Below are 71,041 nucleotides of genomic sequence, written 5' to 3' on the forward strand. Positions count from 1 at the left end.
AAAGCGCAAGTGCATGCCCGCATTCGAGACGAGAACTGACTCCCCTGGGGAGACTCCAGAAGTACCCCAAGATCCATGTCAGCACTGGAGAGGAATTCTCAGGTTCCGGCCCCGACTCCACACAAGGTCTTAGGCCCTGGCATCGACGGGAGAGGAATCCCGAGAGGCCCCCGAGGAACTCGCATGGGGACTGGCCTTTCCTGAGGCCACCAAGCGGGTCCCTGATGTCCCCGTCGTAAGTCGAGAGCACCTGCCGCAACTCGAGAAAATCCAGGAGGTTTTGCCCTCCAGGCGAGATGAGGCCCATTTCCGCTGAGGCATCTCGAGGCCAATCACATCTAACCACTGGAACTTCCAAAGGGTCCTTCACACCCTTTCTGCAACTCAAGAAGTTCCCCGACATACAAGTCTGCACTCGAGAGGAAGCACGTGGTGTCCCGCACACATCAAGGGGAGCCCCGTTTCCGCCTCCTAGCTCGAGATGAGGGATCCTTTCCCTGTTTCCTAGGGAAAGAATTCCCGGCGTTCCCGTCGCATCTCAAGAGGAGGCGCTCTCCACAGGAAAGGCGAGAGGAACTCCAGGGTCATGCCACCATTCCAAGAGCACCCAGATGTGTCAGTCCATTCCAGAGGAACCTGTTTTCCCTGCACTGCCTTGACGTTCAAGCCGAGGATCGACTCCCACCACGTGTGCACGTGGGACAGCCCTGTGGGAAAGCCTCGTGGGAAAGCCTCGTGGGAAAGACTCGAGGGAAAACCATAGATCCTTTGATCCACGCGGCGGACTGCGTGACACTGCTGCTACCGCTCTGGAGGAAAGCGCAAGTGCATGCCCGCATTCGAGACGAGGACTGACTCCCCTGGGGAGACTCCAGAAGTACCCCAAGATCCATGTCAGCACTGGAGAGGAATCCTCAGGTTCCGGCCCCGACTCCACACAAGGTCTTAGGCCCCGGCATCGACGGGAGAGTGATCCCGAGAGGCCCCCGAGGAACTCGCATGGGGACTGGCTTTTCCTGAGGCCACCAGAGCGGGTCCCTGAGGTCCCCGTCATAAGTCGAGATCACTTGCCCCAACTCGAGAAAATCAAGGAGGTTTTGCCCTCCAGGCGAGATGAGGCTCATTTCCGCTGAGGCTTCTCGAGGCTAATCACGTCTAACCACTGGAACTTCCAAAGGGTCCTTCACACCCTTGCTGCAACTCAAGAAGTTCCCCGACATACCCGTCTCCACTCGAGAGGAAGCACGTGGGGTCCCGCACACATCCAGGGGAGCCCCGTTTCCGCCTCCTAGGTCGAGATGAGGGATCCTTTCCCTGTTTCGTAGGGAAAGAATTCCCGGCGTTCCCGTCGCATCTCAAGAGGAGGCGCTCTCCACAGGAAAGGCGAGAGGAACTCCAGGGTCGTGACACCATTCCAAGAGCCCCCAGATGTGTCAGTCCATTCCAGAGGAACCTGTTTTCCCTGCACTGCCTTGACGTTCAAGCCGAGGATCGACTCCCACCACGTGTGCACGTGGGACAGCCCTGTGGGAAAGCCTCGTGGGAAAGCCTCGTGGGAAAGACTCGAGGGAAAACCATAGATCCTTTGATCCACGCGGCGGACTGCGTGACACTGCTGCTACCGCTCTGGAGGAAAGCGCAAGTGCATGCCCACATTCGAGACGAGGACTGACTCCCCTGGGGAGACTCCAGAAATACCCCAAGATCCATGTCAGCACTGGAGAGGAATCCTCAGGTCCCCCCCTGACTCCACACAAGGTCTTAGGCCCCGGCATCGACGGGAGAGGAATCCCGAGAGGCCCCCGAGGAACTCGCATGGGGACTGGCCTTTCCTGATGCCACCAAGCGGGTCCCTGAGGTCCCCGTCGTAAGTCGAGAGCACCTGCCGCAACTCGAGAAAATCCAGGAGGTTTTGCCCTCCAGGCGAGATGAGGCCCATTTCCGCTGAGGCTTCTCGAGGCCAATCACATCTAACCACTGGAACTTCCAAAGGGTCCTTCACACCCTTGCTGCAACTCAAGAAGTTCCCCGACATACCCGTCTGCACTCGAGAGGAAGCACGTGGGGTCCCGCACACATCCAGGGGAGCCCCGTTTCGGCCTCCTAGCTCGAGATGAGGGATCCTTTCCCTGTTTCGTAGGGAAAGAATTCCCGGCGTTCCCGTCGCATCTCAAGAGGAGGCGCTCTCCACAGGAAAGGCGAGAGGAACTCCAGGGTCGTGACACCATTCCAAGAGTCCCCCAGATGTGTCAGTCCATTCCAGAGGAACCTGTTTTCCCTGCACTGCATTGACTTTCAAGCCGAGGATCGACTCCCACCACGTGTGCACGTGGGACATCCCTGTGGGAAAGCCTCGTGGGAAAGCCTCGTGGGAAAGACTCGAGGGAAAACCATAGATCCTTTGATCCACGCGGCGGAATGCGTGACACTGCTGCTACCGCTCTGGAGGAAAGCGCAAATGCATGCCCACATTCGAGACGAGGACTGACTCCCCTGGGGAGACTCCAGAAGTACCCCAAGATCCATGTCAGCACTGGAGAGGAATCCTCAGGTTCCGGCCCCGACTCCACACAAGGTCTTAGGCCCCGGCATCGACGGGAGAGGAATCCCGAGGGGCCCCCGAGGAACTCGCATGGGGACTGGCCTTTCCTGAGGCCACCAGAGCGGGTCCCTGAGGTCCCCGTCGTAAGTCGAGAGCACCTGCCGCAACTAGAGAAAATCCAGGAGGTTTTGCCCTCCAGGCGAGATGAGGCCCATTTCCGCTGAGGCTTCTCTAGGCCAATCACATCTAACCACTGGAACTTCCAAAGGGTCCTTCACACCATTGCTGCAACTCAAGAAGTTCCCCGACCTACCCATCTTCAATCGAGAGGAAGCACGTGGGGTCCCGCACACATCCAGGGGAGCCCCGTTTCCGCCTCCTAGCTCGAGATGAGGGATCCTTTCCCTGTTTCGTAGGGAAAGAATTCCCGGCGTTCCCGTCGCATCTCAAGAGGAGGCGCTCTCCACAGGAAAGGCGAGAGGAACTCCAGGGTCGTGACACCATTCCAAGAGTCCCCCAGATGTGTCAGTCCATTCCAGAGGAACCTGTTTTCCCTGCACTGCCTTGACGTTCAAGCCGAGGATCGACTCCCACCACGTGTGCACGTGGGACAGCCCTGTGGGAAAGCCTCGTGGGAAAGCCTCGTGGGAAAGACTCGAGGGAAAACCATAGATCCTTTGATCCACGCGGCGACTGCGTGACACTGCTGCTACCGCTCTGGAGGAAAGCGCAAGTGCATGCCCGCATTCGAGACGAGGACTGACTCCCCTGGGGAGACTCCAGAAGTACCCCAAGATCCATGTCAGCACTGGAGAGGAATCCTCAGGTTCCGGCCCCAACTCCACACAAGGTCTTAGGCCCCGGCATCGACGGGAGAGGAATCCCGAGAGGCCCCCGAGGAACTCGTATGGGGACTGGCCTTTCCTGAGGCCACCAGAGCGGGTCCCTGAGGTCTCCGTCGTAAGTCGAGAGCACCTGCCGCAACTCGAGAAAATCCTGGAGGTTTTGCCCTCCAGGCGAGATGAGGCCCATTTCCGCTGAGGCTTCTCGAGGCCAATCACATCTAACCACTGGAACTTCCAAAGGGTCCTTCACACCCTTGCTGCAACTCAAGAAGTTCCCCGACATACCCGTCTGCACTCGAGAGGAAGCACGTGGTGTCCCGCACACATCCAGGGGAGCCCCGTTTCCGCCTCCTAGCTCGAGATGAGGGATCCTTTCCCTGTTTCGTAGGGAAAGAATTCCCGGCGTTCCCGTCGCATCTCAAGAGGAGGCGCTCTCCACAGGAAAGGCGAGAGGAACTCCAGGGTCATGCCACCATTCCAAGAGTCCCCCAGATGTGTCAGTCCATTCCAGAGGAACCTGTTTTCCCTGCACTGCCTTGACGTTCAAGCCGAGGATCGACTCCCACCACGTGTGCACGTGGGACAGCCCTGTGGGAAAGCCTCGTGGGAAAGACTCGAGGGAAAACCATAGATCCTTTGATCCACGCGGCGGACTGCGTGACACTGCTGCTACCGCTCTGGAGGAAAGCGCAAGTGCATGCCCGCATTCGAGACGAGGACTGACTCCCCTGGGGAGACTCCAGAAGTACCCCAAGATCCATGTCAGCACTGGAGAGGAATCCTCAGGTTCCGGCCCCGACTCCACACAAGGTCTTAGGCCCCGGCATCGAAGGGAGAGGAATCTCGAGAGGCCCCCGAGGAACTCGCATGGGGACTGGCCTTTCCTGAGGCCACCAGAGCGGGTCCCTGAGGTCCCCGTCGTAAGTCGAGAGCACCTGCCGCAACTCGAGAAAATCCAGGAGGTTTTGCCCTCCAGGCGAGATGAGGCCCATTTCCGCTGAGGCTTCTCGAGGCCAATCACATCTAACCACTGGAACTTCCAAAGGGTCCTTCACACCATTGCTGCAACTCAAGAAGTTCCCCGACATACCCGTCTGCACTCGAGAGGAAGCACGTGGGGTCCCGCACACATCCAGGGGAGCCCCGTTTCCGCCTCCTAGCTCGAGATGAGGGATCCTTTCCCTGTTTCGTAGGGAAAGAATTCCCGGCGTTCCCGTCGCATCTCAAGAGGAGGCGCTCTCCACAGGAAAGGCGAGAGGAACTCCAGGGTCGTGACACCATTCCAAGAGTCCCCCACATGTGTCAGTCCATTCCAGAGGAACCTGTTTTCCCTGCACTGCCTTGACGTTCAAGCCGAGGATCGACTCCCACCACATGTGCACGTGGGACAGCCCTGTGGGAAAGCCTCGTGGGAAAGCCTCGTGGGAAAGACTCGAGGGAAAACCATAGATCCTTTGATCCACGCGGCGGACTGCGTGACACTGCTCCTACCGCTCTGGAGGAAAGCGCAAGTGCATGCCCGCATTCGAGACGAGGACTGACTCCCCTAGGGAGACTCCAGAAGTACCCCAAGATCCATGTCAGCACTGGAGAGGAATCCTCAGGTTCCGGCCCCGACTCCACACAAGGTCTTAGGCCCCGGCATCGACGGGAGAGGAATCCCGAGAGGCCCCCGAGGAACTCTCATGGGGACTGGCCTTTCCTGAGGCCACCAGAGTGGGTCCCTGAGGTCCCCGTCGTAAGTCGAGAGCACCTGCCGGAACTCGAGAAAATCCAGGAGGTTTTCACCTCCAGGCGAGATGAGGCCCATTTCCGCTGAGGCTTCTCGAGGCCAATCACGTCTAAACACTGGAACTTCCAAAGGGTCCTTCACACCCTTGCTGCAACTCAAGAAGTCCCCGACATACCCGTCTCCACTCGAGAGGAAGCACGTGGGTCCCGCACACATCCAGGGGAGCCCCGTTTCCGCCTCCTAGCTCGAGATGAGGGATCCTTTCCCTGTTTCGTAGGGAAAGAATTCCCGGCGTTCCCGTCGCATCTCAAGAGGAGGCGCTCTCCACAGGAAAGGCGAGAGGAACTCCAGGGTCGTGACACCATTCCAAGAGTCCCCCAGATGTGTCAGTCCATTCCAGAGGAACCTGTTTTCCCTGCACTGCCTTGACGTTCAAGCCGAGGATCGACTCCCACCACGTGTGCACGTGGGACAGCCCTGTGGGAAAGCCTCGTGGGAAAGCCTCGTGGGAAAGACTCGAGGGAAAACCATAGATCCTTTGATCCACGCGGCGGACTGCGTGACACTGCTCCTACCGCTCTGGAGGAAAGCGCAAGTGCATGCCCGCATTCGAGACAAGGACTGACTCCCCTGGGGAGACTCCAGAAGAACCCCAAGATCCATGTCAGCACTGGAGAGGAATCCTCAGGTTCCGGCCCCGATTCCACACAAGGTCTTAGGCCCCGGTATCGACGGGAAAGGAATCCCGAGAGGCCCCCGAGGAACTCGCATGGGGACTGACCTTTCCTGAGGCCACCAGAGCGGGTCCCTGAGGTCCCCGTCGTAAGTCGAGAGCACCTGCCGCAACTCGAGAAAATCCAGGAGGTTTTGCCCTCCAGGCGAGATGAGGCCCATTTCCGCTGAGGCTTCTCGAGGCCAATAACATCTAACCACTGGAACTTCCAAAGGGTCCTTCACATCGTTGCTGCAACTCAAGAAGTTCCCCGACATACCCGTCTCCACTCGAGAGGAAGCACGTGGGGTCCCGCACACATCCAGGGGAGCTCCGTTTCCGCCTCCTAGCTCGAGATGAGGGATCCTTTCCCTGTTTCTTAGGGAAAGAATTCCGGCGTTCCCGTCGCATCTCAAGAGGAGGCGCTCTCCACAGGAAAGGCGAGAGGAACTCCAGGGTCGTGACACCATTCCAAGAGTCCCCCAGATGTGTCAGTCCATTCCAGAGGAACCTGTTTTCCCTGCACTGCATTGACTTTCAAGCCGAGGATCAACTCCCACCACGTGTGCACGTGGGACAGCCCTGTGGGAAAGCCTCCTGGGAAAGCCTCGTGGGAAAGACTCGAGGGAAAACCATAGATCCTTTGATCCATGCGGCGGACTGCGTGACACTGCTGCTACCACTCTGGAGGAAAGCGCAAGTGCATGCCCGCATTCGAGACGAGGACTGACTCCCCTGGGGAGACTCCAGAAGTACCCCAAGATCCATGTCAGCACTGGAGAGGAAACCTCAGGTTCCAGCCCCGACTCCACACAAGGTCTTAGGCCCCGGCATCAACGGGAGAGGAATCCCGAGAGGCCCCCGACGAACTCGCATGCGGTCTGGCCTTTCCTGAGGCCTCCAGAGCGGGTCCCTGAGGTCCCCGTCGTAAGTCGAGAGCACCTTCCGCAACTCGAGAAAATCCAGGAGGTTTTGCCTTCCAGGCGAGATGAGGCCCATTTCCGCTGAGGCTTCTCGAGGCTAATCACATCTAACCACTGGAACTTCCAAAGGGTCCTTCACACCCTTGCTGCAACTCAAGCAGTTCCGCGACATACCCGTCTCCACTCGAGAGGAAGCACGTGGGGTCACGCACACAAACAGGGGAGCCCCGTTTCCGCCTCCTAGTTCGAGATGAGGGATCCTTTCCCTGTTTCGTAGGGAAAGAATTCCCGGCGTTCCCGTCGCATCTCAAGAGGAGGCGCTCTCCACAGGAAAGGCGAGAGGAACTCCAGGGTCGTGCCACCATTCCAAGAGTCCCCCAGATGTGTCAGTCCATTCCAGAGGAACCTGCTTTCCCTGCACTGCGTTGACGTTCAAGCCGAGGATCGACTCCCACCACGTGTGCACGTGGGACAGCCCTGTGGGAAAGCCCCGTGGGAAAGCCTCGTGGGAAAGACTCGAGGGAAAACCATAGATCCTTTGATCCACGCAGCGGACTGCGTGACACTGCTGCTACCGCTCTGGAGGAAAGCACAATGCATGCCCGCATTCGAGACGAGGACTGACTCCCCTGGGGAGACTCCAGAAGTACCCCAAGATCCATGTCATCACTGGAGAGGAATCCTCAGGTTCCGGCCCCGACTCCACACAAGGTCTTAGGCCCCGGCATCGACGGGAGAGGAATCCCGAGAGGCCCCCGAGGAACTCGCATGGGTACTCGCCTTTCCTGAGGCCACCTGAGCGGGTCCCTGAGGTCCCCGTCGTAAGTCGAGAGCACCTGCCGCAACTCGAGAAAATCCAGGAGGTTTTGCCCTCCAGGCGAGATGAGGCCCATTTCCGCTGAGGCTTCTCGAGGCTAATCACATCTAACCACTGGAACTTCCAAAGGGTCCTTCACACCCTTGCTGCAAGTCCAGACGTTCCCCGACATACCCGTCTCCACTCGAGAGGAAGCACGTGGGGTGCCGCACACATCCAGGGGAGCCCCGTTTCCGCCTCCTAGTTCGAGATGAGGGATCCTATCCCTGTTTCGTAGGGAAAGAATTCCCGGCGTTCCCGTCGCATCTCAAGAGGAGGCCATCTCCACAGGAAAGGCGAGAGGAACTCCAGGGTCGTGCCACCATTCCAAGAGTCCCCCAGATGTGTCAGTCCATTCCAGAGGAACCTGTTTTCCCTGCACTGCCTTGACGTTCAAGCCGAGGATCGACTCCCACCACGTGTGCACGTGGGACATCCCTGGTGGAACGCCTCGTGGGAAAGCCTCGTGGGAAAGACTCGAGGGAAAACTATAGATCCTTTGATCCACGCTGCAGACTGCGTGACACTGCTCCTACCGCACTGGAGGGAAGCGCAAGTGCATGCCCGCATTCGAGACGAGGACTGACTCCCCTGGGGAGACTCCAGAAGTACCCCAAGATCCATGTCAGCACTGGAGAGGAATCCTCAGGTTCCGGCCCCGACTCCACACAAGGTCTTAGGCCCCGGCATCGACGGGAGAGGAATCCCGAGAGGCCCCCGAGGAACTCGCATGGGGACTGGCCTTTCCTGAGGCCATCAGAGCGGTCCCTGAGGTCCCCCTCGTTTGTCGAGAGCACCTGCCGCAACTCGAGAAAATCAAGGAGGTTTTGCCCTCCAGGCGACATGAGGCCCATTTCCGCTGAGGCTTCTCGAGGCTAATCACATCTAACCACTGGAACTTCCAAAGGGTCCTTCACACCCTTGCTGCAACTCAAGAAGTTCCCCGACATACCGTCTCCACTCGAGAGGAAGCACGTGGGGTCCCGCACACATCCAGGGGAGCCCCGTTTCTGCCTCCTAGCTCGAGATGAGGGATCCTTTCCCTGTTTCGTAGGGAAAGAATTCCCGGCGTTCCCGTCGCATCTCAAGAGGAGGCGCTCTCCACAGGAAAGGGGAGAGGAACTCCAGGGTCGTGGCACCATTCCAAGAGTCCCCCAGATGTGTCAGTCCATTCCAGAGGAACCTGTTTTCCCTGCACTGCGTTGACGTTCAAGCCGAGGATCGACTCCCACCACGTGTGCACGTGGGACAGCCCTGTGGGAAAGCCTCGTGGGAAAGACTCGAGGGAAAAACATAGATCCTTTGATCCATGCGGCGGACTGCGTGACACTGCTGCTACCGCTCTGGAGGATAGCGCAAGTGCATGCCCGCATTCGAGACGAGGACTGACTCCCCTGGGGAGACTCCAGAAGTACCCCAAGATCCATGTCAGCACTGGAGAGGAATCCTCAGGTTCCGGCCCCTACTCCACACAAGGTCTTAGGCCCCGGCATCAACGGGAGAGGAATCCCGAGAGGCCTCGACGAACTCGCATGCGGACTGGCCGTTCCTGAGGCCTGCAGAGCGGGTCCCTGAGGTCCCCGTCGTAAGTCGAGAGCACCTTCCGCAACTCGAGAAAATCCAGGAGGTTTTGCCCTCCAGGCGAGATGAGGCCCATTTCCGCTGAGGCTTCTCGAGGCTAATCATATCTACCCACTGGAATTTCCAAAGGGTCCTTCACACACTTGCTGCAACTCAAGCAGTTCCGCGACATACCCGTCTCCACTAGAGAGGAAGCACGTGGGGTCCCGCACACATCCAGGGGAGCCCCGTTTCCGCCTCTTAGCTCGAGATAAGAGATCCTTTCCCTGTTTCCTAGGGAAAGAATTCCCGGCATTCCCGTCGCATCTCAAGAGGAGGCGCTCTCCACAGGAAAGCGAGAGGAACTCCAGGGTCGTGCCACCATTCCAAGATACCCCAGATGTGTCAGTCCTTTCCAGAGGAACTTGTTTTCCCTGTACTGCATTGACGTTCAAGCCGAGGATCAACTCCCACCACGTGTGCACGTGGGACAGCCCTGTGGGAAAGCCTCCTGGGAAAGCCTCGTGGGAAAGACTCGAGGGAAAACCATAGATTCTTTGATCCATGCGGCGGACTGCGTGACACTGCTGCTACCGCTCTGGAGGATAGCGCAAGTGCATGCCCGCATTCGAGACGAGGACTGACTCCCCTGGGGAGACTCCAGAAGTACCCCAAGATCCATGTCAGCACTGGAGAGGAAACCTCAGGTTCCAGCCCCGACTCCACACAAGGTCTTAGGCCCCGGCATCAACGGGAGAGGAATCCCGACAGGCCCCCGACGAACTCGCATGCGGACTGGCCTTTCCTGAGGCCTCCAGAGCGGGTCCCTGAGGTCCCCGTCGTAAGTCGAGAGCACCTTCCGCAACTCGAGAAAATCCAGGAGGTTTTGCCCTCCAGGCGAGATGAGGCCCATTTCCGCTGAGGCTTCTCGAGACTAATCACATCTAACCACTGGAACTTCCAAAGGGTCCTTCACACCCTTGCTGCAACTCAAGCAGTTCCGCGACATACCCGTCTCCACTCGAGAGGAAGCACGTGGGGTCACGCACACAAACAGGGGAGCCCCGTTTCCGCCTCCTAGCTCGAGATGAGGGATCCTTTCCCTGTTTCGTAGGGAAAGAATTCCCGGCGTTCCCGTCGCATCTCAAGAGGAGGCGCTCTCCACAGGAAAGGCGAGAGGAACTCCAGGGTCGTGCCACCATTCCAAGAGTCCCCCAGATGTGTCAGTCCATTCCAGAGGAACCTGTTTTCCCTGCACTGCCTTGACGTTCAAGCCGAGGATCGACTCCCACCACGTGTGCACGTGGGACAGCCCTGTGGGAAAGCCTCGTGGGAAAGCCTCGTGGGAAAGACTCGAGGGAAAACCATAGATCCTTTGATCCACGCGGCGGTCTGTGTGACACTGCTGCTACCGCTCTGGAGGAAAGCGCAAGTGCATGCCCGCATTCGAGACGAGGACTGACTCCCCTGGGGAGACTCCAGAAGTACCCCAAGATCCATGTGAGCACTGGAGAGGAATCCTCAGGTTCCGGCCCCGACTCCACACAAGGTCTTAGGCCCCGGCATCGACGGGAGAGGAATCCCGAGAGGCCCCCGAGGAACTCGCATGGGGACTGGCCTTTCCTGAGGCCACCAGAGCGGGTCCCTGAGGTCCCCGTCGTAAGTCGAGAGCACCTGCCGCAACTCGAGAAAATCCAGGAGGTTTTGCCCTCCAGGCGAGATGAGACCCATTTCCGCTGAGGCTTCTCGAGGATAATCACATCTAACCACTTGAACTTCCAAAGGGTCCTTCACACCCTTGCTGCAAGTCCAGAAGTTCCCCGACATACCCGTCTCCACTCGAGAGGAAGCACGAGGGTCCCGCACACATCCAGGGGAGCCCCGTTTCGCCTCCTAGCTCGAGATGAGGGATCCTTTCCCTGTTTCGTAGGGAAAGAATTCCCGGCGTTCCCGTCGCATCTCAAGAGGAGGCGCTCTCCACAGGAAAGGCGAGAGGAACTCCAGGGTCGTGCCACCATTCCAAGAGTCCCCCAGATGTGTCAATCCATTCCAGAGGAACCTGTTTTCCCTGCACTGCCTTGACGTTCAAGCCGAGGATCGACTCCCACCACGTGTGCACGTGGGACAGCCATGTGGGAAAGCCTCGTGGGAAAGCCTCGTGGGAAAGACTCGAGGGAAAACCATAGATCCTTTGATCCACGCGGCGGACTGCGTGACACTGCTGCTACCGCTCTGGAGGAAAGCACAAGTGCATGCCCGCATTCGAGACGAGGACTGACTCCCCTGAGTTGACTCCAGAAGTACCCCAAGATCCATGTCAGCACTGGAGAGGAATCCTCAGGTTCCGGCCCCGACTCCACGCAAGGTCTTAGGCCCCGGCATCGACGGGAGAGGAATCCCGAGAGGCCCCCGAGGAACTCGCTTGGGGACTGGCCTTTCCTGAGGCCACCAGAACGGGTACCTGAGGTTCCAGTCGTAAGTCGAGAGCACCTGCCGCAACTCCAGAAAATCCAGGAGGTTTTGCCCTCCAGGCGAGATGAGGCCCATTTCCGCTGAGGCTTCTCGAGGCTAATCATATCTAACCACTGGAAATTCCAAAGGGTCCTTCACACCCTTGCTGCAACTCAAGAAGTTCCCCGACATACCCGTCTCCACTCGAGAGGAAGCACGTGGGGTCCCGCACACATCCAGGGGAGCCCCGTTTCCGCCTCCTAGCTCGAGATGAGGGATCCTTTCCCTGTTTCGTAGGGAAAGAATTCCCGGCGTTCCCGTCGCATCTCAAGAGGAGGCGCTCTCCACAGGAAAGGCGAGAGGAACTCCAGGGTCGTGCCACCATTCCAAGAGTCCCCCAGATGTGTCAGTCCATTCCAGAGGAACCTGTTTTCCCTGCACTGCCTTGACGTTCAAGCCGAGGATCGACTCCCACCACGTGTGCACGTGGGACAGCCCTGTGGGAAAGCCTCGTGGGAAAGCCTCGTGGGAAAGACTCGAGGGAAAACCATAGATCCTTTGATCCACGCAGCGGACTGCGTGACACTGCTGCTACCACTCTGGAGGAAAGCGCAAGTGCATGCCCGCATTCGAGACGAGGAGTGACTCCCCTGGGGAGACTCCAGAAGTACCCCAAGATCCATGTCAGCACTGGAGAGGAATCCTCAGGTTCCGGCCCCGATTCCACACAAGGTCTTAGGCCCCGGCATCGACGGGAGAGGAATCCCGAGAGGCCCCCGAGGAACTCGCATTCGGACTGGCCTTTCCTGAGGCCTCCAGAGCGGGTCCGTGAGGTCCCCGTCGTAAGTCGAGAGAACCTGCTGCAACTCGAGAAAATCCAGGAGGTTTTGCCCTCCAGGCGAGATGAGGCCCATTTCCGCTGAGGCTTCTCGAGGCTAATCACATCTAACCACTGGAACTTCCAAAGGGTCCTTCACACCCTTGCTGCAACTCAAGCAGTTCCGCGACATACCCGTCTCCACTCTAGAGCAAGCACGTGGGGTCCCGCACACATCCAGGGGAGCCCCGTTTCCGCCTCCTAGCTCGAGATGAGGGATCCTTTCCTTGTTTCGTAGGGAAAGAATTCCCGGCGTTCCCGTCGCATATCAAGAGGAGGCGCTCTCCACAGGAAAGGCGAGAGGAACTCCAGGGTCGTGCCACCATTCCAAGAGTCCCCCAGATGTGTCAGTCCATTCCAGAGGAACCTGTTTTCCCTGCACTGCCTTGACGTTCAAGCCGAGGATCGACTCCCACCACGTGTGCACGAGGGACAGCCCTGTCGGAAAGCCTCGTGGGAAAGACTCGAGTGAAAACCATAGATCCTTTGATCCACGCGGCGGACTGCGTGACACTGCTGCTACCACTCTGGAGGAAAGCGCAAGTGCATGCCCGCATTCGAGACGAGGACTGACTTCCCTGGGGAGACTCCAGAAGTACCCCAAGATCCTTGTCAGCACTGGAGAGGAATCCTCAGGTTCCGGCCCCGACTCCACACAAGGTCTTAAGCCCCGGGATCGACGGGAGAGGAATCCCGAGAGGCCCCCGAGGAACTCGCATGGGGACTGGCCTTTCCTGAGGCCACCAGAGCGGGTCCCTGAGGTCCCCGTCGTAAGTCGAGAGCACCTGCCGCAACTCGAGAAAATCCAGGAGGTTTTGCCCTCCAGGCGAGATGAGGCCCATTTCCACTGAGGCTTCTCGAGGCTAATCACGTCTAACCACTGGAACTTCCTAAGGGTCCTTCTCACCCTCGCTGCAACTCAAGCAGTTCCCCGACATACCCGTCTCCACACGAGAGGAAGCACGTGGGGTCCCGCACACATCCAGGGGAGCCCCGTTTCCGCCTCCTAGCTCAGGATGAGGGATCCTTTCCGTGTTTCTTAGGGAAAGAATTCCCGGCGTTCCCGTCGCATCTCAAGAGGAGGCGCTCTCCACAGGAAAGGCGAGAGGAACACCAGGGTCGTGCCACCATTCCAAGAGTCCCCCAGATGTGTCAGTCCATTCCAGAGGAACCTGTTTTCCCTGCACTGCCTTGACGTTCAAGCCGACGATCGACTTCCACCACGTGTGCACGTGGGACAACCCTGTGGGAAAGCCTCGTGGGAAAGCCTCGTGGGAAAGACTCGAGGGAAAACCATAGATACTTTGATCCACGTGGCGGACTGCGTGACACTGCTGCTACCGCTCTGGAGGAAAGCGCAAGTGCATGCCCGCATTCGAGACGGGGACTGACTCCCCTGGGGAGACTCCAGAAGTACCCCAAGATCCATGTCAGCACTGGAGAGGAATCCTCAGGTTCCGGCCCCGACTCCACACAAGGTCTTAGGCCCCGGCATCGACGGGAGAGGAATCCCGAGAGGCCCCCGAGGAACTCGCATGCGGACTGGCCTTTCCTGAGGCCACCAGAGCGGGTCCCTGAGGTCCCCGTCGTAAGTCGAGAGCACCTGCCGCAACTCGAGAAAATCCAGGAGGTTTTGCCCTCCAGGCGAGATGAGGCCCAATTCCGCTGAGGCTTCTCGAGGCTAATCACATCTAACCACTGGAACTTCCAAAGGTTCCTTCACACCCTTGCTGCAACTCAAGCAGTTCCGCGACATACCCGTCTCCACTCGAGAGGAAGCAAATGGGGTCCCGCACACATCCAGGGGAGCCCCGTTTCCGCCTCCTAGCTCGAGATGAGGGATCCTTTCCCTGTTTCGTAGGGAAAGAATTCCCGGCGTTCCCGTCGCATCTCAAGAGGAGGCACTCTCCACAAGAAAGGCGAGAGGAACTCCAGGGTCGTGGCACCATTCCAAGAGACCCCCAGATGTGTCAGTCCATTACAGAGGAACCTGTTTTCCCTGCACTGCCTTGACGTTCAAGCCGAGGATCGAATCCCACCACGTGTGCACGTGGGACAGCTCTGTGGGAAAGCCTCGTGGGAAAGCCTCGTGGGAAAGACTCGAGGGAAAACCATAGATCCTTTGATCCACGCGGCGGACTGCGTGACACTGCTGCTACCGCTCTGGAGGAAAGCGCAAGTGCATGCCCGCATTCGATACGAGGACTGACTCCCCTGGGGAGACTCCAGAAGTACCCCAAAATCCATGTCAGCACTGGAGAGGAATCCTCAGGTTCCGGCCCCGACTACACACAAGGTCTTAGGCCCCGGCATCGACGGGAGAGGAATCCCGAGAGGCCCCCGAGGAACTCGCATGGGGACTGGCCTTTCCTGAGGACACCAGAGCGGGTCCCTGAGGTCCCCGTCGTAAGTCGAGAGCACCTGCCGCAACTCGAGAAAATCCAGGAGGTTTTGCCCTCCAGGCGAGATGAGGCCCATTTCTGCTGAGGCTTCTCGAGGCTAATCACATCTAACCACTGGAACTTTCAAAGGGTCCTACACACCCTTGCTGCAACTCAAGCAATTCCGCGACATACCCGTCTCCACTCGAGAGGAAACACGTGGGGTCCCGCACACATCCAGGGGAGCCCCGTTTCCGCCTCCTAGCTCGAGATGAGGGATCCTTTCCCCGTTTCGTAGGGAAAGAATTCCCGGCGTTCCCGTCGCATCTCAAGAGGAGGCGCTCTCCACAGGAAAGGCGAGAGGAACTCCAGGGTCGTGCCACCATTCCAAGAGTCCCCCAGATGTGTCAGTCCATTCCAGAGGAACCTGTTTTCCCCGCAATGCCTTGACGTTCAAGCCGAGGATCGACTCCCACCACGTGTGCACGTGGGACAGCCCTGTGGGAAAGCCTCGTGGGAAAGCTTCGTGGGAAAGACTCGAGGGAAAAGCATAGATCCTTTGATCCACGCGGCGGACTGCGTGACACTGCTGCTACCGCTCTGGAGGAAAGCGCAAGTGCACGCCCGCATTCGAGACGAGGACTGACTCCCCTGGGGAGACTCCAGAAATACCCCAAGATCCATGTCAGCACTGGAGAGGAATCCTCAGGTTCCGGCCCCGACTCCACACAAGGTCTTAGGCCCCGGCATCGACGGGAGAGGAATCCCGAGAGGCCCCCGAGGAACTCGCATGGGGACTGGCCTTTCCTGAGGCCTCCAGAGGGGTCCCTGAGGTCCCCATCGTAAGTCGAGAGCACCTTCCGCAACTCGAGAAAATCCAGGAGGTTTTGCCCTCCAGGCGAGATGAGGCCCATTTCCGCTGAGGCTTCTCGAGGCTAATCACATCTAACCACTGGAACTTCCAAAGGGTCCTTCACACCCTCGCTGCAACTCAAGCAGTTCCGCGACATACCCGTCTCCACTCGAGAGGAAGCACGTGGGGTCCCGCACACATCCAGGGGAGCTCCGTTTCCGCCTCCTAGCTCGAGATGAGGGATCCTTTCCCTGTTTCGTAGGGAAAGAATTCCCGGCGTTCCCGTCGCATCTCAAGAGGAGGCGCTCTCCACAGGAAAGGCGAGAGGAACTCCAGGGTCATGCCACCATTCCAAGAGTCCCCCAGATGTGTCAGTCCATTCCAGAGGAACCTGTTTTCCCTGCACTGCCTTGACGTTCAAGCCGAGGATCGACTCCCACCACGTGTGCACGTGGGACAGCCCTGTGGGAAAGCCTCGTGGGAAAGCCTCGTGGGAAAGACTCGAGGGAAAACCATAGATCCTTTGATCCACGCGGCGGACTGCGTGACACTGCTGCTACCGCTCTTGAGGAAAGCGCAAGTGCATGCCCGCATTCGAGACGAGGACTGACTCCCCTGGGGAGACTCCAGAAGTACCCCAAGATCCATGTCAGCACTTGGGAGGAATCCTCAGGTTCCGGCCCCGAATCCACACAAGGTCTTAGTCCCCGGCATCGACGGGAGAGGAATCCCGAGAGGCCCCCGAGGAACTCGCATGGGGACTGGCCTTTCCTGAGGACACCAGAGCGGGTCCCTGAGGTCCCCGTCGTAAGTCGAGAGCACCTGCCGCAACTCGAGAAAATCCACGAGGTGTTGCCCTCCAGGCGAGATGAGGCCCATTTCCTCTGAGGCTTCTTGAGGATAATCACATCTAACCACTGGAACTTCCAAAGGGTCCTTCACACCCTTGCTGCAACTCAAGCAGTTCCGCGACATACCCGTCTTCACTCGAGAGGAAGCACGTGGGGTCCCGCACACATCCAGGGGAGCCCCGTTTCCGCCTCCTAGCTCGAGATGAGGGATCCTTTCCCTGTTTCGTAGGGAAAGAATTCCCGGCGTTCCCGTCGCATCTCAAGAGGAGGCGCTCTCCACAGGAAAGGCGAGAGGAACTCCAGGGTCGTGCCACCATTCCAAGACTCCCCCAGATGTGTCAGTCCATTCCAGAGGAACCTGTTTTCCCTGCACTGCCTTGACGTTCAAGCCGAGGATCGACTCTCACCACGTGTGCACGTGGGACAGCCCTGTGGGAAAGCCTCGTGGGAAAGCCTCGTGGGAAAGACTCGAGGGAAAACCATAGATCCTTTGATCCACGCGGCGGACTGCGTGACACTGCTGCTACCGCTCTGGAGGAAAGCGCAAGTGCATGCCCGCATTCGAGACGAGGACTGACTCCCCTGGGGAGACTCCAGAAGTACCCCAAGATCCATGACAGCACTGGGGAGGAATCCTCAGGTTCCGGCCCCCAATCCACACAAGGTCTTAGGCCCCGGCATCGACGGGAGAGGAATCCCGAGAGGCCCCCGAGGAACTCGCATGGGGACTGGCCTTTCCTGAGGCCACCAGAGCGGGTCCCTAAGGTCCCCGTCGTAAGTCGAGAGCACCTGCCGCAACTCGAGAAAATCCACGAGGTGTTGCCCTCCAGGCGAGATGAGGCCCATTTCCTCTGAGGCTTCTCGAGGCTAATCACATCTAACCACTGGAACTTCCAAAGGGTCCTTCACACCCTTGCTGCAACTCAAGCAGTTCCGCGACATACCCGTCTGCACTCGAGAGGAAGCACGTGGGGTCCCGCACACATCCAGGGGAGCCCCGTTTCCGCCTCCTAGCTCGAGATGAGGGATCCTTTCCCTGTTCTGTAGGGAAAGAATTCCCGGCGTTCCCGTCGCATATCAAGAGGAGGCGCTCTCCACAGGAAAGGCGAGAGGAACTCCAGGGTCGTGCCACCATTCCAAGAGACTCCCAGATGTGTCAGTCCATTCCAGAGGAACCTGTTTTCCCTGCACTGCCTTGACGTTCAAGCCGAGGATCGACTCCCACCACGTGTGCACGTGGGACAGCCCTGTGGGAAAGCCTCGTGGGAAAGCCTCGTGGGAAAGACTCGAGGGAAAACCATAGATCCTTTGATCCACGCGGCGGACTGCGTGACACTGCTGCTACCGCTCTGGAGGAAAGCGCAAGTGCATGCCCGCATTCGATACGAGGACTGACTCCCCTGGGGAGACTCCAGAAGTACCCCAAAATCCATGTCAGCACTGTAGAGGAATCCTCAGGTTCCGGCCCCGACTACACACAAGGTCTTAGGCCCCGGCATCGACGGGAGAGGAATCCCGAGAGGCCCCCGAGGAACTCGCATGGGGACTGGCCTTTCCTGAGGACACCGGAGCGGGTCCCTGAGGTCCCCGTCGTAAGTCGAGAGCACCTGCCGCAACTCGAGAAAATCCAGGAGGTTTTGCCCTCCAGGCGAGATGAGGCCCATTTCTGCTGAGGCTTCTCGAGGCTAATCACATCTAACCACTGGAACTTCCAAAGGGTCCTTCACACCCTCGCTGCAACTCAAGCAGTTCCGCGACATACCCGTCTCCACTCGAGAGGAAGCACGTGGGGTCCCGCACACATCCAGGGGAGCTCCGTTTCCGCCTCCTAGCTCGAGATGAGGGATCCTTTCCCTGTTTCGTAGGGAAAGAATTCCCGGCGTTCCCGTCGCATCTCAAGAGGAGGCGCTCTCCACAGGAAAGGCGAGAGGAACTCCAGGGTCATGCCACCATTCCAAGAGTCCCCCAGATGTGTCAGTCCATTCCAGAGGAACCTGTTTTCCCTGCACTGCCTTGACGTTCAAGCCGAGGATCGACTCCCACCACGTGTGCACGTGGGACAGCCCTGTGGGAAAGCCTCGTGGGAAAGCCTCGTGGGAAAGACTCGAGGGAAAACCATAGATCCTTTGATCCACGCGGCGGACTGCGTGACACTGCTGCTACCGCTCTTGAGGAAAGCGCAAGTGCATGCCCGCATTCGAGACGAGGACTGACTCCCCTGGGGAGACTCCAGAAGTACCCCAAGATCCATGTCAGCACTTGGGAGGAATCCTCAGGTTCCGGCCCCGAATCCACACAAGGTCTTAGGCCCCGGCATCGACGGGAGAGGAATCCCGAGAGGCCCCCGAGGAACTCGCATGGGGACTGGCCTTTCCTGAGGACACCAGAGCGGGTCCCTGAGGTCCCCGTCGTAAGTCGAGAGCACCTGCCGCAACTCGAGAAAATCCACGAGGTGTTGCCCTCCAGGCGAGATGAGGCCCATTTCCTCTGAGGCTTCTTGAGGATAATCACATCTAACCACTGGAACTTCCAAAGGGTCCTTCACACCCTTGCTGCAACTCAAGCAGTTCCGCGACATACCCGTCTTCACTCGAGAGGAAGCACGTGGGGTCCCGCACACATCCAGGGGAGCCCCGTTTCCGCCTCCTAGCTCGAGATGAGGGATCCTTTCCCTGTTTCGTAGGGAAAGAATTCCCGGCGTTCCCGTCGCATCTCAAGAGGAGGCGCTCTCCACAGGAAAGGCGAGAGGAACTCCAGGGTCGTGCCACCATTCCAAGACTCCCCCAGATGTGTCAGTCCATTCCAGAGGAACCTGTTTTCCCTGCACTGCCTTGACGTTCAAGCCGAGGATCGACTCTCACCACGTGTGCACGTGGGACAGCCCTGTGGGAAAGCCTCGTGGGAAAGCCTCGTGGGAAAGACTCGAGGGAAAACCATAGATCCTTTGATCCACGCGGCGGACTGCGTGACACTGCTGCTACCGCTCTGGAGGAAAGCGCAAGTGCATGCCCGCATTCGAGACGAGGACTGACTCCCCTGGGGAGACTCCAGAAGTACCCCAAGATCCATGACAGCACTGGGGAGGAATCCTCAGGTTCCGGCCCCCAATCCACACAAGGTCTTAGGCCCCGGCATCGACGGGAGAGGAATCCCGAGAGGCCCCCGAGGAACTCGCATGGGGACTGGCCTTTCCTGAGGCCACCAGAGCGGGTCCCTGAGGTCCCCGTCGTAAGTCGAGAGCACCTGCCGCAACTCGAGAAAATCCACGAGGTGTTGCCCTCCAGGCGAGATGAGGCCCATTTCCTCTGAGGCTTCTCGAGGCTAATCACATCTAACCACTGGAACTTCCAAAGGGTCCTTCACACCCTTGCTGCAACTCAAGCAGTTCCGCGACATACCCGTCTGCACTCGAGAGGAAGCACGTGGGGTCCCGCACACATCCAGGGGAGCCCCGTTTCCGCCTCCTAGCTCGAGATGAGGGATCCTTTCCCTGTTCTGTAGGGAAAGAATTCCCGGCGTTCCCGTCGCATATCAAGAGGAGGCGCTCTCCACAGGAAAGGCGAGAGGAACTCCAGGGTCGTGCCACCATTCCAAGAGACTCCCAGATGTGTCAGTCCATTCCAGAGGAACCTGTTTTCCCTGCACTGCCTTGACGTTCAAGCCGAGGATCGACTCCCACCACGTGTGCACGTGGGACAGCCCTGTGGGAAAGCCTCGTGGGAAAGCCTCGTGGGAAAGACTCGAGGGAAAACCATAGATCCTTTGATCCACGCGGCGGACTGCGTGACACTGCTGCTACCGCTCTGGAGGAAAGCGCAAGTGCATGCCCGCATTCGAGACGGGGACTGACTCCCCTGGGGAGACTCCAGAAGTACCCCAAGATCCATGTCAGCACTGGAGAGGAATCCTCAGGTTCCGGCCCCGACTCCACACAAGGTCTTAGGCACCGGCATCGACGGGAGAGGAACCCCGAGAGGCCCCCGAGGAACTCGCATGGGGACTGGCCTTTCCTGAGGCCACCAGAGCGGGTCCCTGAGGTCCCCGTCGTAAGTCGAGAGCACCTGCCGCAACTCGAGAAAATCCAGGAGGTTTTGCCCTCCAGCCGAGATGAGGCCCAATTCCGCTGAGGCTTCTCGAGGCTAATCACATCTAACCACTGGAACTTTCAAATGGTCCTTCACACCCTTGCTGCAACTCAAGAAGCTCCCCGACATACCCGTCTCCACTCGAGAGGAAGCACGTGGGGTCCCGCACACATCCAGGAGAGCCCCGTTTCCGCCTCCTAGCTCGAGATGAGGGATCCTTTCCCTGTTTCGTAGGGAAAGAATTCCCGGCGTTCCCGTCGCATCTCAAGAGGAGGCGCACTCCACAGGAAAGGGGAGAGGAATTCCAGGATCGTGCCACCATTCCAAGAGACCCCCAGATGTGTCAGTCCATTCCAGAGGAAACTGTTTTCCCTGCACTGCCTTGACGTTCAAGCCGAGGATCGAATCCCACCACGTGTGCAAGTGGGACAGCCCTGTGGGAAAGCCTCGTGGGAAAGCCTCGTGGGAAAGACTCGAGGGAAAACCATAGATCCTTTGATCCACGCAGCGGACTGCGTGACACTGCTGCTACCGCTCTGGAGGAAAGCGCAAGTGCATGCCCGCATTCGAGACGAGGACTGACTCCCCTGGGGAGACTCCAGAAGTACCCCAAGATCCATGTCAGCACTGGAGAGGAATCCTCAGGTTCCGGCCCCGACTCCACACAAGGTCTTAGGCAACGTCATCCACGGGAGAGGAATCCCGAGAGGCCCCCGAAGAACTCGCATGGGGACTGGCCTTTCCTGAGGACACCATAGCGGGTCCCTGAGGTCCCCGTCGTAAGTCGAGAGCACCTGCCGCAACTCGAGAAAATCCAGGAGGTTTTGCACTCCAGGCGAGATGAGGCCCATTTCTGCTGAGGCTTCTCGAGGCTAATCACATCTAACCACTGGAACTTCCAAAGGGTCCTACACACCCTTGCTGCAACTCAAGCAGTTCCGCGACATACCCGTCTCCACTCGAGAGGAAACACGTGGTGTCCCGCACATATCCAGGGGAGCCCCGTTTCCGCCTCCTAGCTCGAGATGAGGGATCCTTTCCCCGTTTCGTAGGGAAAGAATTCCCGGCGTTCCCGTCGCATCTCAAGAGGAGGCGCTCTCCACAGGAAAGGTGAGAGGAACTCCAGGGTCGTGCCACCATTCCAAGAGTCCCCCAGATGTGTCAGTCCATTGCAGAGGAACCTGTTTTCCCTGCACTGCCTTGACGTTCAAGCCGAGGATCGACTCCCACCACGTGTGCACGTGGGACAGCCCTGTGGGAAAGCCTCGTGGGAAAGCCTCGTGGGAAAGACTCGAGGGAAAACCATAGATCCTTTGATCCACGCGGCGGACTGCGTGACACTGCTGCTACCGCTCTGGAGGAAAGGGCAAGTGCATGCCCGCATTCGAGACGAGGACTGACTCCCCTGGGGAGACTCCAGAAGTACCCCAAGATCCATGTCAGCACTGGGGAGGAATCCTCAGGTTCCGGCCCCGACTCCACACAAGGTCTTAGGCCCCGGCATCGAAGGGAGAGGAATCCCGAGAGGCCCCCGAGGAACTCGCATGGGGACTGGCCTTTCCTGAGGCCTCCAAAGGGGTCCCTGAGGTCCCCGTCGTAAGTCGAGAGCACCTGCCGCAACTCGAGAAAATCCAGGAGGTTTTGCCCTCCAGGCGAGATGAGGCCCATTTCCGCAGAGGCTTCTCGAGGCTAATCACATCTAACCACTGGAACTTCCAAAGGGTCCTTCACACCCTCGCTGCAACTCAAGCAGTTCCGCGACATACCCGTCTCCACTCGAGAGGAAGCACGTGGGGTCCCGCACACATCCAGGGGAGCCCCGTTTCCGCCTCCTTTCTCGAGATGAGGCATCCTTTCCCTGTTTCGTAGGGAAAGAATTCCCGGCGTTCCCGTCGCATCTCAAGAGGAGGCGCTCTCCACAGGAAAGGCGAGAGGAACTCCAGGGTCGTGCCACCATTCCAAGAGTCCCCCAGATGTGTCAGTCCATTCCAGAGGAACCTGTTTTCCCTGCACTGCCTTGACGTTCAAGCCGAGGATCGACTCCCACCACGTGTGCACGTGGGACAGCCCTGTGGGAAAGCCTCGTGGGAAAGCCTCGTGGGAAAGACTCGAGGGAAAACCATAGATCCTTTGATCCACGCGGCGGACTGCGTGACACTGCTGCTACCGCTCTGGAGGAAAGCGCAAGTGCATGCCCGCATTCGAGACGAGGACTGACTCCCCTGGGGAGACTCCAGAAGTACCCCAAGATCCATGTCAGCACTTGGGAGGAATCCTCAGGTTCCGGCCCCGAATCCACACAAGGTCTTAGTCCCCGGCATCGACGGGAGAGGAATCCCGAGAGGCCCCCGAGGAACTCGCATGGGGACTGGCCTTTCCTGAGGACACCAGAGCGGGTCCCTGAGGTCCCCGTCGTAATTCGAGAGCACCTGCCGCAACTCGAGAAAATCCACGAGGTGTTGCCCTCCAGGCGAGATGAGGCCCATTTCCTCTGAGGCTTCTTGAGGATAATCACATCTAACCACTGGAACTTCCAAAGGGTCCTTCACACCCTTGCTGCAACTCAAGCAGTTCCGCGACATACCCGTCTTCACTCGAGAGGAAGCACGTGGGGTCCCGCACACATCCAGGGGAGCCCCGTTTCCGCCTCCTAGCTCGAGATGAGGGATCCTTTCCCTGTTTCGTAGGGAAAGAATTCCCGGCGTTCCCGTCGCATCTCAAGAGGAGGCGCTCTCCACAGGAAAGGCGAGAGGAACTCCAGGGTCGTGCCACCATTCCAAGACTCCCCCAGATGTGTCAGTCCATTCCAGAGGAACCTGTTTTCCCTGCACTGCCTTGACGTTCACGCCGAGGATCGACTCTCACCACGTGTGCACGTGGGACAGCCCTGTGGGAAAGCCTCGTGGGAAAGCCTCGTGGGAAAGACTCGAGGGAAAACCATAGATCCTTTGATCCACGCGGCGGACTGCGTGAAACTGCTGCTACCGCTCTGGAGGAAAGCGCAAGTGCATGCCCGCATTCGAGACGAGGACTGACTCCCCTGGGGAGACTCCAGAAGTACCCCAAGATCCATGTCAGCACTGGGGAGGAATCCTCAGGTTCCGGCCCCGAATCCACACAAGGTCTTAGGCCCCGGCATCGACGGGAGAGGAATCCCGAGAGGCCCCCGAGGAACTCGCATGGGGACTGGCCTTTCCTGAGGCCACCAGAGCGGGTCCCTGAGGTCCCCGTCGTAAGTCGAGAGCACCTGCCGCAACTCGAGAAAATCCACGAGGTGTTGCCCTCCAGGCGAGATGAGGCCCATTTCCTCTGAGGCTTCTCGAGGCTAATCACATCTAACCACTGGAACTTCCAAAGGGTCCTTCACACCCTTGCTGCAACTCAAGCAGTTCCGCGACATACCCGTCTGCACTCGAGAGGAAGCACGTGGGGTCCCGCACACATCCAGGGGAGCCCCGTTTCCGCCTCCTAGCTCGAGATGAGGGATCCTTTCCCTGTTCTGTAGGGAAAGAATTCCCGGCGTTCCCGTCGCATATCAAGAGGAGGCGCTCTCCACAGGAAAGGCGAGAGGAACTCCAGGGTCGTGCCACCATTCCAAGAGACTCCCAGATGTGTCAGTCCATTCCAGAGGAACCTGTTTTCCCTGCACTGCCTTGGCGTTCAAGCCGAGGATCGACTCCCACCACGTGTGCACGTGGGACAGCCCTGTGGGAAAGCCTCGTGGGAAAGCCTCGTGGGAAAGACTCGAGGGAAAACCATAGATCCTTTGATCCACGCGGCGGACTGCGTGACACTGCTGCTACCGCTCTGGAGGAAAGCGCAAGTGCATGCCCGCATTCGAGACGGGGACTGACTCCCCTGGGGAGACTCCAGAAGTACCCCAAGATCCATGTCAGCACTGGAGAGGAATCCTCAGGTTCCGGCCCCGACTCCACACAAGGTCTTAGGCACCGGCATCGACGGGAGAGGAACCCCGAGAGGCCCCCGAGGAACTCGCATGGGGACTGGCCTTTCCTGAGGCCACCAGAGCGGGTCCCTGAGGTCCCCGTCGTAAGTCGAGAGCACCTGCCGCAACTCGAGAAAATCCAGGAGGTTTTGCCCTCCAGCCGAGATGAGGCCCAATTCCGCTGAGGCTTCTCGAGGCTAATCACATCTAACCACTGGAACTTTCAAATGGTCCTTCACACCCTTGCTGCAACTCAAGAAGCTCCCCGACATACCCGTCTCCACTCGAGAGGAAGCACGTGGGGTCCCGCACACATCCAGGAGAGCCCCGTTTCCGCCTCCTAGCTCGAGATGAGGGATCCTTTCCCTGTTTCGTAGGGAAAGAATTCCCGGCGTTCCCGTCGCATCTCAAGAGGAGGCGCTCTCCACAGGAAAGGCGAGAGGAACTCCAGGGTCGTGCCACCATTCCAAGAGTCCCCCAGATGTGTCAGTCCATTCCAGAGGAACCTGTTTTCCTCGCACTTCCTTGACGTTCAAGCCGAGGATCGACTCCCACCACGTGTGCACGTGGGACAGCCCTGTGGGAAAGCCTCGAGGGAAAGCTTCGTGGGAAAGACTCGAGGGAAAAGCATAGATCCTTTGATCCACGCGGCGGACTGCGTGACACTGCTGCTACCGCTCTGGAGGAAAGCGCAAGTGCATGCCCGCATTCGAGACGAGGACTGACTCCCCTGGGGAGACTCCAGAAATACCCCAAGATCCATGTCAGCACTGGAGAGGAATCCTCAGGTTCCGGCCCCGACTCCACACAAGGTCTTAGGCCCCGGCATCGACGGGAGAGGAATCCCGAGAGGCCCCCGAGGAACTCGCATGGGGACTGGCCTTTCCTGAGGCCTCCAGAGGGGTCCCAGAGGTCCCCGTCGTAAGTCGAGAGCACCTGCCGCAACTCGAGAAAATCCAGGAGGTTTTGCCCTCCAGGCGAGATGAGGCCCATTTCCGCTGAGGCTTCTCGAGGCTAATCACATCTAACCACTGGAACTTCCAAAGGGTCCTTCACACCCTTGCTGCAACTCAAGAAGTTCCCCGACATACCCGTCTCCACTCGAGAGGAAGCACGTGGGGCTCCGCACACATCCAGGGGAGCCCCGTTTCCGCCTCCTAGCTCGAGATGAGGGATCCTTTCCCTGTTTCGTAGGGAAAGAATTCCCGGCGTTCCCGTCGCATCTCAAGAGGAGGCGCTCTCCACAGGAAAGGCGAGAGGAACTCCAGGGTCGTGCCACCATTCCAAGACTCCCCCAGATGTGTCAGTCCATTGCAGAGGAACCTGTTTTCCCTGCACTGCCTTGACGTTCAAGCCGAGGATCGACTCCCACCACGTGTGCACGTGGGACAGCCCTGTGGGAAAGCCTCGTGGGAAAGCCTCGTGGGAAAGACTCGAGGGAAAACCATAGATCCTTTGATCCACGCGGCGGAATGCGTGACACTGCTGCTACCGCTCTGGAGGAAAGGGCAAGTGCATGCCCGCATTCGAGACGAGGACTGACTCCCCTGGGGAGACTCCAGAAGTACCCCAAGATCCATGTCAGCACTGGGGAGGAATCCTCAGGTTCCGGCCCCGAATCCACACAAGGTCTTAGGCCCCGGCATCGACGGGAGAGGAATCCCGAGAGGCCCCCGAGGAACTCGCATGGGGATTGGCCTTTCCTGAGGCCACCAGAGCGGGTCCCTGAGGTCCCCGTCGTAAGTCGAGAGCACCTGCCGCAACTCGAGAAAATCCACGAGGTGTTGCCCTCCAGGCGAGATGAGGCCCATTTCCTCTGAGGCTTCTCGAGGCTAATCACATCTAACCACTGGAACTTCCAAAGGGTCCTTCACACCCTTGCTGCAACTCAAGCAGTTCCGCGACATACCCGTCTTCACTCGAGAGGAAGCACGTGGGGTCCCGCACACATCCAGGGGAGCCCCGTTTCCGCCTCCTAGCTCGAGATGAGGGATCCTTTCCCTGTTTCGTAGGGAAAGAATTCCCGGCGTTCCCGTCGCATCTCAAGAGGAGGCGCTCTCCACAGGAAAGGCGAGAGGAACTCCAGGGTCGTGCCACCATTCCAAGAGTCCCCCAGATGTGTCAGTCCATTCCAGAGGAACCTGTTTTCCCCGCACTGCCTTGACGTTCAAGCCGAGTATCGACTCCCACCACGTGTGCACGTGGGACAGCCCTGTGGGAAAGCCTCGTGGGAAAGCCTCGTGGGAAAGACTCGAGGGAAAACCATAGAACCTTTGATCCACGCGGCGGACTGCGTGACACTGCTGCTACCGCTCTGGAGGAAAGAGCAAGTGCATGCCCGCATTCGAGACGAGGACTGACTCCCCTGGGGAGACTCCAGAAGTAACCCAAGATCCATGTCAGCACTGGAGAGGAATCCTCAGGTTCCGGCCCCGACTCCACACAAGGTCTTAGGCCCCGGCATCGATGGGAGAGGAATCCCGAGAGGCCCCCGAGGAACTCGCATGGGGACTGGACTTTCCTGAGGCCTCCAGAGCGGGTCCCTGAGGTCCCCGTCGTAAGTCGAGAACACCTGCCGCAACTCGAGAAAATCCACGAGGTGTTGCCCTCCAGGCGAGATGAGGCCCATTTCCTCTGAGGCTTCTCGAGGCTAATCACATCTAACCACTGGAACTTCCAAAGGGTCCTTCACACCCTTGCTGCAACTCAAGCAGTTCCGCGACATACCCGTCTTCACTCGAGAGGAAGCACGTGGGGTCCCGCACACATCCAGGGGAGCCCCGTTTCCGCCTCCTAGCTCGAGATGAGGGATCCTTTCCCTGTTTCGTAGGGAAAGAATTCCCGGCGTTCCCGTCGCATTTCAAGAGGAGGCGCTCTCCACAGGAAAGGCGAGAGGAACTCCAGGGTCATGCCACCATTCCAAGAGACGCCCAGATGTGTCAGTCCATTCCAGAGGAACCTGTTTTCCCTGCACTGCCTTGACGTTCAAGCCGAGGATCGACTCCCACCACGTGTGCCCGTGGGACAGCCCTGTGGGAAAGCCTCGTGGGAAAGCCTCGTGGGAAAGACTCGAGGGAAAACCATAGATCCTTTGATCCACGCGGCGGACTGCGTGACACTGCTGCTACCGCCCTGGAGGAAAGCGCAATGCATGCCCGCATTCGAGACGAGGACTGACTCCCCTGGGGAGACTCCAGAAGTACCCCAAGATCCATGTCAGCACTGGAGAGGAATCCTCAGGTTCCGGCCCCGACTCCACACAAGGTCTTAGGCCCCGGCATCGAAGGGAGAGGAATCCCGAGAGGCCCCCGAGGAACTCGCATGGGGACTGGCCTTTCCTGAGGCCACCAGAGCGGGTCCCTGAGGTCCCCGTCCTAAGTCGAGAGCACCTGCCGCAACTCGAGAAAATCCAGGTGGTTTTGCCCTCCAGGCGAGATGAGGCCTTTTTCCGCTGAGGCTTCTCGAGGCTAATCACATCTAACCACTGGAACTTCCAAAGGGTCCTTCAACCCTTGCTGCAACTCAAGAAGTTCCACGACATAACCGTCTCCACTCGAGAGGAAGCACGTGGGGTCCCGCACACATCCAGGGGAGCCCCGTTTCCGCCTCCTAGCTCGAGATGAGGGATCCTTTCCCTGTTTCCTAGGGAAAGAATTCCCGGCGTTCCCGTCGCATCTCAAGAGGAGGCGCTCTTCACAGGAAGGCGAGAGGAACACCAGGGTCGTGCCACCATTCCAAGAGTCCCCAAGATGGGTCAGTCCATTCCAGAGGAACATGTTTTCCCTGCACTTCCTTGACGTTCAAGCCGAGGATCGACTCCCACCACGTGTGCACGTGGGACAGCCCTGTGGGAAAGCCTCGTGGGAAAGCCTCGTGGGAAAGACTCGAGGGAAAACCATAGATCCTTTGATCCACGCGGCGGACTGCGTGACACTGCTGCTACCGCTCTGGAGGAAAGCGCAAGTGCATGCCCGCATTCGAGACGGGGACTGATTCCCCTGGGGAGACTCCAGAAGTACCCCAAGATCCATGTCAGCACTGGAGAGGAATCCTCAGGTTCCGGCCCCGACTCCACACAAGGTCTTAGGCACCGGCATCGACGGGAGAGTAATCCCGAGAGGCCCCCGTGGAACTCGCATGGGGACTGGCCTTTCCTGAGGCCACCAGAGCGGGTCCCTGAGGTCCCCGTCGTAAGTCGAGAGCACCTGCCGCAACTCGAGAAAATCCAGGAGGTTTTGCCCTCCAGGCGAGATGAGGCCCAATTCCGCTGAGGCTTCTCGAGGCTAATCACATCTAACCACTGGAACTTTCAAATGGTCCTTCACACACTTGCTGCAACTCAAGAAGTTCCCCGACATACCCGTCTCCACTCGAGAGGAAGCACGAGGGTCCCGCACACATCCAGGGGTGCCCCGTTTCCGCCTCCTAGCTTGAGATGAGGGATCCTTTCCCTGTTTCGTAGGGAAAGAATTCCCGGCGTTCCCGTCGCATCTCAAGAGGAGGCGCTCTACACAGGAAAGGGGAGAGGAACTCCAGGGTCGTGCCACCATTCCAAGAGACCCCCAGATTTGTCAGTCCATTCCAGAGGAAACTGTTTTACCTGCACTGCCTTGACGTTCAAGCCGAGGACGACTCCCACCACGTGTGCACGTGGGACAGCCCTGTGGGAAAGCCTCGTGGGAAAGCCTCGTGGGAAAGACTCGAGGGAAAACCATAGATCCTTTGATTCACGCGGCGGACTGCTTGACACTGCTGCTACCGCTCTGGAGGAAAGCGCAAGTGCATGCCCGCGTTCGAGACGGGGACTGACTCCCCTGGGGAGACTCCAGAAGTACCCCAAGATCCATGTCAGCACTGGAGAGGAATCCTCAGGTTCCGGCCCCGACTCCACACAAGGACTTAGGCCCCGGGATCGACGGGAGAGGAATCCCGAGAGGCCCCCGAGGAACTCGCATGGGGACTGGCCTTTCCTGAGGCCACCAGAACGGGTCCCTGAGGTCCCCGTCGTAAGTCGAGAGCACCTGCCGCAACTCGAGAAAATCCAGGAGGTTTTGCCCTCCAGGCGAGATGAGGCCCTTTTCCGCTGAGGCTTCTCGAGGCTAATCACATCTAACCACTGGAACTTCCAAAGGGTCCTTCACACCCTTGCTGCAACTCAAGAAGTTCCACGACATAACCGTCTCCACTCGAGAGGAAGCACGTGGGGTCCCGCACACATCCAGGGGAGCCCCGTTTCCGCCTCCTAGCTCGAGATGGGGGATCCTTTCCCTGTTTCCTAGGGAAAGAATTCCCGGGGTTCCCGTCGCATCTCAAGAGGAGGCGCTCTACACAGGAAAGGCGAGAGGAACTCCAGGGTCGTGCCACCATTCCACGAATCCCCCAGATGTGTCAGTCCATTCCAGAGGAACCTGTTTTCCCTGTACTGCCTTGACGGTCAAGCCGAGGATCGACTCCCACCACGTGTGCACGTGGGAGAGCCCTGTGGAAAAGCCTCGTGGGAAAGCCTCGTGGGAAAGACTCGAGGGAAAACCATAGATCCTTTGATCCACGCGGCGGACTGCGTGACACTGCTGCCACCGCTCTGGAGGAAAGCGCAAGTGCATGCCCCCATTCGAGACAAGGACTGACTCCCCTGGGGAGACTCCAGAAGTACCCCAAGATCCATGTCAGCACTGGAGAGGAATCCTCAGGTTCCGGCCTCGACTCCACCCAAGGTCTTAGGCCCCGGCATCCATGGGAGAGGAATCCCGAGAGGCCCCCGAAGAACTCGCATGGGCACTGGCCTTCCTGAGGCCACCAGAGCGGGTCCCTGAGGTCCCCGTCGTAAGTCGAGAGCACCTGCCGCAACTCAAGAAAATCCAGGAGGTTTTGCCCTCCAGGCGAGATGAGGCCCATTTCCGCTGAGGCTTCTCGAGGCTAATCACATCTAACCACTGGAACTTCCAAAGGGTCCTTCACACCCTTGCTGCAACTCAAGCAGTTCCGCGACATACCCATCTCCACTCGAGAGGAAGCACGTGGGATCCCGCACACATCCAAGGGAGCCCCGTTTCCGCCTCCTAGCTCGAGATGAGGGATCCTTTCCCTGTTTCGTAGGGAAAGAATTCCCGGCGTTCCCGTCGCATCTCAAGAGGAGGCGCTCTCCACAGGAAAGGCGAGAGGAACTCCAGGGTCGTGCCACCATTCCAAGAGTCCCCCAGATGTGTCAGTCCATTCCAGAGGAACCTGTTTTCCCCGCACTGCCTTGACGTTCAAGCCGAGTATCGACTCCCACAACGTGTTCACGTGGGACAGCTCTGTGGGAAAGCCTCGTGGGAAAGCCTCGTGGGAAAGACTCGAGGGAAAACCATAGATCCTTTGATCCACGCGGCGGACTGCGTGACACTGCTGCTACTGCTCTGGAGAAAAGCGCAAGTGCATGCCCGCATTCGAGACGAGGACTGACTCCCCTGGGGAGACTCCAGAAGTACCCCAAGATCTATGTCAGCACTGGAGAGGAATCCTCAGGTTCCGGCCCCGACTCCACACAAGGTCTTAGGCCCCGGCATCGACGGGAGAGGAATCCCGAGAGGCCCCCGAGGAACTCGCATGGGGACTGGCCTTTCCTGAGGCCTCCAGAGCGGGTCCCTGAGGTCCCCGTCGTAAGTGGAGAGCACCTGCCGCAACTCGAGAAAATCCAGGAGGTTTTGCCCTCCAGGCGAGATGAGGCCCATTTCCGCTGAGGCTTCTCGAGGCTAATCACATTTAACCACTGGAACTTCCAAAGGGTCCTTCATACCCTTGCTGCAACTCAAGAAGTTCCGCGACATACCCGTCTCCACTCGAGAGGAAGCACGTGGGATCCCGCACATATCCAGGGGAGCCCCGTTTCCGCCTCCTAGCTCGAGATGAGGGATCCTTTCCCTGTTTCGTAGGGAAAGAATTCCCGGCGTTCCCGTCGCATCTCAAGAGGAGGCGCTCTCCACAGGAAAGGCGAGAGGAACTCCAGGGTCGTGGCACCATTCCAAGAGACCCCCAGATGTGTCAGTCCATTCCAGAGGAACCTGTTTTCCCTGCACTGCCTTGACGTTCAAGCCGAGGATCGACTCCCACCACGTGTGCACGTGGGACAGCCCTGTGGGAAAGCCTCGTGGGAAAGCCTCGTGGGAAAGACTCGAGGGAAAACCATATATCCTTTGATCTACGCGGCGGACTGCGTGACACTGCTGCTACTGCTCTGGAGGAAAGCGCAAGTGCATGCCCGCATTCGAGACGAGGACTGAGTCCCCTGGGGAGACTCCAGAAGTACCACAAGATCCATGTCAGCACTGGAGAGGAATCCTCAGGTTCCGGCCCCGACTCCACACAAGGTCTTAGGCCCCGGCATCGACGGGAGAGGAATCCCGTGAGGCCCCCGAGGAACTCACATGGGGACTGGCCTTTCCTGAGGCCACCAGAGCGGGTCCCTGAGGTCCCCGTCGTAAGTCGAGAGCACCTGCCGCAACTCGAGAAAATCCAGGAGGTTTTGCCCTCCAGGCGAGATGAGGCCCTTTTCCGCTGAGGCTTCTCGAGGCTAATCACATCTAACCACTGGAACTTCCAAAGGGTCCTTCACACCCTTGCTGCAACTCAAGAAGTTCCACGACATAACCGTCTCCACTCGAGAGGAAGCACGTGGGGTCCCGCACACATCCAGGGGAGCCCCGTTTCCGCCTCCTAGCTCGAGATGGGGGATCCTTTCCCTGTTTCCTAGGGAAAGAATTCCCGGGGTTCCCGTCGCATCTCAAGAGGAGGCGCTCTACACAGGAAAGGCGAGAGGAACTCCAGGGTCGTGCCACCATTCCACGAATCCCCCAGATGTGTCAGTCCATTCCAGAGGAACCTGTTTTCCCCGCACTGCCTTGACGTTCAAGCCGAGTATCGACTCCCACCACGTGTGCACGTGGGACAGCCCTGTGGGAAAGCCTCGTGGGAAAGCCTCGTGGGAAAGACTCGAGGGAAAACCATAGATCCTTTGATCCACGCGGCGGACTGCGTGACACTGCTGCTACTGCTCTGGAGGAAAGCGCAAGTGCATGCCCGCATTCGAGACGAGGACTGACTCCCCTGGGGAGACTCCAGAAGTACCCCAAGATCCATGTCAGCACTGGAGAGGAATCCTCAGGTTCCGGCCCCGACTCCACACAAGGATTTAGGCCCCGGCATCGACGGGAGAGGAATCCCGAGAGGCCCCCGAGGAACTCACATGGGGACTGGCCTTTCCTGAGGCCACCAGAGCGGGTCCCTGAGGTCCCCGTCGTAAGTTGAGAGCACCTGCCGCAACTCGAGAAAATCCAGGAGGTTTTGCCCTCCAGGCGAGATGAGGCCCATTTCCGCTGAGGATTCTCGAGGCTAATCACATCTAACCACTGGAACTTCCAAAGGGTCCTTCACACCCTTGCTGCAACTCAAGAAGTTCCACGATATAACCGTCTCCACTCGAGAGGAAGCACGTGGGGTCCCGCACACATCCAGGGGAGCCCCGTTTCCGCCTCCTAGCTCGAGATGAGGGATCCTTTCCCTGTTTCGTAGGGAAAGAATTCCCGGCGTTCCCGTCGCATTTCCAGAGGAGGCGCTCTCCACAGGAAAGGCGAGAGGAACACCAGGGTCCTGCCACCATTCCAAGAGTCCCTCAGATGGGTCAGTCCATTCCAGAGGAACCTGTTTTCCCTGCACTGCCTTGACATTCAAGCCGAGGATCGACTCCCACCACGTGTGCACGTGGGACAGCCCTGTGGGAAAGCCTCGTGGGAAAGCCTCGTGGGAAAGACTCGAGGGAAAACCATAGATCCTTTGATCCACGCGGCGGACTGCGTGACACTGCTGCTACCGCTCTGGAGGAAAGCGCAAGTGCATGCCCGCATTCGAGACGAGGTCTGACTCCCCTGGGGAGACTCCAGAAGTACCCCAAGATCCATGTCAGCACTGGAGAGGAATCCTCAGGTTCCGGCCCCGACTCCACACAAGGACTTAGGCCCCGGCATCGACGGGAGAGGAATCCCGAGAGGCCCCCGAGGAACTCACATGGGGACTGGCCTTTCCTGAGGCCACCAGAGCGGGACCCTGAGGTCCCCGTCGTAAGTCGCGAGCACCTGCCGCAACTCGAGAAAATCCAGGAGGTTTTGCCCTCCAGCCGAGATGAGGCCCAATTCCGCTGAGGTTTCTCGAGGCTAATCACATCTAACCACTGGAACTTTCAAAGGGTCCTTCACACCCTTGCTGCAACTCAAGAAGTTCCCCGACATACCCGTCTCCACTCGAGAGGAAGCACGAGTGTCCCGCACACATCCAGGGGAGCCCCGTTTCCGCCTCCTAGCTCGAGATGAGGGATCCTTTCCCTGTTTCGTAGGGAAAGAATTCCCGGCGTTTCCTTCGCATCTCAAGAGGAGGCGCTCTCCACAGGAAAGGCGAGAGGAACTCCAGGGTCGTGCCACCATTCCACGAATCCCCCAGATGTGTCAGTCCATTACAGAGGAACCTGTTTTCCCTGCACTGCCTTGACGTTCAAGCCGAGGATCGACTCCCACCACGTGTGCACGTGGGACAGCCCTGTGGGAAAGCCTCGTGGGAAAGCCTCGTGTGAAAGACTCGAGGGAAAACCATAGATCCTTTGATCGACGCGGCGGACTGCGTGACACTGCTGCCACCGCTCTTGAGGAAAGCGCAAGTGCATGCCCTCATTCGAGACGAGGTCTGACTCCCCTGGGGAGACTCCAGAAGTACCCCAAGATCCATGTCAGCACTGGAGAGGAATCCTCAGGTTCCGCCTCGACTCCACACAAGGTCTTAGGCCCCGACATCGACGGGAGAGGAATCCCGAGAGGCCCCCGAAGAACTCGCATGGGGACTGGCCTTCCTGAGGCCACCAGAGGGGGTCCCTGAGGTCCCCGTCGTAAGTCGAGAATACCTGCCGCAACTCGAGAAAATCCAGGACGTTTTGCCCTCCAGGCGAGATGAGGCCCATTTCCGCTGAGGCTTCTCGAGGCTAATCACATCTAACCACTGGAACTTCCAAAGGGTCCTTCACACCCTTGCTGCAACTCAAGCAGTTCCGCGACATACCCGTCTCCACTCGAGAGGAAGCACGTGGGGTGCCGCACACATCCAGGGGAGCCCCGTTTCCGCCTCCTAGTTCGAGATGAGGGATCCTATCCCTGTTTCGTAGGGAAAGAATTCCCGGCGTTCCCGTCGCATCTCAAGAGGAGGCGCTCTCCACAGGAAAGGCGAGAGCAACTCCAGGGTCGTGCCACCATTCCAATAGTCCCCCAGATGTGTCAGTCCATTCCAGAGGAACCTGTTTTCCCTGAACTGCCTTGACGATCAAGCCGAGGATCGACTCCCACCACGTGTGCACGTGGGACAGCCCTGTGGGAACGCCTCGTGGGACAGCCTCGTGGGAAAGACTCGAGGGAAAACCATAGATCCTTTGATCCACGCGGCGGACTGCGTGACACTGCTGCTACTGCTCTGGAGGAAAGCGCAAGTGCATGCCCGCATTCGAGACGAGGACTGACTCCCCTGGGGAGACTCCAGAAGTACCCCAAGATCCAGGTCAGCACTGGAGAGGAATCCTCAGGTTCCAGCCCCGACTGCACACAAGGATTTAGGCCCCGGCATCCACGGGAGAGGAATCCCGAGAGGCCCCCGAGGAACTCACATGGGGACTGGCCTTTCCTGAGGCCACCAAAGCGGGTCCCTGAGGTCCCCGTCGTAAGTTGAGAGCACCTGCCGCAACTCGAGAAAATCCAGGAGGTTTTGCCCTCCAGGCGAGATGAGGCCCATTTCCGCTGAGGCTTCTCGAGGCTAATCACATCTAAACACTGGAACTTACAAAGGGTCCTTCACACCCTTGCTGCAACTCAAGAAGTTCCACGACATAACCGTCTCCACTCGAGAGGAAGCACGTGGGGTCCCGCACACATCCAGGGGAGCCCCGTTTCATCCTCCTAGCTCGAGATGAGCGATCCTTTCCCTGTTTCGTAGGGAAAGAATTCCCGGCGTTCCCGTCGCATCTCAGGAGGCGCTCTCCACAGGAAAGGCGAGAGGAACACCAGGGTCGTGCCACCATTCCAAGAGTCCCCCAGATGGGTCAGTCCATTCCAGAGGAACCTGTTTTCCCTGCACTGCCTTGACGTTCAAACCGAGGATCGACTCCCACCACGTGTGCACGTGGGACAGCCCTGTGGGAAAGCCTCGTGGGAAAGCCTCGTGGGAAAGACTCGAGGGAAAAGCATAGATCCTTTGATCCACGCGGCGGACTGCGTGACACTGCTGCTACCGCTCTGGAGGAAAGCGCAAGTGCATGCCGGCATTCGAGACGGGGACTGACTCCCTTGGGGAGACTCCAGAAGTACCCCAAGATCCATGTCAGCACTGGAGAGGAATCCTCAGGTTCCGGCCCCGGCTCCACACAAGGACTTAGGCCCCGGCATCGACGGGAGAGGAATCCCGAGAGGCCCCCGAGGAACTCGCATGGGGACTGGCCTTTCCTGAGGCCACCAGAGCGGGTCCCTGAGGTCCCCGTCGTAAGTCGAGAGCACCTGCCGCAACTCGAGAAAATCCAGGAGGTTTTGCCCTCCAGGCGAGATGAGGCCCAATTCCGCTGAGGCTTCTCAAGGCTAATCACATCTAAACACTGGAATTTTCAAAGGGTCCTTCACACCCTTGCTGCAACTCAAGAAGTTCCCCGACATACCCGTCTCCATTGGAGAGGAAGCACGAGTGTCCCGCACACATCCAGGGGAGCCCCGTTTCCGCCTCCTAGCTCGAGATGAGGGATCCTTTCCCTGTTTCGTAGGGAAAGAATTCCCGGCGTTCCCGTCGCATCTCAATAGGAGGCACTCTCCACAGGAAAGGCGAGAGGAACTCCACGGCCGTGCCACCATTCCAAGAGTCCCCCAGATGTGTCAGTCCATTCCAGAGGAACCTGTTTTCCCCGCACTGCCTTGACGTTCAAGCCGAGGATCGACTCCCACCACGTGTGCACGTGGGACAGCCCTGTGGGAAAGCCTCGTGGGAAAGCCTCGTGGGAAAGACTCGAGGGAAAACCATAGATCCTTTGATCCACGCAGCGGACTGCGTGACACTGCTGCCACCGCTCTGGAGGAAAGCGCAAGTGCATGCCCGCATTCGAGACGAGGACTGACTCCCCTGGGGAGACTCCAGAAGTACCCCAAGATCCATGTCAGCACTGGAGAGGAAACCTCAGGTTCCGGCCCCGACTCCACACAAGGATTTAGGCCCCGGCATCCACGGGAGAGTAATCCCGAGAAGCCCCCGAGGAACTCACATGGGGACTGGCCTTTCCTGAGGCCACCAGAGCGGGTCCCTGAGGTCCCCGTCGTAAGTTGAGAGCACCTGCCGCAACTAGAGAAAATCCAGGAGGTTTTGCCCTCCAGGCGAGATGAGGCCCATTTCCGCTGAGGCTTCTCGAGGCTAATCACATCTAACCACTGGAACTTCCAAAGGGTCCTTCACACCCTTGCTGCAACTCAAGAAGTTCCCCGACATACCCGTCTCCACTCGAGAGGAAGCACATGGGGTCCCGCACACATCCAGGGGAGCCCCGTTTCTGCCTCCTAGCTCGAGATGAGGGATCCTTTCCCTGTTTCGTAGGGAAAGAATTCCCGGCGTTCCCGTCGCATCTCAAGAGGAGGCACTCTCCACAGGAAAGGCGAGAGGAACTCCAGGGTCGTGCCACCATTCCAAGAGTCCCCAGATGTGTCAGTCCATTCCAGAGGAACCTTTTTTCCCCGCACTGCCTTGACGTTCAAGCCGAGGATCGACTCCCACCACGTGTGCACGTGGGACAGCCCTGTGGGAAAGCCTCGTGGGAAAGCCTCGTGGGAAAGACTCGAGGGAAAACCATAGATCCTTTGATCCACGCGGTGGACTGCGTGACACTGCTGCCACCGCTCTGGAGGAAAGCGTAAGTGCATGCCCGCATTCGAGACGAGGACTGACTCCCCTGGGGAGACTCCAGAAGTACCCCAAGATCCATGTCAGCACTTTAGAGGAATCCTCAGGTTCCGGCCCCGACTCCACACAAGGTCTTAGGCCCCGGCATCGACGGGAGAGGAATCCCGAGAGGCCCCCGAAGAACTCGCATGGGGACTGGCCTTCCTGAGGCCACCAGAGCGGGTCCCTGAGGTCCCCGTCGTAAGTCGAGAGCACCTGCCGCAACTCAGTAAAATCCAGGAGGTTTTGCCCTCCAGGCGAGATGAGGCCCATTTCCGCTGAGGCTTCTCGAGGCTAATCACATCTAACCACTGGAACTTCCACAGGGTCCTTCACACCCTTGCTGCAACTCAAGAAGTTCCCCGACATACCCATCTCCACTCGAGAGGAAGCACGAGGGTCCCACACATCCAGGGGAGCCCCGTTTCCGCCTCCTAGCTCGAGATGAGGGATCCTTTCCCTGTTTCGTAGGGAAAGAATTCCCGGCGTTCCCGTCGCATCTCAAGAGGAGGCGCTCTTCACAGGAAAGGCGAGAGGAACTCCAGGGTCGTGCCACCATTCCACGAATCCCCCAGATGTGTCCGTCCATTGCAGAGGAACCTGTTTTCCCCGCACTGCCTTGACGTTCAAGCCGAGGATCGACTCCCACCACGTGTGCACGTGGGACAGCCCTGTGGGAAAGCCTCGTGGGAAAGCCTCGTGGGAAAGACTCGAGGGAAAACCATAGATCCTTTGATCCATGCGGCGGACTGCGTGACACTGCTGCCACCGCTCTGGAGGAAAGCGCAAGTGCATGCCCGCATTCGAGACGAGGACTGACTCCCCTGGGGAGACTCCAGAAGTACCCCCAAGATCCATGTCAGCACTGGAGAGGAAACCTCAGGTTCCGTCCTCGACACCACACAAGGTCTTAGGCCCCGGCATCGACGGGAGAGGAATCCCTAGTTGCCCCCGAAGACCTCGCATGGGGACTGGCCTTCCTGAGGCCAACAGAGCGGGTCCCTGAGGTCCCCGTCGTAAGTCGAGAGCACCTGCCGCAACTCGAGAAATTCCAGGAGGTTTTGCCCTCCAGGCGAGATGAGGCCCATTTCCGCTGAGGCTTCTCGAGGCTAATCACATCTAACCACTGGAACTTCCAAAGGGTCCTTCACACCCTTGCTGCAATTCAAGCATTTCCGCGACATACCCGTCTCCACTCGAGAGGAAGCACGTGGGGTGCCGCACACATCCAGGGGAGCCCCGTTTCCGCCTCCTAGTTCGAGATGAGGGATCCTATCCCTGTTTCGTAGGGAAAGAATTCCCGGCGTTCCCGTCGCATCTCAAGAGGAGGCGCTCTCCACAGGAAAGTCGAGAGGAACTCCAGGGTCGTGCCACCATTACAAGAGTCCCCCAGATGTGTCAGTCCATTCCAGAGGAACCTGTTTTCCCTGAACTGCCTTGACGTTCAAGCCGAGGATCGACTCCCACCACGTGTGCACGTGGGACAGCCCTGTGGGAAAGCCTCGTGGGACAGCCTCGAGGGAAAGACTCGAGGGAAAAAACATAGATCCTTTGATCCACGCGGCGGACTGTGTGACACTGCTGCTACCGCTCTGGAGGAAAGCACAAGTGCATGCCCGCATTCGAGACGAGGACTGACTCCCCTGGGGAGACTCCAGAAGTACCCCAAGATCCATGGCAGCACTGGAGAGGAATCCTCAGGTTCCGGCCCCGACTCCACACAAGGTCTTAGGCCCCGGCATCCACGGGAGAGGAATCCCAAGAGGCACTAGAGGAACTCGCATGGGGACTGGCCTTTCCTGAGGCCACCAGAGCAGGTCCCTGAGGACCCCGTCGTAAGTCGAGAGCACCAGCCGCAACTCGAGAAAATCCAGGAGGTTTTTCCCTCCAGGCAGGATGAGGCCCATTTCCGCTGAGGCTTCTCGAGGCTAATCACATCTAACCACTGGAACTTCCAAAGGGTCCTTCACACCCTTGCTGCAACTCAAGAAGTTCCCCGACATACCCGTCTCCACTCGAGAGGAAGCACATGGGGTCCCGCACACATCCAGGGGAGCCCCGTTTCCGCCTCCTAGCTCGAGATGAGGGATCCTTTCCCTGTTTCGTATGGAAAGAATTCCCGGCGTTCCCGTCGCATCTCAAGAGGAGGCACTCTCCACAGGAAAGGCGAGAGGAACTCCAGGGTCGTGTCACCATTCCAAGAGTCCCCCAGATGTGTCAGTCCATTCCAGAGGAACCTGTTTTCCCCGCACTGCCTTGACGTTCAAGCCGAGGATCGACTCCCACCACGTGTGCACGTGGGACAGCCCTGTGGGAAAGCCTCGTGGGAAAGCCTCGTGGGAAAGACTCGAGGGAAAACCATAGATCCTTTGATCCACGCGGTGGACTGCGTGACACTGCTGCCACCGCTCTGGAGGAAAGCGTAAGTGCATGCCCGCATTCGAGACGAGGACTGACTCCCCTGGGGAGACTCCAGAAGTACCCCAAGATCCATGTCAGCATTGGAGAGGAATCCTCAGGTTCCGGCCCCGACTCCACACAAGGTTTTAGGCCCCGGCATCGATGGCAGGGAAATCCCGAGAGGCCCCCGAAGAACTCGCATGGGGACTGGCCTTCCTGAGGCCAACAGAGCGGGTCCCTGAGGTCCCCGTCGTAAGTCGAGAGCACCTAACGCAACTCAGTAAAATCCAGGAGGTTTTTCCCTCCAGGCAGGATGAGGCCCATTTCCGCTGAGGCTTCTCGAGGCTAATCACATCTAACCACTGGAACTTCCAAAGGGTCCTTCACACCCTTGCTGCAATTCAAGAAGTTCCACGACATACCCATCTCCACTCGAGAGGAAGCACGAGGGTCCCGCACACATCCAGGGGAGCCCCGTTTCCGCCTCCTAGCTCGAGATGAGGGATCCTTTCCCTGTTTCGTAGGGAAAGAATTCCCGGCGTTCCCGTCGCATCTCAAGAGGAGGAGCTCTCCACAGGAAAGGCGAGAGGAACTCCAGGGTCGTGCCACCATTCCACGAATCCCCCAGATGTGTCAGTCCATTGAAGAGGAACCTGTTTTCCCTGCACTGCGTTGACGTTCAAGCCGAGGATCGACTCCCACCACGTGTGCACGTGGGACAGCCCTGTGGGAAAGCCTCGTGGGAAAGCCTCGTGGGAAAGACTCGAGGGAAAACCATAGATCCTTTGTTCCATTCGGCGGACTTCGTGACACTGCTGCCACCGCTCTGGAGGAAAGCGCAAGTGCATGCCCGCATTCGAGACGAGGACTGACTCCCCTGGGGAGACTCCAGAAGTACCCCAAGATCCATGTCAGCACTGGAGAGGAATCCTCAGGTTCCGGCCCCGACTCCACACAAGGTCTTAGGCCCCGGCATCCACGGGAGAGGAATCCCAAGAGGCCCTAGAGGAACTCGCATGGGGACTGGCCTTTCCTGAGGCCACCAGAGCGGGTTCCTGAGGTCCCCGTCGTAAGTCGAGAGCACCTGCCCCAACTCGAGAAAATCCAGGAGGTTTTTCCCTCCAGGCAGGATGAGGCCCATTTCCGCTGAGGCTTCTCGAGGCTAATCACATCTAACCACTGGAACTTCCAAAGGGTCCTTCACACTCTTGCTGCAACTCAAGAAGTTCCCCAACATACCCGTCTCCACTCGAGAGGAAGCACGTGGGGTCCCGCACACATCCAGGGGAGCCCCGTTTCCGCCTCCTAGCTCGAGATGAGGGATCCTTTCCCTGTTTCGTAGGGAAAGAATTCCCGGCGTTCCCGTCGCATCTCAAGAGGTGGCGCTCTCCACAGGAAAGGCGAGAGGAACACCAGGGTCGTGCCACCATTCCAAAAGTCCCCCAGATGGGTCAGTCCATTCCAGAGGAACCTGTTTTCCCTGCACTGCCTTAACGTTCAAGCCGAGGATCAACTCCCACCACGTGTGCACGTGGGACAGCCCTGTGGGAAAGCCTCGTGGGAAAGCCTCGTGGGAAAGACTCGAGGGAAAACCATAGATCCTTTGATCCACACGGCGGACTGAGTGACACTGCTGCTACCGCTCTGGAGGAAAGCGCAAGTGCATGCCCGCATTCGAGACGAGGACTGACTCCCCTGGGGAGACTCCAGAAGTACCCCAAGATCCATGTCAGCACTGGAGAGGAATCCTCAGGTTCCGGCCCCGACTCCACACAAGGTCTTAGGCCCCGGCATCGACGGGAGAGGAATCCCGAGAGGCCCCCGAAGAACTCGCATGGGGACTAGCCTTTCCTGAGGCCTCCAGAGCGGGTCCCTGAGGTCCCCGTCGTAAGTCGAGAGCACCTGCCGCAACTCGAGAAAATTCAGGAGGTTTTGCCCTCCAGGCGAGATGAGGCCCATTTTCGCTGAGGCTTCTCAATGCTAATCACATCTAACCACTGGAACTTCCAAAGGGTCCTTCACACCCTTGCTGCAACTCAAGCAGTTCCGCGACATACCCGTCTCCACTCGAGAGGAAGCACGTGGGGTCCCGCACACATCCAGGGGAGCCCCGATTCCACCTCCTGGCTCGAGATGTGGGATCCTTTCCCTGTTTAGTAGGGAAAGAATTCCCGGCGTTCCCGTCGCATCTCAAGAGGAGGCGCTCTCCACAGGAAAGGCGAGAGGAACTCCAGGATCGTGCCACCATTCCAAGAGACCCCCAGATGTGTCACTCCATTACAGAGGAACCTGTTTTCCCTGCACTGCCTTGACGTTCAAGCCGAGGATAGACGCCCACCACTTGTGAACATGGGACAGTCCTGTGGGAAAGCCTCGTGGGAAAGACTCGAGGGAAAACCATAGATCCTTTGATCCACGCGGCGGACTGCGTTACACTGCTGCTACCGCCCTGGAGGAAAGCGCAAGTGCATGCCCGCATTCGAGACGAGGACTGACTCCCCTTGGGAGACTACAGAAGTACCCCAAGATCCATGTCAGCACTGGAGAGGAATCCTCAGGTTCCGGCCCCGACTCCACACAAGGTCTTAGGCCCCGGCATCGACGGGAGAGGAATCCCGAGAGGCCCCCGAGGAACTCGCATGGGGACTGGCCTTTCCTGAGGCCACCAGAGCGGGTCCCTGAGGTCCCCGTCGTAAGTCGAGAGCACCTGCCGCAACTCGAGAAAATCCAGGAGGTTTTGCCCTCCAGGCGAGATGAGGCACATTTCCGCTGAGGCTTCTCGAGGCTAATCACGTCTAACCACTGGAACTTCCAAAGGGTCCTTCACACCCTTGCTGCAACTCAAGAAGTTTCCCGACATACCCGTCTCCAATCGAGAGGAAGCACGTGGGGTCCCGCACACATCCAGGGGAGCCCCGTTTCCGCCTCCTAGCTCGAGATGAGGGATCCTTTCCCTGTTTCCTAGGGAAAGAATTCCCGGCGTTCCCGTCGCATCTCAAGAGGAGGCGCTCTCCACAGGAAAGGCGAGAGGAACTCCAGGGTCGTGCCACCATTCCAAGAGTCCCCCAGATGTGTCAGTCCATTCCAGAGGAACCTGTTTTCCCTGCACTGCCTTGACGTTCAAGCCGAGGATCGACTCCCACCACGTGTGCACGTGGGACAGCCCTGTGGGAAAGCCTCGTGGGAAAGCCTCGTGGGAAAGACTCGAGGGAAAACCATAGATCCTTTGATCCACGCGGCGGACTGCGTGACACTGCTGCTACCGCCCTGGAGGAAAGCGCAAGTGCATGCCCGCATTAGAGACGAGGACTGACTCCCTTGGGCAGACTCCAGAAGTACCCCATGATCCATGTCAGCACTGGAGAGGAATCCTCAGGTTCCGGCCCCGACTCCACACAAGGTCTTAGGCCCCGGCATCCACGGGAGAGAAATCCCGAGAGGCCCAGGAGGAACTCGCATGGGGACTGGCCTTTCCTGAGGACTCCAGAGCGGGTCCCTGAGGTCCCCGTCGTAAGTCGAGAGCACCTGCCGCAACTCGAGAAAATCCAGGAGATTTTGCCCTCCAGGCGAGATGAGGCCCATTTCCGCTGAGGCTTCTCGAGGCTAATCACATCTAACCACTGGAACTTCCAAAGGGTCCTTCACACCCTTGCTGCAACTCCAGCAGTTCCGCGACATACCCTTTTCCACTCGAGAGGAAGCACGTGGGGTCCCGCACACATCCAGGGGAGCCCCGTTTCCGCCTCCTAGCTCGAGATGAGGGATCCTTTCCCTGTTTAGTAGGGAAAGAATTCCCGGCGTTCCCGTCGCATCTCAAGAGGAGGCGCTCTCCACAGGAAAGGCGAGAGGAACTCCAGGGTCGTGGCACCATTCCAAGAGACCCCCAGATGTGTCAGTCCATTCCAGAGGAACCTGTTTTCCATGCACTGCCTTGACGTTCAAGCCGAGGATCGACTCCTACCACGTGTGCACGTGGGACAGCCCTGTGGGCAAGCCTCGTGGGAAAGCCTCGTGGGAAAGACTCGAGGGAAAACCATAGATCCTTTGATCCACGCGGCGGATTGCGTGACACTGCTGCTACTGCTCTGGAGGAAAGCGCAAGTGCATGCCCGCATTCGAGACGAGGACTGACTCCCCTGGGGAGACTCCAGAATTACCCCAAGATCCATGTCAGCACTGGAGAGGAATCCTCAGGTGCCGGCCCCGACTCCACACAAGGTCTTAGGCCCCGGCATCGACGGGAGAGGAATCCCGAGAGGCCCCCGAGGAACTCGCATGGGGACTGGCCTTTCCAGAGGCCACCAGAGCGGGTCCCTGAGGTCCCCGTCGTAAGTCAAGAGCACCTGCCGCAACACGAGAAAATCCAGGAGGTTTTGCCCTCCAGTCGAGATGAGGCCCATTTCCGCTGAGGCTTCTCGAGGCTAATCACATCTAACCACTGGAACTTCCAAAGGGTCCTTCACACCCTTGGTGCAACTCAAGAAGTTCCCCGACATACCCGTCTCCACTTGAGAGGAATCACATGGGGTCCCGCACACATCCAGGGGAGCCCCATTTCCGCCTCCTAGCTCGAGATGAGGGATCCTTTCCCTGTTTCGTAGGGAAAGATTTCTCTGGCGTTCCCGTCGCATCTCAAAATGAGGCACTATCCACAGGAAAGGGGAGAGGAACTCCAGGGTCATGCAACCATTCCAAGAGACCCCCAGATGTGTCAGTCCATTCCAGAGGAACATGATTTCCCTGCCCTGCCTTGACGTTCAAGCCGAGGATCGACTCCCACCACGTGTGCACGTGGTACAGCCCTGTGGGAAAGCCTCGTGGGAAAGCCTCGTGGGAAAGACTCGAGGGAAAACCATAGATCCTTTGATCTACGCGGCGGACTGCGTGACACTGCTGCTACCGCTCTGGAGGAAAGCGCAAGTGCATGCCCGCATTCGAGACGAGGACTGACTCCCCTGGGGAGACTCCAGAAGTACCCCAAGATCCATGTCAGCACTGGAGAGGAATCCTCAGGTTCCGGCCCCGACTCCACACAAGGTCTTAGGCCCCGGCATCGACGGGAGAGGAATCCCGAGAGGCCCCCGAGGAACTCGCATGGGGACTGGCCTTTCCTGAGGCCACCAGAGCGGGTCCCTGAGGTCCCCGTCGTAAGTCGAGAGCACCTGCCACAACTCCAGAAAATCCAGGAGGTTTTGCCCTCCAGGCGAGATGAGGCCCATTTCCGCTGAGGCTTCTCGAGGCTAATCACATCTAACCACTGGAACTTCCAAAGGGTCATTCACACCCTTGCTGCAACTCAAGCAGTTCCGCGACATACCCGTTTCCACTCGAGAGGAAGCACGTGGGGACCCGCACACATCCAGGGGAGCCCCGTTTCCGCCTCCTAGCTCGAGATGAGGGATCCTTTCCCTGTTTAGTAGGGAAAGATTTCCCGGCGTTCCCGTCGCATCTCAAAATGAGGCACTATCCACAGGAAAGGCGAGAGGAACTCCAGGGTCGTGCAACCATTCCAAGAGACCCCCAGATGTGTCAGTCCATTCCAGAGGAACCTGTTTTCCCTGCACTGCCTTGACGTTCAAGCCGAGGATCGACTCCCACCACGTGTGCACGTGGGACAGCCCTGTGGGAAAGCCTCGTGGGAAAGCCTCGTGGGAAAGACTCGAGGGAAAACCATAGATCCTTTGATCTACGCGGCGGACTGCGTGACACTGCTGCTACCGCTCTGGAGGAAAGCGCAAGTGCATGCCCGCATTCGAGACGAGGACTGACTCCCCTGGGGAGACTCCAGAAGTACCCCAAGATCCATGTCAGCACTGGAGAGGAATCCTCAGGTTCCGGCCCCGACTCCACAGAAGGTCTTAGGCCCCGGCATCGACGGGAGAGGAATCCCGAGAGGCCCCCGAGGAACTCGCATGGGGACTGGCCTTTCCTGAGGCCACCAGAGCGGGTCCCTGAGGTCCCCGTCGTAAGTCGAGAGCACCTGCCGCAACTCGAGAAAATCCAGGAGGTTTTGCCCTCCAGGCGAGATGAGGCACATTTCCGCTGAGGCTTCTCGAGGCTAATCACGTCTAACCACTGGAACTTCCAAAGGGTCCTTCACACCCTTGCTGCAACTCAAGAAGTTCCCCGACATACCCTTCTCCACTCGAGAGGAAGCACGTGGGGTCCCGCACACATCCAGGGGAGCCCCGTTTCCGCCTCCTAGCTCGAGATGAGGGATCCTTTCCCTGTTTCTTAGGGAAAGAATTCCCGGCGTTCCCGTCGCATCTCAATAGGAGGCGCTCTCCACAGGAAAGACGAGAGGAACTCCAGGGTCGTGCCACCATTCCAAGAGTCCCCCAGATGTGTCAGTCCATTCCAGAGGAACCTGTTTTCCCTGCACTGCCTTGACGTTCAAGCCGAGGATCGAGTCCCACCACGTGTGCACGTGGGACAGCCCTGTGGGAAAGCCTCGTGGGAAAGCCTCGTGGGAAAGACTCGAGGGAAAACCATAGATCCTTTGATCCACGCGGCGGACTGCGTGACCCTGCTGCTACTGCCCTGGAGGAAAGCGCAAGTGCATGCCCGCATTCGAGACGAGGACTGACTCCCCTTGGGAGACTACAGAAGTACCCCAAGATCCATGTCAGCACTGGAGAGGAATCCTCAGGTTCCGGCCCCGACTCCACACAAGGTCTTAGGCCCCGGCATCGACGGGAGAGGAATCCCGAGAGGCCCCCGAGGAACTCGCATGGGGACTGGCCTTTCCTGAGGCCACCAGAGCGGGTCCCTGAGGTCCCCGTCGTAAGTCGAGAGCACCTGCCGCAACTCGAGAAAATCCAGGAGGTTTTGCCCTCCAGGCGAGATGAGGCACATTTCCGCTGAGGCTTCTCGAGGCTAATCACGTCTAACCACTGGAACTTCCAAAGGGTCCTTCACACCCTTGCTGCAACTCAAGAAGTTTCCCGACATACCCGTCTCCAATCGAGAGGAAGCACGTGGGGTCCCGCACACATCCAGGGGAGCCCCGTTTCCGCCTCCTAGCTCGAGATGAGGGATCCTTTCCCTGTTTCCTAGGGAAAGAATTCCCGGCGTTCCCGTCGCATCTCAAGAGGAGGCGCTCTCCACAGGAAAGGCGAGAGGAACTCCAGGGTCGTGCCACCATTCCAAGAGTCCCCCAGATGTGTCAGTCCATTCCAGAGGAACCTGTTTTCCCTGCACTGCCTTGACGTTCAAGCCGAGGATCGACTCCCACCACGTGTGCACGTGGGACAGCCCTGTGGGAAAGCCTCGTGGGAAAGCCTCGTGGGAAAGACTCGAGGGAAAACCATAGATCCTTTGATCTACGCGGCGGACTGCGTGACACTGCTGCTACCGCTCTGGAGGAAAGCGCAAGTGCATGCCCGCATTCGAGACGAGGACTGACTCCCCTGGGGAGACTCCAGAATTACCCCAAGATCCATGTCAGCACTGGAGAGGAATCCTCAGGTTCCGGCCCCGACTCCACAGAAGGTCTTAGGCCCCGGCATCGACGGGAGAGGAATCCCGAGAGGCCCCCGAGGAACTCGCATGGGGACTGGCCTTTCCTGAGGCCACCAGAGCGGGTCCCTGAGGTCCCCGTCGTAAGTCGAGAGCACCTGCCGCAACTCGAGAAAATCCAGGAGGTTTTGCCCTCCAGGCGAGATGAGGCACATTTCCGCTGAGGCTTCTCGAGGCTAATCACGTCTAACCACTGGAACTTCCAAAGGGTCCTTCACACCCTTGCTGCAACTCAAGAAGTTCCCCGACATACCCGTCTCCACTCGAGAGGAAGCACGTGGGGTCCCGCACACATCCAGGGGAGCCCCGTTTCCGCCTCCTAGCTCGAGATGAGGGATCCTTTCCCTGTTTCGTAGGGAAAGAATTCCCGGCGTTCCCGTCGCATCTCAATAGGAGGCGCTCTCCACAGGAAAGACGAGAGGAACTCCAGGGTCGTGCCACCATTCCAAGAGTCCCCCAGATGTGTCAGTCCATTCCAGAGGAACCTGTTTTCCCTGCACTGCCTTGACGTTCAAGCCGAGGATCGACTCCCACCACGTGTGCACGTGGGACAGCCCTGTGGGAAAGCCTCGTGGGAAAGCCTCGTGGGAAAGACTCGAGGGAAAACCATAGATCCTTTGATCCACGCGGCGGACTGCGTGACCCTGCTGCTACCGCCCTGGAGGAAAGCGCAAGTGCATGCCCGCATTCGAGACGAGGACTGACTCCCCTGGGGAGACTCCAGAAGTACCCCAAGATCCATGTCAGCACTGGAGAGGAATTCTCAGGTTCCGGCCCCGACTCCACACAAGGTCTTAGGCCCCGGCATCCACGGGAGAGAAATCCCGAGAGGCCCTGGAGGAACTCGCATGGGGACTGGCCTTTCCTGAGGACTCCAGAGCGGGTCCCTGAGGTCCCCGTCGTAAGTCGAGAGCACCTGCCGCAACTCGAGAAAATCCAGGAGATTTTGCCCTCCAGGCGAGATGAGGCCCATTTCCGCTGAGGCTTCTCGAGGCTAATCACATCTGACCACTGGAACTTCCAAAGGGTCCTTCACACCCTTGCTGCAACTCAAGCAGTTCCGCGACATACCCGTCTCCACTCGAGAGGAAGCAAGTGGGGTCCCGCACACATCCAGGGGAGCCCCGTTTCCGCCTCCTAGCTCGAGATGAGGGATCCTTTCCCTGTTTCGTAGGGAAAGAATTCCCGGCGTTCCCGTCGCATCTCAAGAGGAGGCGCTCTCCACAGGAAAGGCGAGAGGAACTCCAGGGTCGTGGCACCATTCGAAGAGACCCCCAGATGTGTCAGTCCATTCCAGAGGAACCTGTTTTCCCTGCACTGCCTTGACGTTCAAGCCGAGGATCGACTCCCACCACGTGTGCACGTGGGACAGCCCTGTGGGAAAGCCTCGTGGGAAAGCCTCGTGGGAAAGACTCGACGGAAAAACATAGATCCTTTGATCCACGCGGCGGACTGCGTGACACTGCTGCTACCGCTCTGGAGGAAAGCGCAAGTGCATGCCCGCATTCGAGACGAGGACTGACTCCCCTGGGGAGACTCCAGAAGTACCCCAAGATCCATGTCAGCACTGGAGAGGAATCCTCAGGTTCCGGCCCTGACTCCACACAAGGTCTTAGGCCCCGGCATCGAAGGGAGAGGAATCCCGAGAGGCCCCCGAGGAACTCGCATGGGGACTGGCCTTTCCTGAGGCCACCAGAGCGGGTCCCTGAGGGCCCCGTCGTAAGTCGAGAGCACCTGCCGCAACTCAAGAAAATCCAGGAGGTTTTGCCCTCCAGTCGAGATGAGGCCCATTTCCGCTGAGGCTTCTCGAGGCTAATCACATCTAACCCCTGGAACTTCCAAAGGGTCCTTCACACCCTTGCTGCAACTCAAGAAGGTCCCCGACATACCCGTCTCCACTCAAGAGGAAGCACGTGGGGTCCCGCACACATCCAGGGGAGCCCCGTTTCCACCTCCTAGCTCGAGATGAGGGATCCTTTCCCTGTTTCGTAGGGAAAGAATTCCCGGCGTTCCCGCCACATCTCAAGAAGAGGCGCTCTCCACAGGAAAGGCGAGAGGAACTCCAGGGTCGAGGCACCATTCCAAGAGACCCCCAGATGTGTCAGTCCATTGCAGAGGAACCTGTTTTCCCGGCACTGCCTTGACGTCCAAGCCGAGGATCGACTCCCACCACGTGTGCACGTGGGACAGCCCTGTGGGAAAGCCTCGTGGGAAAACCTCGTGGGAAAGACTCGAGGGAAAAACATAGATCCTTTGATCCACGCGGCGGACTGCGTGACACTGCTGCTACCGCTCTGGAGGAAAGCGCAAGTGCATGCCCGCATTCGAGACGAGGACTGACTCCCCTGGGGAGACTCCAGAAGTACCCCAAGATCCATGTCAGCACTGGAGAGCAATCCTCAGGTTCCGGCCCCGACTCCACACAAGGACTTAGGCCCCGGCATCGACGGGAGAGGAATCCCGAGAGGCCCCCGAGGAACTCGCATGGGGACTGGCCTTTCCTGAGGCCACCAGAGCGGGTCCCTGAGGTCCCCGTCGTAAGTCGAGAGCACCTGCCGCAACTCGAGAAAATCCAGGAGGTTTTGCCCTCCAGGCGAGATGAGGCCCATTTCCGCTGAGTCTTCTCGAGGCTAATCACATCTAACCACTGGAACTTCCAAAGGGTCCTTCACACCCTTGCTGCAACTCAAGAAGTTCCCCGACATACTCGTCTGCACTCGAGAGGAAGCACGTGGGGTCCCGCACACATCCAGGGGAGCCCCATTTCCGCCTCCTAGCCCGAGATGAGGGATCCTTTCCCTGTTTCGTAGGGAAAGAATTCCCGGCGTTCCCGTCGCATCTCAAGAGGAGGCGCTCTCCACAGGAAAGGCGAGAGGAACTCCAGGGTCGTGCCACCATTCCAAGAGTCCCCCAGATGTGTCAGTCCATTCCAGAGGAACCTGTTTTCCCTGCACTGCCTTGACGTTCAAGCCGAGGATCGACTCCCACCACGTGTGCACGTGGGACAGCCCTGTGGGAAAGCCTCGTGGGAAAGCCTCGTGGGAAAGACTCGACGGAAAAACATAGATCCTTTGATCCACGCGGCGGACTGCGTGACACTGCTGCTACCGCTCTGGAGGAAAGCGCAAGTGCATGCCCGCATTCGAGACGAGGACTGACTCCCCTGGGGAGACTCCAGAAGTACCCCAAGATCCATGTCAGCACTGGAGAGGAATCCTCAGGTTCCGGCCCTGACTCCACACAAGGTCTTAGGCCCCGGCATCGAAGGGAGAGGAATCCCGAGAGGCCCCCGAGGAACTCGCATGGGGACTGGCCTTTCCTGAGGCCACCAGAGCGGGTCCCTGAGGTCCCCGTCGTAAGTCGAGAGCACCTGCCGCAACTCAAGAAAATCCAGGAGGTTTTGCCCTCCAGTCGAGATGAGGCCCATTTCCGCTGAGGCTTCTCGAGGCTAATCACGTCTAACCACTGGAACTTCCAAAGTGTCCTTCACACCCTTGCTGCAACTCAAGAAGGTCCCCGACATACCCGTCTCCACTCAAGAGGAAGCACGTGGGGTCCCGCACACATCCAGGGGAGCCCCGTTTCCACCTCCTAGCTCGAGATGAGGGATCCTTTCCCTGTTTCGTAGGGAAAGAATTCCCGGCGTTCCCGCCACATCTCAAGAAGAGGCGCTCTCCACAGGAAAGGCGAGAGGAACTCCAGGGTCGAGGCACCATTCCAAGAGACCCCCAGATGTGTCAGTCCATTGCAGAGGAAACTGTTTTCCCGGCACTGCCTTGACGTCCAAGCCGAGGATCGACTCCCACCACGTGTGCACGTGGGACAGCCCTGTGGGAAAGCCTCGTGGGAAAACCTCGTGGGAAAGACTCGAGGGAAAAACATAGATCCTTTGATCCACGCGGCGGACTGCGTGACACTGCTGCTACCGCTCTGGAGGAAAGCGCAAGTGCATGCCCGCATTCGAGACGAGGACTGACTCCCCTGGGGAGACTCCAGAAGTACCCCAAGATCCATGTCAGCACTGGAGAGCAATCCTCAGGTTCCGGCCCCAACTCCACACAAGGACTTAGGCCCCGGCATCGACGGGAGAGGAATCCCGAGAGGCCCCCGAGGAACTCGCATGGGGACTGGCCTTTCCTGAGGCCACCAGAGCGGGTCCCTGAGGTCCCCGTCGTAAGTCGAGAGCACCTGCCGCAACTCGAGAAAATCCAGGAGGTTTTGCCCTCCAGGCGAGATGAGGCCCATTTCCGCTGAGTCTTCTCGAGGCTAATCACATCTAACCACTGGAACTTCCAAAGGGTCCTTCACACCCTTGCTGCAACTCAAGAAGTTCCCCGACATACTCGTCTGCACTCGAGAGGAAGCACGTGGGGTCCCGCACACATCCAGGGGAGCCCCATTTCCGCCTCCTAGCCCGAGATGAGGGATCCTTTCCCTGTTTCGTAGGGAAAGAATTCCCGGCGTTCCCGTCGCATCTCAAGAGGAGGCGCTCTCCACAGGAAAGGCGAGAGGAACTCCAGGGTCGTGCCACCATTCCAAGAGTCCCCCAGATGTGTCAGTCCATTCCAGAGGAACCTGTTTTCCCTGCACTGCCTTGACGTTCAAGCCGAGGATCGACTCCCACCACGTGTCCACGTGGGACAGCCCTGTGGGAAAGCCTCGTGGGAAAGCCTCGTGGGAAAGACTCGAGAGAAAACCATAGATCCTTTGATCCACGCGGTGGACTGCGTGACACTGCTGCTACCGCTCTGGAGGAAAGCGCAAGTGCATGCCCGCATTCGAGACGAGGACTGACTCCCCTGGGGAGACTCCAGAAGTACCCCAAGATCCATGTCAGCACTGGAGAGGAATCCTCAGGTTCCGGCCCCGACTCCACACAAGGTCTTAGGCCCCGGCATCGAAAGGAGAGGAATCCCGAGAGGCCCCCGAGGAACTCGCATGGGGACTGGCCTTTCCTGAGGCCACCAGAGCGGGTCCCTGAGGTCCCCGTCGTAAGTCGAGAGCACCTGCCGCAACTCGAGAAAATCCAGGAGGTTTTGCCCTCCAGGCGAGATGAGGCCCATTTCCGCTGAGGCTTCTCGAGGCTAATCACGTCTAACCACTGGAACTTCCAAAGGGTCCTTCACACCCTTGCTGCAACTCAAGAAGTTCCCCGACATACCCGTCTCCACTCGAGAGGAAGCACGTGGGGTCCCGCACACATCCAGGGGAGCCCCGTTTCCGCCTCCTAGCTCGAGATGAGGGATCCTTTCCCTGTTTCGTAGGGAAAGAATTCCCGGCGTTCCCGTCGCATCTCAAGAGGAGGCGCTCTCCACAGTAAAGGCGAGAGGAAATCCAGGGTCGTGCCACCATTCCAAGACTCCCCCGGATGTGTCAGTCCATTCCAGAGGAACCTGTTTTCCCTGCACTGCCTTGACGTTCAAGCCGAGGATCGACTCCCACCACGTGTGCACGTGGGACAGCCCTGTGGGAAAGCCTCGTGGGAAAGCCTCGTGGGAAAGACTCGAGGGAAAACCATAGATCCTTTGATCCACGCGGCGGAATGCGTGACACTGCTGCTACCGCTCTGGAGGAAAGCGCAAGTGCATGCCCGCATTCGAGACGAGGACTGACTCCCCTGGGGAGACTCCAGAAGTACCCCAAGATCCATGTCAGCACTGGAGAGGAATCCTCAGGTTCCGGCCCCGACTCCACACAAGGTCTTAGGCCCCGGCATCGACGGGAGAGGAATCCCGAGAGGCCCCCGAGGAACTCGCATGGGGACTGGCCTTTCCTGAGGCCACCAGAGCGGGTCCCTGAGGTCCCCGTCGTAAGTCGCGAGCACCTGCCGCAACTCGAGAAAATCCAGGAGGTTTTGCCCTCCAGGCGAGATGAGGCCCATTTCCGTTGAGGCTTCTCGAGGCTAATCACATCTAACCACTGGAACATCCAAAGGGTCCTTCTCACCCTTGCTGCAACTCAAGAAGTTCCCCGATATACCCGTCTCCACTCGAGAGGAAGCATGAGGGTCCCACACACATCCAGGGGAGCCCCGTTTCCGCCTCCTAGCTCGAGATGAGGGATCCTTTCCCTGTTTCGTAGGGAAAGAATTCCCGGCGTTCCCGTCGCATCTCAAGAGGAGGCACTCTCCACAGGAAAGGCGAGAGGAACTCCAGGGTCGTGCCACCATTCCAAGAGTCGCCCAGATGTGTCAGTCCATTCCAGAGGAACCTGTTTTCCCTGCACTGCCTTGACGTTCAAGCCGAGGATCGACTCCCACCACGTGTGCACGTGGGACAGCCCTGTGGGAAAGCCTCGTGGGAAAGCCTCGTGGGAAAGACTCGAGGGAAAACCATAGATCCTTTGATCCACGCGGCGGATTGCGTGACACTGCTGCTACCGCTCTGGAGGAAAGCGCAAGTGCATGCCCGCATTCGAGACGAGGACTGACTCCCCTGGGGAGACTCCAGAAGTACCCCAAGATCCATGTCAGCACTGGAGAGTAATCCTCAGGTTCCGGCCCCGACTCCACACAAGGTCTTAGGGCCCGGCATTGACGGGAGAGGAATCCCGAGAGGCCCCCAGGAACTCGCATGGGGACTGGCCTTTCCTGAGGCCACCAGAGCGGGTCCGTGAGGTCCCCGTCGTAAGTCGAGAGCACCTGCCGCAACTCGAGAAAATCCAGGAGGTTTTGCCCTCCAGGCGAGATGAGGCCCATTTCCGCTGAGGCTTCTCGAGGCTAATCACGTCTAACCACTGGAACTTCCAAAGGGTCCTTCACACCCTTGCTGCAACTCAAGAAGTTCCCCGACATACCCGTCTCCACTCGAGAGGAAGCACGTGGGGTCCCGCACACATCCAGGGGAGCCCCGTTTACGCCTCCTAGCTCGAGATGAGGGATCCTTTCCCTGTTTCGTAGGGAAAGAATTCCCGGCGTTCCCGTCGCATCTCAAGAGGAGGCGCTCTCCACAGGAAAGGCGAGAGGAACTCCAGGGTCGTGCCACCATTCCAAGACTCCCCGGATGTGTCAGTCCATTTCAGAGGAACCTGTTTTCCCTGCACTGCCTTGACGTTCAAGCCGAGGATCGACTCCCACCACGTGTGCACGTGGGACAGCCCTGTGGGAAAGCCTCGTGGGAAAGCCTCGTGGGAAAGACTCGAGGGAAAACCATAGATCCATTGATCCACGCGGCGGACTGCGTGACACTGCTGCTACCGCTCTGGAGGAAAGCGCAAGTGCATGCCCGCATTCGAGACGAGGACTGACTCCCCTCGGGAGACTCCAGAAGTACCCCAAGATCCATGTCAGCACTGGAGAGCAATCCTCAGGTTCCGGCCCCTACTCCACACAAGGTCTTAGGCCCCGGCATCGACGGGAGAGGAATCCCGACAGGCCCCCGAGGACCTCGCATGGGGACTGGCCTTTCCTGAGGCCACCAGAGCGGGTCCCTGAGGTCCCCGTCGTAAGTCGAGAGCACCTGCCGCAACTCGAGAAAATCCAGGAGGTTTTCCCTCCAGGCGAGATGAGGCCCATTTCCGCTGAGGCTTCTCGAGGCTAATCACATCTAACCACTGGAACATCCAAAGGGTCCTTCTCACCCTTGCTGCAACTCAAGAAGTTCCCCGACATACCCGTCTCCACTCGAGAGGAAGCATGAGGGTCCCACACACATCCAGGGGAGCCCCGTTTCCGCCTCCTAGCTCGAGATGAGGGATCCTTTCCCTGTTTCGTAGGGAAAGAATTCCCGGCGTTCCCGTCGCATCTCAAGAGGAGGCGCTCTCCACAGGAAAGGTGAGAGGAACTCCAGGGTCGTGCCACCATTCCAAGAGTCGCCCAGATGTGTCAGTCCATTCCAGAGGAACCTGTTTTCCCTGCACTGCCTTGACGTTCAAGCCGAGGATCGACTCCCACCACGTGTGCACGTGGGACAGCCCTGTGGGAAAGCCTCCTGGGAAAGCCTCGTGGGAAAGACTCGAGGGAAAACCATAGATCATTTGATCCACGCGGCGGATTGCGTGACACTGCTGCTACCGCTCTGGAGGAAAGCGCAAGTGCATGCCCGCATTCGAGACGAGGACTGACTCCCCTCGGGAGACTCCAGAAGTACCCCAAGATCCATGTCAGCACTGGAGAGTAATCCTCAGGTTCCGGCCCCGACTCCACACAAGGTCTTAGGCCCCGGCATCGACGGGAGAGGAATCCCGAGAGGCCCCCGAGGAACTCGCATGGGGACTGGCCTTTCCTGAGGCCACCAGAGCGGGTCCCTGAGGTCCCTGTCGTAAGTCGAGAGCACCTGCCGCAACTCGAGAAAATCCACGAGGTTTTGCCCTCCAGGCGAGATGAGGCCCATTTCCGCTGAGGCTTCTCGAGGCTAATCACGTCTAACCACTGGAACTTCCAAAGGGTCCTTCACACCCTTGATGCAACTCAAGAAGTTCCCCGACATACCCGTCTCCACTCGAGAGGAAGCACGTGGGGTCCCGCACACATCCAGGGGAGCCCCGTTTCCGCCTCCTAGCTCGAGATGAGGGATCCTTTCCCTGTTTCGTAGGGAAAGAATTCCCGGCGTTCCCGTCGCATCTCAAGAGGAGGCGCTCTACACAGGAAAGGCGAGAGGAACTCCAGGGTCGTGCCACCATTCCAAGACTCCCCCGGATGAGTCAGTCCATTCCAGAGGAACCTGTTTTCCCTGCACTGCATTGACGTTCAAGCCGAGGATCGACTCCCACCACGTGTGCACGTGGGACAGCCCTGTGGGAAAGCCTCGTGGGAAAGCCTCGTGGGAAAGACTCGAGGGAAAATCATAGATCCTTTAATCCACGCGGCGGACTGCGTGACACTGCTGCTACCGCTCTGGAGGAAAGCGCAAGTGCATGCCCGCATTCGAGACGAGGACTGACTCCCCTGGGGAGACTCCAGAAGTACCCCAAGATCCATGTCAGCACTGGAGAGCAATCCTCAGGTTCCGGCCCCGACTCCACACAAGGTCTTAGGTCCCGGCATCGACGGGAGAGGAATCCCGAGAGGCCCCCGAGGAACTGGCATGGGGACTGGCCTTTCCTGAGGCCACCAGAGCGGGTCCCTGAGGTCCCCGTCGTAAGTCGAGAGCACCTGCCGCAACTCGAGAAAATCCAGGAGGTTTTGCCCTCCAGGCGAGATGAGGCACATTTCCGCTGAGGCTTCTCGAGGCTAATCACGTCTAACCACTGGACTTCCAAAGGGTCCTTCACACCCTTGCTGCAACTCAAGAAGTTCCCCGACATACCCGTCTCCACTCGAGAGGAAGCACGTGGGGTCCCGCACACATCCAGGGGAGCCCCGTTTCCGCCTCCTAGCTCGAGATGAGGGATCCTTTCCCTGTTTCGTAGGGAAAGAATTCCCGGCGTTCCCGTCGCATCTCAAGAGGAGACGCTCTCCACAGGAAAGGCGAGAGGAACTCCAGGGTCGTGCCACCATTCCAAGAGTCCCCCAGATGAGTCAGTCCATTCCAGAGGAACCTGTTTTCCCTGCACTGCCTTGACGTTCAAGCCGAGGATCGACTCCCACCACGTGTGCACGTGGGACAGCCCTGTGGGAAAGCCTCGTGGGAAAGCCTCGTGGGAAAGACTCGAGGGAAAACCATAGATCCTTTGATCCACCCGGCGGACTGCTTGACACTGCTGCTACCGCTCTGGAGGAAAGCGCAAGTGCATGCTCGCATTCGAGACGAGGACTGACTCCCCTGGGGAGACTCCAGAAGTACCCCAAGATCCATGTCAGCACTGGAGAGCAATCCTCAGGTTCCGGGCCCGACTCCACACAAGGTCTTAGGCCCCGGCATCGACGGGAGAGGAATCCCGAGAGGCCCCCGTGGAACTCGCATGGGGACTGGCCTTTCCTGAGGCCACCAGAGCGGGTCCCTGAGGTCCACGTCGTAAGTCGAGAGCACCTGCCGCAACTCGAGAAAATCCAGGAGGTTTTGCCCTCCAGGCGAGATGAGGCCCATTTACGCTGAGGCTTCTCGAGGCTAATCACGTCTAACCACTGGAACTTCCAAAGGGTCCTTCACACCCTGCTGCAACTCAAGAAGTTCCCCGACATACCCGTCTCCACTCGAGAGGAAGCACGTGGGGTCCCGCACACATCCAGGGGAGCCCCGTTTCCGCCTCCTAGCTCGAGATGAGGGATCCTTTCCCTGTTTCGTAGGGAAAGAATTCCCGGCGTTCCCGTCGCATCTCAAGAGGAGGCACTCTCCACAGGAAAGGCGAGAGGAACTCCAGGGTCGTGCCACCATTCCAAGAGTCGCCCAGATGTGTCAGTCCATTCCAGAGGAACCTGTTTTCCCTGCACTGCCTTGACGTTCAAGCCGAGGATCGACTCCCACCACGTGTGCACGTGGGACAGCCCTGTGGGAAAGCCTCGTGGGAAAGCCTCGTGGGAAAGACTCGAGGGAAAACCATAGATCCTTTGATCCACGCGGCGGATTGCGTGACACTGCTGCTACCGCTCTGGAGGAAAGCGCAAGTGCATGCCCGCATTCGAGACGAGGACTGACTCCCCTGGGGAGACTCCAGAAGTACCCCAGGATCCATGTCAGCACTGGAGAGTAATCCTCAGGTTCCGGCCCCGACTCCACACAAGGTCTTAGGCCCCGGCATCGACGGGAGAGGAATCCCGAGAGGCCCCCGAGGAACTCGCATGGGGACTGGCCTTTCCTGAGGCCACCAGAGCGGGTCCCTGAGGTCCCCGTCGTAAGTCGAGAGCACCTGCCGCAACTCGAGAAAATCCAGGAGGTTTTGCCCTCCAGGCGAGATGAGGCCCATTTCCGCTGAGGCTTCTCGAGGCTAATCACATCTAACCACTGGAACATCCAAAGGGTCCTTCTCACCCTTGCTGCAACTCAAGAAGTTCCCCGACATACCCGTCTCCACTCGAGAGGAAGCATGAGGGTCCCACACACATTCAGGGGAGCCCCGTTTCCGCCTCCTAGCTCGAGATGAGGGATCCTTTCCCTGTTTCGTAGGGAAAGAATTCCCGGCGTTCCCGTCGCATCTCAAGAGGAGGCGCTCTCCACAGGAAAGGCGAGAGGAACTCCAGGGTCGTGCCACCATTCCAAGACTCCCCCGGATGTGTCAGTCCATTCCAGAGGAACCTGTTTTCCCTGCACTGCCTTGACGTTCAAGCCGAGGATCGACTCCCACCACGTGTGCACGTGGGACAGCCCTGTGGGAAAGCCTCGTGGGAAAGACTCGAGGGAAAACCATAGATCCTTTGATGCACGCGGCGGACTGCGTGACACTGCTGCTACCGCTCTGGAGGAAAGCGCAAGTGCATGCCCGCATTCGAGACGAGGACTGACTCCCCTGGGGAGACTCCAGAAGTACCCCAAGATCCATGTCAGCGCTGGAGAGCAATCCTCAGGTTCCGGGCCCGACTCCACACAAGGTCTTAGGCCCCGGCATCGACGGGAGAGGAATCCCGAGAGGCCCCCGTGGAACTCGCATGGGGACTGGCCTTTCCTGAGGCCACCAGAGCGGGTCCCTGAGGTCCACGTCGTAAGTCGAGAGCACCTGCCGCAACTCGAGAAAATCCAGGAGGTTTTGCCCTCCAGGCGAGATGAGGCCCATTTCCGCTGAGGCTTCTCGAGGCTAATCACGTCTAACCACTGGAACTTCCAAAGGGTCCTTCACACCCTTGCTGCAACTCAAGAAGTTCCCCGACATACCCGTCTCCACTCGAGAGGAAGCACGTGGGGTCCCGCACACATCCAGGGGAGCCCCGTTTCCGCCTCCTAGCTCGAGATGAGGGATCCTTTCCCTGTTTCGTAGGGAAAGAATTCCCGGCGTTCCCGTCGCATCTCAAGAGGAGGCGCTCTCCACAGGAAAGGCGAGAGGAACTCCAGGGTCTTGCCACCATTCCAAGAGTCCCCCAGATGAGTCAGTCCATTCCAGAGGAACCTGTTTTCCCTGTACTGCCTTGACGTTCAAGCCGAGGATCGACTCCCACCACGTGTGCACGTGGGAAAGCCCTGTGGGAAAGCCTCGTGGGAAAGCCTCGTGGGAAAGACTCGAGGGAAAACCATAGATCCTTTGATCCACGCGGCGGACTGCGTGACACTGCTGCTACCGCCCTGGAGGAAAGCGCAAGTGCATGCCCGCATTCGAGACGAGGACTGACTCCCCTGGGGAGACTCCAGGAGTACCCCAAGATCCATGTCAGCACTGGAGAGGAATCCTCAGATTCCGGCCCCGACTCCACACAAGGTCTTAGGCCCCGGCATCGATGGGAGAGGAATCCCGAGAGGCCCCCGAGGAACTCGCATGGGGACTGGCCTTTCCTGAGGCCACCAGAGCGGGTCCCTGAGGTCCCCGTCGTAAGTCGAGAGCACCTGCCGCAACTCGAGAAAATCCAGGAGGTTTTGCCCTCCAGGCGAGATGAGGCCCATTTCCGCTGAGGCTTCTCGAGGCTAATCACATCTAACCACTGGAACATCCAAAGGGTCCTTCTCACCCTTGCTGCAACTCAAGAAGTTCCCCGACATACTCGTCTCCACTCGAGAGGAAGCATGAGGGTCCCGCACACATCCAGGGGAGCCCCGTTTCTGCCTCCTAGCTCGAGATGAGGGATCCTTTCCCTGTTTCGTAGGGAAAGAATTCCCGGCGTTCCCGTCGCATCTCAAGAGGAGGCGCTCTCCACAGGAAAGGCGAGAGGAACTGCAGGGTCGTGCCACCATTCCAAGAGTCTCCCAGATGAGTCAGTCCATTCCAGAGGAACCTGTTTTCCCTGCACTGCCTTGACGTTCAAGCCGAGGATCGACTCCCACCACGTGTGCACGTGGGACAGCCCTGTGGGAAAGCCTCGTGGGAAAGACTCGTGGGAAAGACTCGAGGGAAAACCATAGATCCTTTGATCCACGCGGCGGACTGCGTGACACTGCTGCTACCGCCCTGGAGGAAAGCGCAAGTGCATGCCCGCATTCGAGACGAAGACTGACTCCCCTGGGGAGACTCCAGAAGTACCCCAAGATCCATGTCAGCACTGGAGAGGAATCCTCAGGTTCCGGCCCCGACTCCACACAAGGTCTTAGGCCCCGGCATCGACGGGAGAGGAATCCCGAGAGGCCCCCGAGGAACTCGCATGGGGACTGGCCTTTCCTGAGGCCACCAGAGCGGGTCCCTGAGGTCCCCGTCGTAAGTCGAGAGCACCTGCCGCAACTCGAGAAAATCCAGGAGGTTTTGCCCTCCAGGCGAGATGAGGCCCATTTCCGCTGAGGCTTCTCGAGGCTAATCACATCTAACCACTGGAACATCCAAAGGGTCCTTCTCACCCTTGCTGCAACTCAAGAAGTTCCCCGACATACCCGTCTCCATTCGAGAGGAAGCACGAGGGTCCCGCACACATCCAGGGGAGCCCCGTTTCCGCCTCCTAGCTCGAGATGAGAGATCCTTTCCCTGTTTCGTAGGGAAAGAATTCCCGGCGTTCCCGTCGCATCTCAAGAGGAGGCGCTCTCCACAGGAAAGGCGAGAGGAACTCTTGGGTCGTGCCACCATTCCAAGAGTCGCCCAGATGTGTCAGTCCATTCCAGAGGAACCTGTTTTCCCTGCACTGCCTTGACGTTCAAGCCGAGGATCGACTCCCACCACGTGTGCACGTGGGACAGCCCTGTGGGAAAGCCTCGTGGGAAAGCCTCGTGGGAAAGACTCGAGGGAAAACCATAGATCCTTTGATCCACGCGGCGGACTGCGTGACACTGCTGCTACCGCTCTGGAGGAAAGCGCAAGTGCATGCCCGCATTCGAGACGAGGACTGACTCCCCTGGGGAGACTCCAGAAGTACCCCAAGATCCATGTCAGCACTGGAGAGCAATCCTCAGGTTCCGGCCCCGACTCCACACAAGGTCTTAGGTCCCGGCATCGACGGGAGAGGAATCCCGAGAGGCCCCCGAGGAACTCGCATGGGGACTGGCCTTTCCTGAGGCCACCAGAGCGGGTCCCTGAGGTCCCCGTCGTAAGTCGAGAGCACCTGCCGCAACTCGAGAAAATCCAGGAGGTTTTGCCCTCCAGGCGAGATGAGGCACATTTCCGCTGAGGCTTCTCGAGGCTAATCACGTCTAACCACTGGAACTTCCAAAGGGTCCTTCACACCCTTGCTGCAACTCAAGAAGTGCCCCGACATACCCGTCTCCACTCGAGAGGAAGCACGTGGGGTCCCGCACACATCCAGGGGAGCCCCGTTTCCGCCTCCTAGCTCGAGATGAGGGATCCTTTCCCTGTTTCGTAGGGAAAGAATTCCCGGCGTTCCCGTCGCATCTCAAGAGGAGGCGCTCTCCACAGGAAAGGCGAGAGGAACTCCAGGGTCTTGCCACCATTCCAAGAGTCCCCCAGATGAGTCAGTCCATTCCAGAGGAACCTGTTTTCCCTGTACTGCCTTGACGTTCAAGCCGAGGATCGACTCCCACCACGTGTGCACGTGGGAAAGCCCTGTGGGAAAGCCTCGTGGGAAAGCCTCGTGGGAAAGACTCGAGGGAAAACCATAGATCCTTTGATCCACGCGGCGGACTGCATGACACTGCTGCTACCGCCCTGGAGGAAAGCGCAAGTGCATGCCCGCATTCGAGACGAGGACTGACTCCCCTGGGGAGACTCCAGAAGTACCCCAAGATCCATGTCAGCACTGGAGAGGAATCCTCAGGTTCCGGCCCCGACTCCAAACAAGGTCTTAGGCCCCGGCATCGACGGGAGAGGAATCCCGAGAGGCCCCCGAGGAACTCGCATGAGGACTGGCCTTTCCTGAGGCCACCAGAGCGGGTCCCTGAGGTCCCCGTCGTAAGTCGAGAGCACCTGCCGCAACTCGAGAAAATCCAGGAGGTTTTCCCTCCAGGCGAGATGAGGCCCATTTCCGCTGAGGCTTCTCGAGGCTAATCACATCTAACCACTGGAACATCCAAAGGGTCCTTCTCACCCTTGCTGCAACTCAAGATGTTCCCCGACATACCCGTCTCCACTCGAGAGGAAGCACGTGGGGTCCTGCACACATCCAGGGGAGCCCCGTTTCCACCTCCTAGTTCGAGATGAGGGATCCTTTCCCTCTTTCGTATGGAAAGAATTCCCGGCGTTCCCGTCGCATCTCAAGAGGAGGCGCTCTCCACAGGAAAGGCGAGAGGAACTCCAGGGTCGTGCCACCATTCCAAGAGTCCGCCAGATGTGTCAGTCCATTCCAGAGGAACCTGTTTTCCCTGCACTGCCTTGACGTTCAAGCCGAGGATCGACTCCCACCACGTGTGCACGTGGGACAGCCCTGTGGGAAAGCCTCGTGGGAAAGCCTCGTGGGAAAGACTCGAGGGAAAACCATAGATCGTTTGATCCACGCGGCGGACTGCGTGACACTGCTGCTACCGCTCTGGAGGAAAGCGCAAGTGCATGCCCGCATTCGAGACGAGGACTGACTCCCCTGGGGAGACTCCAGAAGTACCCCAAGATCCATGTCAGCACTGGAGAGGAATCCTCAGGTTCCGGCCCCGACTCCACACAAGGTCTTAGGCCCCGGCATCGACGGGAGAGGAATCCCGAGAGGCCCCCGAGGAACTCGCATGGGGACTGGCCTTTCCTGAGGCCACCAGAGCGGGTCCCTGAGGTCCCCGTCGTAAGTCGAGAGCACCTGCCGCAACTCGAGAAAATCCAGGAGGTTTTGCCCTCCAGGCGAGACGAGGCCCATTTCCGCTGAGGCTTCTCGAGGCTAATCACGTCTAACCACTGGAACTTCCAAAGGGTCCTTCACACCCTTGCTGCAACTCAAGAAGTTTCCCGACATACCCGTCTCCAGTTGAGAGGAAGCACGTGGGGTCCCGCACACATCCAGGGGAGCCCCGTTTCCGCCTCCTAGCTCGAGATGAGGGATCCTTTCCCTGTTTCGTGCGGAAAGAATTCCCGGCGTTCCCGTCGCATCTCAAGAGGAGGCGCTCTCCACAGTAAAGGCGAGAGGAACTCCAGGGTCGTGCCACCATTCCAAGAGTCCCCCAGATGAGTCAGTCCATTCCAGAGGAACCTGTTTTCCCTGCACTGCCTTGACGTTCAAGCCGAGGATCGACTCCCACCACGTGTGCACGTGGGACAGCCCTGTGGGAAAGCCTCGTGGGAAAGCCTCGTGGGAAAGACTCGAGGGAAAACCATAGATCCTTTGATCCACGCGGCGGACTGCGTGACACTGCTGCTACCGCTCTGGAGGAAAGCGCAAGTGCATGCCCGCATTCGAGACGAGGACTGACTCCCCTGGGGAGACTCCAGAAGTACCCCAAGATCCATGTCAGCACTGGAGAGGAATCCTCAGGTTCCGGCCCCGACTCCACACAAGGTCTTAGGCCCCGGCATCGACGGGAGAGGAATCCCGAGAGGCCGCCGAGGAACTCGCATGGGGACTGGCCTTTCCTGAGGCCACCAGAGCGGGTCCCTGAGGTCCCCGTCGTTAGTCGAGAGCACCTGCCGCAACTCGAGAAAATCCAGGAGGTTTTGCCCTCCAGGCGAGATGAGGCACATTTCCGCTGAGGCTTCTCGAGGCTAATCACGTCTAACCACTGGAACTTCCAAAGGGTCCTTCACACCCTTGCTGCAACTCAAGAAGTTCCCCGACATACCCGTCTCCACTCGAGAGGAAGCACGAGGGTCCCGCACACATCCAGGGGAGCCCCGTTTCCGCCTCCTAGCTCGAGATGTGGGATCCTTTCCCTGTTTCATAGGTAAAGAATTCCCGGCGTTCCCGTCGCATCTCAAGAGGAGGCGCTCTCCACAGGAAAGGCGAGAGGAACTCCAGGGTCGTGCCACCATTCCAAGAGTCCCCCAGATGTGTCAGTCCATTCCAGAGGAACCTGTTTTCCCTGCACTGCCTTGACGTTCAAGCCGAGGATCGACTCCCACCACGTGTGCACGTGGGACAGCCCTGTGGGAAAGCCTCGTGGGAAAGCCTCGTGGGAAAGACTCGAGGGAAAACCATAGATCCTTTGATCCACGCGGCGGACTGCGTGACACTGCTGCTACCGCCCTGGAGGAAAGCGCAAGTGCATGCCCGCATTCGAGACGAGGACTGACTCCCCTGGGGAGACTCCAGAAGTACCCCAAGATCCATGTCAGCACTGGAGAGGAATCCTCAGGTTCCGGCCCCGACTCCACACAAGGTCTTAGGCCCCGGCATCGACGGGAGAGGAATCCCGAGAGGCCCCCGAGGAACTCGCATGAGGACTGGCCTTTCCTGAGGCCACCAGAGCGGGTCCCTGAGGTCCCCGTCGTAAGTCGAGAGCACCTGCCGCAACTCGAGAAAATCCAGGAGGTTTTACCTCCAGGCGAGATGAGGCCCATTTCCGCTGAGGCTTCTCGAGGCTAATCACATCTTACCACTGGAACATCCAAAGGGTCCTTCTCACCCTTGCTGCAACTCAAGATGTTCCCCGACATACCCGTCTCCACTCGAGAGGAAGCACGTGGGGTCCTGCACACATCCAGGGGAGCCCCGTTTCCACCTCCTAGATCGAGATGAGGGATCCTTTCCCTCTTTCGTATGGAAAGAATTCCCGGCGTTCCCGTCGCATCTCAAGAGGAGGCGCTCTCCACAGGAAAGGCGAGAGGAACTCCAGGGTCGTGCCACCATTCCAAGAGTCCGCCAGATGTGTCAGTCCATTCCAGAGGAACCTGTTTTCCCTGCACTGCCTTGACGTTCAAGCCGAGGATCGACTCCCACCACGTGTGCACGTGGGAAAGCCTCGTGGGAAAGCCTCGTGGGAAAGCCTCGTGGGAAAGACTCGAGGGAAAACCATAGATCCTTTGATCCACGCGGCGGACTGCATGACACTGCTGCTACCGCTCTGGAGGAAAGCGCAAGTGCATGCGCGCATTCGAGACGAGGACTGACTCCCCTGGGGAGACTCCAGAAGTACCCCAAGATCCATGTCAGCACTGGAGAGGAATCCTCAGGTTCCGGCCCCGACTCCACACAAGGTCTTAGGCCCCGGCATCGACGGGAGAGGAATCCCGAGAGGCCCCCGAGGAACTCGCATGGGGACTGGCCTTTCCTGAGGCCACCAGAGCGGGTCCCTGAGGTCCCCGTCGTAAGTCGAGAGCACCTGCCGCAACTCGAGAAAATCCAGGAGGTTTTGCCCTCCAGGCGAGATGAGGCACATTTCCGCTGAGGCTTCTCGAGGCTAATCACGTCTAACCACTGGAACTTCCAAAGGGTCCTTCACACCCTTGCTGCAACTCAAGAAGTTCCCCGACATACCCGTCTCCACTCGAGAGGAAGCACGTGGGGTCCCGCACACATCCAGGGGAGCCCCGTTTCCGCCTCCTAGCTCGAGATGAGGGATTCTTTCCCTGTTTCGTAGGGAAAGAATTCCCGGCGTTCCCGTCGCATCTCAAGAGGAGGCGCTCTCCACAGGAAAGGCGAGAGGAACTCCAGGGTCGTGCCACCATTCCAAGAGTCCCCCAGATGTGTCAGTCCATTCCAGAGGAACCTGTTTTCCCTGCACTGCCTTGACGTTCAAGCCGAGGATCGACTCCCACCACGTGTGCACGTGGGACAGCCCTGTGGGAAAGCCTCGTGGGAAAGCCTCGTGGGAAAGACTCGAGGGAAAACCATAGATCCTTTGATCCACGCGGTGGACTGCGTGACACTGCTGCTACCGCTCTGGAGGAAAGCGCAAGTGCATGCCCGCATTCGAGACGAGGACTGACTCCCCTGGGGAGACTCCAGAAGTACCCCAAGATCCATGTCAGCACTGGAGAGGAATCCTCAGGTTCCGGCCCCGACTCCACACAAGGTCTTAGGCCCCGGCATCGACGGGAGAGGAATCCCGAGAGGCCCCCGATGAACTCGCATGCGGTCTGGCCTTTCCTGAGGCCACCAGAGCGGGTCCCTGAGGTCCCCGTCGAAAGTCGAGAGCACCTGCCGCAACTCGAGAAAATCCAGGAGGTTTTGCCCTCCAGGCGAGATGAGGCCCATTTCCGCTATGGCTTCTCGAGGCTAATCACGTCTAACCACTGGAACTTCCAAAGGGTCCTTCACACCCTTGCTGCAACTCAAGAAGTGCCCCGACATACCCGTCTCCACTCGAGAGGAAGCACGTGGGGTCCCGCACACATCCAGGGGAGCCCCGTTTCCGCCTCCTAGCTCGAGATGAGGGATCCTTTCCCTGTTTCGTAGGGAAAGAATTCCCGGCGTTCCCGTCGCATCTCAAGAGGAGGCGCTCTCCACAGGAAAGGCGAGAGGAACTCCAGGGTCGTGCCACCATTCTAAGACTCCCCCAGATGTGTCAGTCCATTCCAGAGGAACCTGTTTTCCCTGCACTGCCTTGACGTTCAAGCCGAGGATCGACTCCCACCACGTGTGCACGTGGGACAGCCCTGTGGGAAAGCCTCGTGGGAAAGCCTCGTGGGAAAGCCTCGAGGGAAAACCATAGATCCTTTGAACCACGCGGCGGACTGCGTGACACTGCTGCTACCGCTCTGGAGGAAAGCTCAAGTGCATGCCCGCATTCGAGACGAGGACTGACTCCCCTGCGGAGACTCCAGAAGTACCCCAAAATCCATGTCAGCACTGGAGAGGAATCCTCAGGTTCCGGCCCCGACTCCACACAAGGTCTTAGGCCCCGGCATCGACGGGAGAGGAATCCCGAGAGGCCCCCGAGGAACTCGCATGGGGACTGGCCTTTCCTGAGGCCACCAGAGCGGGTCCCTGAGGTCCCCGTCGTAAGTCGAGAGCACCTGCCGCAACTCGAGAAAATCCAGGAGGTTTTGCCCTCCAGGCGAGATGAGGCACATTTCCGCTGAGGCTTCTCGAGGCTAATCACGTCTAACCACTGGAACTTCCAAATGGTCCTTCACACCGTTGCTGCAACTCAAGAATTTCCCCGACATACCCGTCTCCACTCGAGAGGAAGCACGTGGGGTCCCGCACACATCCAGGGGAGCCCCGTTTCCGCCTCCTAGCTCGAGATGAGGGATCCTTTCCCTGTTTCGTAGGGAAAGAATTCCCGGCGTTCCCGTCGCATCTCAAGAGGAGGCGCACTCCACAGGAAAGGCGAGAGGAACTCCAGGGTCGTGCCACCATTCCAAGAGTCCCCCAGATGTGTCAGTCCATTCCAGAGGAACCTGTTTTCCCTGCACTGCCTTGACGTTCAAGCCGAGGATCGACTCCCACCACGTGTGCACGTGGGACAGCCCTGTGGGAAAGCCTCGTGGGAAAGCCTCGTGGGAAAGACTCGATGGAAAACCATAGATCCTTTGATCCACGCGGCGGACTGCGTGACACTGCTGCTACCTCTCTGGAGGTAAGCGCAAGTGCATGCCCACATTCGAGACGAGGGCTGACTCCCCTGGGGAGACTCCAGAAGTACCCCAAGATCCATGTCAGCACTGGAGAGGAATCCTCAGGTTCCGGCCCCGACTCCACACAAGGTCTTAGGCCCCGGCATCGACGGGAGAGGAATCCCGAGAGGCCCCCGAGGAACTCGCATGGGGACTGGCCTTTCCTGAGGCCACCAGAGCGGGTCCCTGTGGTCCCCGTCGTAAGTCGAGAGCACCTGCCGCAACTCGAGAAAATCCAGGAGGTTTTGCCCTACAGGCGAGATGAGGCCCATTTCCGCTGAGGCTTCTCGAGGCTAACCACATCTAACCACTGGAACTTCCAAAGGGTCCTTCACACCCTTGCTGCAACTCAAGAAGTTTCCCGACATACCCGTCTCCACTCGAGAGGAAGCACGAGGGTCCCGCACACATCCAGAGGAGCCCCGTTTCCGCCTCCTAGCTCGAAATAAGGGATCCTTTCCCTGTTTCGTAGGGAAAGAATTCCCGGCGTTCCCGTCGCATCTCAAGAGGAGGCGCTCTCCACAGGAAAGGCTAGAGGAACTCCAGGGTCTTGCCACCATTCCAAGAGTCCCCCAGATGTGTCAGTCCATTCCAGAGGAACCTGTTTTCCCTGCACTGCCTTGACGTTCAAGCCGAGGATCGACTCCCACCACGTGTGCACGTGGGACAGCCCTGTGGGAAAGCCACGTGGGACAGCCTTGTGGGAAAGACTCGAGGGAAAACCATAGATCCTTTGATCCACGCGGCGGACTGCGTGACACTGCTGCTACCGCTCTGGAGGAATGCGCATGTGCATGCCCGCATTCGAGACGAGGGCTGACTCCCCTGGGGAGACTCCAGAAGTACCCCAAGATCCATGTCAGCACTGGAGAGGAATACTCAGGTTCCGGCCCCGACTCCACACAAGGTCTTAGTCCCCGGCATCGACGGCAGAGGAATCCTGAGAGGCCCCCGAGGAACTCGCATGGGGACTGGCCTTTCCTGAGGCCACCAGAGCGGGTCCCTGAGGTCCCCGTCGTAAGTCGAGAGCACCTGCCGACTCGAGAAAATCCAGGAGGTTTTGCCCTCCAGGCGAGATGAGGCCCATTTCCGCTGAGGCTTCTCGAGGCTAATCACATCTAACCACTGGAACTTCCAAAGGGTCCTTCACACCCTTGCTGCAACTCAAGAAGTTCCCCGACATACCCGTCTCCACTCGAGTGGAAGCACGAGGGTCCCGCACACATCCAGAGGAGCCCCGTTTCCGCCTCCTAGCTCGAAATAAGGGATCCTTTCCCTGTTTCGTAGGGAAAGAATTCCCGGCGTTCCCGTCGCATCTCAAGAGGAGGCGCTCTCCACAGGAACGGCGAGAGGAACTCCAGGGTCGTGCCAACATTCCAAGAGTCCCCCAGATGTGTCAGTCCATTCCAGAGGAACCTGTTTTCCCTGCACTGCCTTGACGTTCAAGCCGAGGATCGACTCCTACCACGTGTGCACGTGGGACAGCCCTGTGGGAAAGACCCGTGGGAAAGCCTCGTGGGAAAGACTCGAGGGAAAACCATAGATCCTTTGATCCACGCGGCGGACTGCGTGACACTGCTGCTACCGCTCTGGAGGAAAGCGCAAGTGCATGCCCGCATTCGAGGCGAGGACTGACTCCCCTGGGGAGACTCCAGAAGTACCCCAAGATCCATGTCAGCACTGGAGAGGAATCCTCAGGTTCCGGCCCCGACTCCACACAAGGTCTTAGGCCCCGGCATCGATGGGAGAGAAATCCCAAGAGGCCCCCGAGGAACTCGCATGGGGACTGGCCTTTCCTGAGGCCACCAGAGCGGGTCCCTGAGGTCCCCGTCGTAAGTCGAGAGCACCTGCCGCAACTCGAGAAAATCCAGGAGGTTTTGCCCTCCAGGCGAGACGAGGCCCATTTCCGCTGAGGCTTCTCGAGGCTAATCACATCTAACCACTGGAACTTCCAAAGGGTCCTTCACACCCTTGCTGCAACTCGAGAAGTTCCCCGACATACCCGTCTCCACTCGAGAGGAAGCACGTGGGGTCCCGCACACATCCAGGGGAGCCCCGTTTCCGCCTCCTAGCTCGAAATTAGGGATCCTTCCCTGTTTCGTAGGGAAAGAATTCCCGGCGTTCCCGTCGCATCTCAAGAGGAGGCGCTCTCCACAGGAATGGCGAGAAGAACTCCAGGGTCGTGCCACCATTCCAAGAGTCCCCCAGATGTGTCAGTCCATTCCAGAGGAACCTGTTTTCCCTGCACTGCCTTGACGTTCAAGCCGAGGATCGACTCCCACCACGTGTGCACGTGGGACAGCCCTGTGGGAAAGCCTCGTGGGAAAGCCTCGTGGGAAAGACTCGAGGGAAAGACTCGAGTGAAAACCATAGATCCTTTGATCCACGCGGCAGAGTGCGTGACACTGCTGCTACCGCTCTGGAGGAAAGCGCAAGTGCATGCCCGCATTCGAGACGAGGACTGACTCCCCTTGGAAGACTCCAGAAGTACCCCACGATCCATATCAGCACTTGAGAGGAATCCTCCGGTTCCGGCCCCGAATCCACACAAGGTCTTAGGCCCCGGCATCGACGGGAGAGGAATCCCGAGAGGCCCCCGAGGAACTCGCATGGGGACTGGCCTTTCCTGAGGCCACCAGAGCGGGTCCCTGTGGTCCCCGTCGTAAGTCGAGAGCACCTGCCGCAACTCGAGAAAATCCAGGAGGTTTTGCCCTCCAGGCGAGAAGAGGCTCATTTCCGCTGAGGCTTCTCGAGGCTAATCACATCTAACCACTGGAACTTCCAAAGGGTCCTTCACACCCTTGCTGCAACTCAAGCAGTTCCGCGACATACCCGTCTCCACTCGAGAGGAAGCACGTGGGGTCCCGCACACATCCAGGGGAGCCCCGTTTCCGCCTCCTAGCTCGAGATGAGGGATCATTTCCCTGTTTAGTAGGGAAAGAATTCCCGGCGTTCCCGTCGTATCTCAAGAGGAGGCGCTCTCCACAGGAAAGGCGAAAGGAACTCCAGGGTCGTGGCACCATTCCAACAGAACCCCAGATGTGTAAGTCCATTCCAGAAGAACCTGTTTTCCCTGCACTGCCTTGACGTTCAAGCCGCGGATCGATTCCCACCACGTGTGCCCGTGGGACAGCCCTGTGGGAAAGCCTCATGGGAAAGCCTCGTGGGAAAGACTCGAGGGAAAACCATAGATCCTTTGATCCACGCGGCAGACTGCGTGACACTGC

This window comes from Ovis canadensis, chromosome 16 (genome assembly GCF_042477335.2).
Source record: "Ovis canadensis isolate MfBH-ARS-UI-01 breed Bighorn chromosome 16, ARS-UI_OviCan_v2, whole genome shotgun sequence".
Lineage (NCBI taxonomy): Eukaryota > Metazoa > Chordata > Mammalia > Artiodactyla > Bovidae > Ovis > Ovis canadensis.